Below are 72,089 nucleotides of genomic sequence, written 5' to 3'. Positions count from 1 at the left end.
AAATTAATGTTGTTCAATTGACTTTAGAAGGTCAATTACAGTGACCAAGGTTTCATGGGTGTGATACAGCTTAATCCATATATACAGTTACAAAGCATTTTCTTTTCTGTCAATGGGTATAGTGCTAAAGAGGATACAGACTGGCCATGTGGCCATGAAGGAGGAAGACAAATTTCATAGTTAATAACGAATATATATAAACAAAGTGTCATTACTTTCAAAATGGAAGAAGATAAAGATGAGCGAAATTATCTCTCTTATGGTAAGATAAGGCTCCTTGGCTAACTGCAGATAGAGGAATGTCACTCTCCAATTAGACATCATGTAAATTACAGAGAAAATTCAAAAGAAAGAAATTAAGCAAATAGAAAAAAAAAAATCATTACATAAATCACAACTGTTTTACTCCATTCACAGTTTAGTAAATGTAGAAAAACTATATAGTATAGCACGATTCACGATAAAGATTCTACCTAAATATCTTTAAAAGAAACTATAGGTTATTGCAATTGCATACAGAATGCATTCATACCCAACACTTTTTTCGGTGGAAGTGAAGGAAGGTTCGATGTACCGAGAGAGCTGTGTTCTCCATGTGTCGAGAAAATACTGTATTTTTCTCACGGCTACTCGCTTGGACACATATTCGTATTTCTCCATAACCTAACAGAAAGGTGGATAGGGAGATAGATTAAGAATAGGGGATTGGAGAATACCTCCACTGATCGATTTTCCTTCTTTCTATACAATAGAATGTTATTGAAAGAATAAACAATAAATACATAGGCATATCGGCAGTACCTTCAAGTTCTATACTGTGCATTGTTTACATGGTTTAGAGAAGAAACAGATGATAAGGATTGTATATAGAAGACAGGATTATAAGAATTATAGTGGGGAAACATGATTATAGTAACTTGGAGGTTTCAGTGTAACAAATGAACACGTATACAAGTAAGCTGAAGAACAATATACATTTTTCATGCATTGTAACTGAGGAAAGACGGCAGCAAAAGCCGTGATCACTTTGTATGTCTTGTGAAAAATCTCCAGTTTTTACACGTACAAGTGTAAGTGATGGTCAGTCCAAGACTGCTGGTTTATCTTGGGTTCTCAGGTTTCCTCCACCTTAAGTCGCTTCATGCCCACATCTGGGCCACTGAGAGTGTGCTATATGAGTTATCTGAAGTTACTCTTCAACGCATGTAACAATAAGTGAACATGAAAAAGAAACAGCATTACCGTGGTCATCTTCACCTTCGCATTCTGCTCTAATTCTAGGGCTTTCACAAAACGGTTGGCGGCTTCCTTGGCCTTGACCGTAAGGGCCTGTTTTAAGACCTCCTTGGATCCCGTTTGGGACTCTAGGCGGGTTAACGCGTTCTTATACATCTGTAAAAAATAAATAAATAAAGAAATTAAATTGTTTTAAAAGCATAACGAATCTCCATAATGTCCGTTAATCTAATCAGTTAATGCAACTGATGACCAATAGATTACAAATATAAGAAAACATTTTTCTGCCGACTTGTAGAATTATGATATTACATCTCATCATCGTTGTTGTAGTCATTGTCATTATTATTATTATTATTATTATTATTATTATTCTCGACATTATTGATGGTGTTTGTCATAAAAGAAAATTACGATCATTCAAATTAGGTACTAATGAATATACGTGATGAAAAATACTTCTACAAAAGAAATATTGCATTGCATGCATAGATGTATATGGTTACATGATACTAAAATTACAAAATTTTGCCTTGACCGCCTGAAGAATTCCTGTGCAGTAAAACCGTTTTGTTGGAATGAACAAAGAAACAATATTGTTAAAGACTTCTGTTCAATGCTCTAAGAAATGGCGCTGTCTGTTTATCCAGATGAATATAGATACATAATATTCTCGTATTCTCACCCGCCGCCTCTCCTCGGTCTGTCCGTATGCCTGTATGTATGTTTTTCTGGTCTTCTTAAGGGCTTTTCTCAGAATGTTCAAAATCATCTTCTCCTCGGAACATAAAGAGAATCTGAAATGGAACATTGTAAAGTATTTACCAAAATAAGGATGTTTTGAGAACATTTAAATAACTTGTAAGCCACAAGACAAATATACATCTAAGCTGTATGAAAAGAAACTAAAAGGAAATTCCAAATGTCACTAAACTTTGGGAAACATTTTAGGTTTTGCTTACAGAGGAAATCTTCGGTCTCGTGTAGATCACTTACGATTACATCGCTTTTATTATCAATTAAGTTCCAAATTTAATTGATATAAAACTCAGCTTGAATCTTTACAGTAAAAGAGAAACGTTGTAAATTTAAATTCTATTAAAAAGGAAACGAATTTATCCAAGCAGCAGATAAGCTTTAACATAATTTGGACACACGAATTCCATCCCATTTCAAACACCAGTCATCAAATATCTAGTTTTCTATTAATCAAACAGACCATCGATCAATATGTGCATGAAACGGAAGACGAAACCCTTGACTTCAAAAATAAAATTATAAAGAGTAGATTTCAAGACATATGGTGCACTAGAACAAATTATACTGCCTATACTAACTTCCTTAAGACTCTGGATGCGTCCAGGCATATAGAGACGTCCTTTTCGACATCCAAATGTTGCATAGCAACACCATAAAAGAAGGAAGAGAAAGCTCTCGAGATGACAGGATAATCTGAAGTAACGAAAAGCAAGCGTTACAAATTGTAACCTTTGAAGATTGAAAATAATAAATTAAATAAGTACAATTTAACTGTCAATTACCAAAGGTGATGTAGGAGGAGATATGTCAGATATATGTCAATTACTTGTAATATGTTACTCGAGAGAGAGAGAGAGAGAGAGAGAGAGAGATGCGGGGCGATGGGTACCTCTGGCCATGTCCAGACGTGTTTGAAGTTTCTCGTTCCAGGCCAGAGCCTTCGTCTCACACCAATCTTGGCTGAGAGCTCTCTCCTCTAGAACATCCACCCAGAAGTCAAAGTCACTTAAACAGAAATAGGAAATATAATGAGTTACATATAAATATAATCAATCGGATTAAAATTATTCATAAGTCTGCTTAATTACATTATCTTCACGTGAAAACTATCGGAACATTTTCTTCCAGTCAAGTGAGTGGTGTGTTTTTTAATTTGCTGATGGGGCCTTCAAAACGAAAAGAGCTGTGCTTCGACTCTACAGTTCCGGTTAGTTTGATTGACCGAGTGCAATGATGTTTGTCTACCGATTGAAATCCGTCATGTGCTTTTAAATAGTGTTAGTTTTCCGGTTTCCATTATCTAAACTTTCACATTAATCTGTCATTATATATATTTATTTAGATCTAGATAAATAAGGAATTAAACGGAACCTTTAAACTTGAGCGATGGAAAAAGAAATATGGTCCTACAGTAGGAAAAGGAAAAGAGCACTTATTTTGCCAGTATTTCTTTGATTTCATTTGAAGCTACTTATGGTTGTCGGGTCATACTGAAATAATCAAGCACCATTCGTGTAATATAATGAAACCAATGCGTTCCTTTACAGAGCTCTATTTTGATGACTATGTAATGGAAAGAATGGCAACAATTTCTCTTTGATCTTGCGATTCATAATCAATTTAAATAATGTTAATGCAAATGCACATGCCGAATCTCTTTTCCGACCTACTTACCATAAACAAAAGGTTAACTATTGATAGTAGCGTTTGGTTGGCTCAAATACCATGTAAATGGCGGGGGTAGGGGTCAATTTGTGAGGAAAGAGTCATCCAACCATTCATTTGCTTTCAAAATTATATAGTATTATTTATAAATTACTCACGTTAATGCTGAATATGACTCCGGGAGATCACTCATTACTTGAAAATCCACCATTTCATCAAATTTCAAAAGAATAGACTTGGAAAATCAAAGATTTCTTTCTGTCAACGTGAATACGTACAGCAAGCTTTGTGCACAACGTAAGGGTAAGAAACATCCTCTTGGAAACGCTGCGTCATAGATTACGTCACTAATGAGTGACGAAGTTTTTCGTCATTCTCAATTAAACGTTTCGACGCAGGCCTCTCGCTGATGATGATTTTGATTATAATTGGTAGCTTGAACGAAGAACAGAAAGCTAATTAAATATAAACTGTTTGTTTTCATTTCTCTTTTTCAGTCCGATGAAAGCAATGTCTAAAACTATAATTTGCAAGCTGCATTTTCATTGCTTGTTGCAGTTTTCCATAAACATAGACATACCCACACCTTCCCCACTCATTTCCTATAACTTCGTCTCACAGCACACACATTTTTAAGCCACGCGATAACTTGCTTGAAGAGCTTCTCAACAGCTCCAGCATACCTTCAAATATTAGCTCCGCACCTATTTTCATTTTCTTCTTCTTTTATCGCGGGGATGGTAGTGGGTGGGTGATGAGAGCATATTTTTAACTACTTTTTATCTTTTGTTTGTTTAAGTTTATTTAATTTTCTTTGGATCTATGAGCAATACATAAGCTGGATGCTTATCGTAGGTAAAATTCAGACGTAGGTAATATATTTGCACTTTATTTCTAGCCATATTTGCTACTATTGCGATCAATTTAATTTGTAATTGTTAGTTTTTAAACCATGATTGTAAGTTTTAATTGTATTTTATATTTGACCCTGTCCAAAATCAAGTTCATACAGTACCAGACCAATAATGTTTATTTTGAAGGCAAATAATACGTAGCTAACATATTATTATATGCTAGTGTCGGTTAAATATTAGTGCAATCCCTTTCATTAATAAGCCAATGCATGATAAGATCTCTTCAATATGAAACACACCAAAAGTTTATTTTGTATGATGGCGTGGTTTAATTTTAGTGAGCTCAGGTCAGTGTCCCTGGTGTCAAATAGTCCCTTTTAAAATCTAATTGTGTGGATCGATTGTGTGACGCCATGTGCAGAGAGAGAGAGAGAGAAAGAGACAGAGAGACAGAGAGAGAGAGAGAGAGAGAATATAAAAAGGTACTGACTAAACGACATATTTGATAATTTACCTCTGAGTCAAACAAAATGTATCTGATTGTTTTCTTTCACATTATGTACACTTCAGCCAGCATGGACATTTATTATACATCAAGAAACACTAAATTTGAGTATCAAAGCTTGTATTTTCAGCGTCGTGACTGCTGCCATGAACAGGAACTTACAAAATTATTTTTATTTCCTATTGGCTCAATCTTAACTTGTTGGATTTAACTCTAATGCAATTAATTGTATGAAATAAATGGTATTATGTTTTGGTCACCATGTAGACTGTTCGTTATTATGCTTCTAACTACATTTGAATAAACTTTTGAATCAATGATGATATTTTCCAACATATTTCTTATCCAAATGTGCATGGCTCAGAGTTAAATAGGAGATAAAATATACAAGCTCAGATGAATTGCTAGAATCTCTTGTCCATCGTAAAAACCGTGCATAATATCTGCATGAAACCTTTTATTCAGTTTTCTTGGTTCCCGATCTACTTTGGCGAAGTGTGTTATGAACGTTGAACTACCCATTAATAAACATATTTATCAATATTACCCTCTGTGTTTAACTAGAAAATATATCATATATATTTTGTCTATGTTTGTATAAATGATTTAGATCCTGTTAGCTCTTCTTCATGCTATCTTCGGTCAGTAATTCGGAAGTGATATGTGCAAGCCGCCAGCACAACAGTGTGAATTTTTACCGTGTAAACGGGGACGCAGTTTTCCGACTGATACACACTAGGCTTTGAATCGAGTGGGACGTGTGTATTATTGTGCATAGCATGATGTGAAATAATACCCATAAAATGGAGACATGCTCAGATACGCTTATTTTAAGGTTTGTATCATTATATAAGGCCTTGGCATTCCATTGAAGGCGAAATAACAAAATGGGGACGTCCCTGTTTCGAGGTGTGTCCCCGGTCTGTTGGTGTGTATTCACAATGATGACTCCGTTTCGCGCCTTTTACACACACACACACACACACACACACACACACGCTGTAATATCTTAAATGAAGAATCAGTCTTCTTTACTGTGTTCAGTACTTGATTTCGGCTATAATTATTTATTCCAATTATTTATCTCTGGTATTACAAAGTGCTCAATAATATTCTTGGTCAGTGATATTAACCTGGGAATTAGTTAATTCAAACAAGGATATATCGGGTTATATTTCTGTGATTCATCGAAAGACTTGGCACATCATAACATTTCAGGCACTTGTTACGTTGCATTTCGAGACTACACGCACATTTATGATGTTTCTATAATAATGAATTTGTATTATTTCGATCAAAGCGGTTGTATCTCTTGACTCATCGGTATTTTTGTACAAGCTTGAATGAGCATGCAACACACAAGTTTAATAAAGAAATATAAAACAGCGATGTACGTCTTGCCACTCGCGCGCGTGCGTGTGTGTGTGTGTGTGTATGTGTGTGTGTGTGTGTCTATGTGATTCGCTTTATAAGGTAGCTTTAAATATTTCAAGTCATATCGCTACAATGCCTGCAATGTGGCAGTTTATAGTGATGTCTAGCACTGGGGCATCATACCGAAGACATGTAGCATCATGTCCCACTAAGTCACATGATCCTGAAACCAGGCCAACCAGTCCAAACACTAACATCATAATGCTGAGCGACAGGCGATGCCATTTTTTAAGTCTTTGGCATGACTCGGCGGGGATTCGAACCCGCAACCTCCCGCATCCGACGTAGACGCTCTAATCACTTAGGCCACGGGATATGCCCATAAAGTAGCAACGTTACATTATATGTTAATGATATACGACGAGATGTAAAAAGATTTCATTAAAAAGCCTCGTCTCCTTTTAAATGAAAAATGTATACAATGAGTGATAAATCATTCATACAGCGTAGATACTATACATACATACCTCACATCCCTGCCGATTGTGTTCGCAACAAATTCTAGTTATATGCCTTCTGTGGCTATTTTTATTGTATATTAATGGATACATGTATTAATAATCCCCATTTTCTACATGAATTTAATATGGTACTCAATTTTATCGCAATCATTTCTTTTTTTCCGTTCCCAAAACCCATCTCATGTTATAAGGACAAAATACGCAGAAATCTGGAGTGAGAGAGAAAAAGAATTTGTACTGGATGAAAACCTTGAAAAAGAACTTGTATCAAGTAACCTCCAACAATATGGTTCGTTGCAAGGGTATCGGTGCACTTTCCTTGGGATTTATTTACAATGTTTATGTATTAAATGATACAAAGTTGCAAGCAATGTCGTCTTTCTCCGTTATGTGGTAAACATACTGTGATGTATTTAATCTTTTTTTTTTTGTTCTTGTTTCTTAAACCTATTTTAATGTTCTGAAAATCGATTATTATTAATTAAATTTGATAATGTCCAAGTCCCACCCACCACTGTCTCTCTCTCTCTCTCTCTCTCTCTCTCTCCCAAGAGCTTCCTAGCAAGATCGGGCGAAAATTCATGAAAAGCGAAACTCGTTTCCGTTTAATTAAAGCTGTATACATCGTGTGTGTTCGATCATTAATACACCGTTAATGCTTTATATATATATATGAGTGTGTGTGTGTGTGTGTGTATGTGTGTGTGCACGCACGCACGCACGCACACCGGTTCATGTATTTAAATTTTTTAGTAAACTCAGCAGAATATTGCGTATGTGCAATATTTATTCCTTTTTTTTTCAAGTCCTCTCGCATCGTCTTAATCGACGATCTTTAGGTAATGCATTACTCACTCTATGATAAGGATGAATGGATATGTGTCTGTGTCTGTCTGTGTGGTGAATCCCTTAGGTTAGCTTGATGATTTAATGATAACACACAAAATATGTTAGACGATTTTCTGTATTCTCTGAATCAGGATAATTCACATCGGAAAAACATAATAAATTTATTGAGACAGAATTACTCTCTCTCTCTCTCTCTCTCACTCTCTCTCTCTCTCTCATATACATGGATAAATGAAATTATCATGATCAATATTCAGTGGCACGGCCTTTGCTGGCCAAATCAATGTTGTAGACGTCATTAGCATTATTCATTATGATTTCACTAGAACAAAAATTAATGAATTTCTATGTATAAACAATATTTATATTTTTGTTAGAAATACCCGATAATTGTTATTCGGCTACTACCGTCTGCAGCTTTTCTTTAAAACAAGTCGGGCTTCAGAGCTCACACACTTTACGGGGAAAAATCCGATTTCGTTCTTACTAAAAGGAAAGGTTCTCTTATAAAAGCCGAGTGCCAGTCCAAGTTCATTGGCATCCGTCAGTTGATTGACCACCATCCCTGTGGATAAAATGTTGATACATTAGAACATTTTGTTTCAGTGAGTTAAGTTATTGTTAAAAGTATGCAGCAGCAACACGTTTTTACCTGTATTTTTCCTTCTATATTTACAGTCAGTAGAAAGGAGCTTTATGTCTATTTCGTGTTACGAGGAGGATTTAAATCCTGGTTTGAATTTATTAATAGTACTTGTTGAAAAGAAGAAAGAAGAAAAAAACTTTTCATTTTACCTGCCTTTATCCCGCTGGGTCATTTACAGATACAACTAAGTCACATATATCTACCTAGATTTGCAGAATTGTATCTCTTTGGTCAAAATGACGCTACCGATTGACGATAAAATTAGTGAAGATACAGAGAGAAAATCTAATACTTTTCAGACTGTACTAAGTAATGTTATCCCTTTGATAAACAAAGAAATAAATCACCACCACCAATAACAGTAACATCCTGAGGACGGGCAATATATTACAAAGATTGTCACAAAGGCTGCATCAGAACAATGTTTACTGTATTTCTCAATTGCCAAACACGATAGTCATTTCAAATGCAATAAAAACTGACCATATTAGAACAATATGCTTTCAGAATGTATTAAAATGGGATTTGCTTCTCTGCAAATCAAATATTATGAAAACTTACCTTTCTTGCATTTGAGCTCGTGTTTTCCATTGGCCTTATGGTCATGTACAACTGTCACTTGTTGTTTGAGAGGTGTAGACAAGTCTGAAAGATTTAATGAGATATGCACATGTTTCTGTATTAAAAATAACTTCAGCTGATTAACTGCGATGTTTCAATCATTTGCCGATTGGTCGAAATGTTAGAACAATTGTACCGTATGTTGGAAAGTCAGACAACCGGTATAGCACACAATGACACTCTCGCTTTGCGCCTCTCCTGCTTCATATTAATATCTTCAAACATATTTATTTATTTATTTATTTATTTATCTATTTTAATTTATTTATCGATTTTAATATCTAACCTGATGATGTCACTTGGGACTGCTTTGTATCTTGGTCGACTTCATGCCATTTAAAGCCTGGAGGGAGAAACACGGAGTCAGCAAGACCAGAATACTCTGTAGAACAAGATAACGACAATTATTGATAGCGATAATGGTGTCCTTCAAAATAGACGAAAGCGACGAAAAACCAATATGCATTAACTGTTGATGCATGTTAAGTTCGTAGACGTTTACGTTACGCGTTGACATTGGTTGAGTTCTGCACCTGTAGAAGTACACGCTGGTAATACTAGATGTCACAATTATTAACATTTTTCGTTGTGGACATTTCTTGTCAAATATTTGTTGCATTATGAACGTATTATTAGGAACTTCATATTACAGTGTACATGCTGAAATATCTACTTACCCATATATGACTCAATGTCATTCGTCTTCTCTGTCATGGATCTTACTTTCGGTTCAAATCCAAGAACTTGTTTTACGTCTACACCAATGTCAGTGTTCCTCTATTTTGAAAAAGAAATAAATACATAACCGTTTTACCTAATTAGTTTGTAACCTATGGGACTGTATCCGCAGCAAATGAGTGGTTCTCATTAAACTACTTAGAATTTAAAGGTTGGCTTCAAGTTGTGAAACATATAAAGGAGTTGAATATAAAGATACGAATGCTGCAATATTAAAATTTAGTTCCTATATCAAAGCAAACTAGGAAGAAGAGGGAAATAAAAGTGGGTAAAAGATTATACATTATAATGCCCCATCATGAGTAAGAATCAGAAAGAACATTGCATTATAGTCTATTCGTTTTAGGGTCAATCATTCAAAAGTCTATACAAGAGACGAAATTTTCACGAAATCTTCATCCAAACTCTCTAAAAGCGTTGAAGAAATTAAATGATGTAAATTTCCTTGAAAGAATGACGAAAACAAGTATGATAAAACACTGTACAGTATAAATTGAATCATTTTTGATAAAATATCATCATTTATTGCTTACATTTGTTTGTATTGTTGTGAATATTCGTCTGTTGCACTCAAAAAATGTTTCAACTGCATCATGTGCATTGATACCAAGGACACGCTTTAAGGTACCTCGATATCGATTTCTGTAATAATAATAATAATAATTAGGATGACACTGATTATACTTTTTCAAGCCTTTTAGGAAAGAAAGCAAAAATATGGTTAAGAAAAGATTCTCGCTTCAGTGGTTCGTTAAAAATTAATGTTGTTCAATTGACTTTAGAAGGTCAATTACAGTGACCAAGGTTTCATGGGTGTGATACAGCTTAATCCATATATACAGTTACAAAGCATTTTCTTTTCTGTCAATGGGTATAGTGCTAAAGAGGATACAGACTGGCCATGTGGCCATGAAGGAGGAAGACAAATTTCATAGTTAATAACGAATATATATAAACAAAGTGTCATTACTTTCAAAATGGAAGAAGATAAAGATGAGCGAAATTATCTCTCTTATGGTAAGATAAGGCTCCTTGGCTAACTGCAGATAGAGGAATGTCACTCTCCAATTAGACATCATGTAAATTACAGAGAAAATTCAAAAGAAAGAAATTAAGCAAATAGAAAAAAAAAAATCATTACATAAATCACAACTGTTTTACTCCATTCACAGTTTAGTAAATGTAGAAAAACTATATAGTATAGCACGATTCACGATAAAGATTCTACCTAAATATCTTTAAAAGAAACTATAGGTTATTGCAATTGCATACAGAATGCATTCATACCCAACACTTTTTTCGGTGGAAGTGAAGGAAGGTTCGATGTACCGAGAGAGCTGTGTTCTCCATGTGTCGAGAAAATACTGTATTTTTCTCACGGCTACTCGCTTGGACACATATTCGTATTTCTCCATAACCTAACAGAAAGGTGGATAGGGAGATAGATTAAGAATAGGGGATTGGAGAATACCTCCACTGATCGATTTTCCTTCTTTCTATACAATAGAATGTTATTGAAAGAATAAACAATAAATACATAGGCATATCGGCAGTACCTTCAAGTTCTATACTGTGCATTGTTTACATGGTTTAGAGAAGAAACAGATGATAAGGATTGTATATAGAAGACAGGATTATAAGAATTATAGTGGGGAAACATGATTATAGTAACTTGGAGGTTTCAGTGTAACAAATGAACACGTATACAAGTAAGCTGAAGAACAATATAAATTGTTCATGCATTGTAACTGAGGAAAGACGGCAGCAAAAGCCGTGATCACTTTGTATGTCTTGTGAAAAATCTCCAGTTTTTACACGTACAAGTGTAAGTGATGGTCAGTCCAAGACTGCTGGTTTATCTTGGGTTCTCAGGTTTCCTCCACCTTAAGTCGCTTCATGCCCACATCTGGGCCACTGAGAGTGTGCTATATGAGTTATCTGAAGTTACTCTTCAACGCATGTAACAATAAGTGAACATGAAAAAGAAACAGCATTACCGTGGTCATCTTCACCTTCGCATTCTGCTCTAATTCTAGGGCTTTCACAAAACGGTTGGCGGCTTCCTTGGCCTTGACCGTAAGGGCCTGTTTTAAGACCTCCTTGGATCCCGTTTGGGACTCTAGGCGGGTTAACGCGTTCTTATACATCTGTAAAAAATAAATAAATAAAGAAATTAAATTGTTTTAAAAGCATAACGAATCTCCATAATGTCCGTTAATCTAATCAGTTAATGCAACTGATGACCAATAGATTACAAATATAAGAAAACATTTTTCTGCCGACTTGTAGAATTATGATATTACATCTCATCATCGTTGTTGTAGTCATTGTCATTATTATTATTATTATTATTATTATTATTATTATTCTCGACATTATTGATGGTGTTTGTCATAAAAGAAAATTACGATCATTCAAATTAGGTACTAATGAATATACGTGATGAAAAATACTTCTACAAAAGAAATATTGCATTGCATGCATAGATGTACATGGTTACATGATACTAAAATTACAAAATTTTGCCTTGACCGCCTGAAGAATTCCTGTGCAGTAAAACCGTTTTGTTGGAATGAACAAAGAAACAATATTGTTAAAGACTTCTGTTCAATGCTCTAAGAAATGGCGCTGTCTGTTTATCCAGATGAATATAGATACATAATATTCTCGTATTCTCACCCGCCGCCTCTCCTCGGTCTGTCCGTATGCCTGTATGTATGTTTTTCTGGTCTTCTTAAGGGCTTTTCTCAGAATGTTCAAAATCATCTTCTCCTCGGAACATAAAGAGAATCTGAAATGGAACATTGTAAAGTATTTACCAAATTAAGGATGTTTTGAGAACATTTAAATAACTTGTAAGCCACAAGACAAATATACATCTAAGCTGTATGAAAAGAAACTAAAAGGAAATTCCAAATGTCACTAAACTTTGGGAAACATTTTAGGTTTTGCTTACAGAGGAAATCTTCGGTCTCGTGTAGATCACTTACGATTACATCGCTTTTATTATCAATTAAGTTCCAAATTTAATTGATATAAAACTCAGCTTGAATCTTTACAGTAAAAGAGAAACGTTGTAAATTTAAATTCTATTAAAAAGGAAACGAATTTATCCAAGCAGCAGATAAGCTTTAACATAATTTGGACACACGAATTCCATCCCATTTCAAACACCAGTCATCAAATATCTAGTTTTCTATTAATCAAACAGACCATCGATCAATATGTGCATGAAACGGAAGACGAAACCCTTGACTTCAAAAATAAAATTATAAAGAGTAGATTTCAAGACATATGGTGCACTAGAACAAATTATACTGCCTATACTAACTTCCTTAAGACTCTGGATGCGTCCAGGCATATAGAGACGTCCTTTTCGACATCCAAATGTTGCATAGCAACACCATAAAAGAAGGAAGAGAAAGCTCTCGAGATGACAGGATAATCTGAAGTAACGAAAAGCAAGCGTTACAAATTGTAACCTTTGAAGATTGAAAATAATAAATTAAATAAGTACAATTTAACTGTCAATTACCAAAGGTGATGTAGGAGGAGATATGTCAGATATATGTCAATTACTTGTAATATGTTACTCGAGAGAGAGAGAGAGAGAGAGAGAGAGAGAGAGATGCGGGGCGATGGGTACCTCTGGCCATGTCCAGACGTGTTTGAAGTTTCTCGTTCCAGGCCAGAGCCTTCGTCTCACACCAATCTTGGCTGAGAGCTCTCTCCTCTAGAACATCCACCCAGAAGTCAAAGTCACTTAAACAGAAATAGGAAATATAATGAGTTACATATAAATATAATCAATCGGATTAAAATTATTCATAAGTCTGCTTAATTACATTATCTTCACGTGAAAACTATCGGAACATTTTCTTCCAGTCAAGTGAGTGGTGTGTTTTTTAATTTGCTGATGGGGCCTTCAAAACGAAAAGAGCTGTGCTTCGACTCTACAGTTCCGGTTAGTTTGATTGACCGAGTGCAATGATGTTTGTCTACCGATTGAAATCCGTCATGTGCTTTTAAATAGTGTTAGTTTTCCGGTTTCCATTATCTAAACTTTCACATTAATCTGTCATTATATATATTTATTTAGATCTAGATAAATAAGGAATTAAACGGAACCTTTAAACTTGAGCGATGGAAAAAGAAATATGGTCCTACAGTAGGAAAAGGAAAAGAGCACTTATTTTGCCAGTATTTCTTTGATTTCATTTGAAGCTACTTATGGTTGTCGGGTCATACTGAAATAATCAAGCACCATTCGTGTAATATAATGAAACCAATGCGTTCCTTTACAGAGCTCTATTTTGATGACTATGTAATGGAAAGAATGGCAACAATTTCTCTTTGATCTTGCGATTCATAATCAATTTAAATAATGTTAATGCAAATGCACATGCCGAATCTCTTTTCCGACCTACTTACCATAAACAAAAGGTTAACTATTGATAGTAGCGTTTGGTTGGCTCAAATACCATGTAAATGGCGGGGGTAGGGGTCAATTTGTGAGGAAAGAGTCATCCAACCATTCATTTGCTTTCAAAATTATATAGTATTATTTATAAATTACTCACGTTAATGCTGAATATGACTCCGGGAGATCACTCATTACTTGAAAATCCACCATTTCATCAAATTTCAAAAGAATAGACTTGGAAAATCAAAGATTTCTTTCTGTCAACGTGAATACGTACAGCAAGCTTTGTGCACAACGTAAGGGTAAGAAACATCCTCTTGGAAACGCTGCGTCATAGATTACGTCACTAATGAGTGACGAAGTTTTTCGTCATTCTCAATTAAACGTTTCGACGCAGGCCTCTCGCTGATGATGATTTTGATTATAATTGGTAGCTTGAACGAAGAACAGAAAGCTAATTAAATATAAACTGTTTGTTTTCATTTCTCTTTTTCAGTCCGATGAAAGCAATGTCTAAAACTATAATTTGCAAGCTGCATTTTCATTGCTTGTTGCAGTTTTCCATAAACATAGACATACCCACACCTTCCCCACTCATTTCCTATAACTTCGTCTCACAGCACACACATTTTTAAGCCACGCGATAACTTGCTTGAAGAGCTTCTCAACAGCTCCAGCATACCTTCAAATATTAGCTCCGCACCTATTTTCATTTTCTTCTTCTTTTATCGCGGGGATGGTAGTGGGTGGGTGATGAGAGCATATTTTTAACTACTTTTTATCTTTTGTTTGTTTAAGTTTATTTAATTTTCTTTGGATCTATGAGCAATACATAAGCTGGATGCTTATCGTAGGTAAAATTCAGACGTAGGTAATATATTTGCACTTTATTTCTAGCCATATTTGCTACTATTGCGATCAATTTAATTTGTAATTGTTAGTTTTTAAACCATGATTGTAAGTTTTAATTGTATTTTATATTTGACCCTGTCCAAAATCAAGTTCATACAGTACCAGACCAATAATGTTTATTTTGAAGGCAAATAATACGTAGCTAACATATTATTATATGCTAGTGTCGGTTAAATATTAGTGCAATCCCTTTCATTAATAAGCCAATGCATGATAAGATCTCTTCAATATGAAACACACCAAAAGTTTATTTTGTATGATGGCGTGGTTTAATTTTAGTGAGCTCAGGTCAGTGTCCCTGGTGTCAAATAGTCCCTTTTAAAATCTAATTGTGTGGATCGATTGTGTGACGCCATGTGCAGAGAGAGAGAGAGAGAAAGAGACAGAGAGACAGAGAGAGAGAGAGAGAGAGAATATAAAAAGGTACTGACTAAACGACATATTTGATAATTTACCTCTGAGTCAAACAAAATGTATCTGATTGTTTTCTTTCACATTATGTACACTTCAGCCAGCATGGACATTTATTATACATCAAGAAACACTAAATTTGAGTATCAAAGCTTGTATTTTCAGCGTCGTGACTGCTGCCATGAACAGGAACTTACAAAATTATTTTTATTTCCTATTGGCTCAATCTTAACTTGTTGGATTTAACTCTAATGCAATTAATTGTATGAAATAAATGGTATTATGTTTTGGTCACCATGTAGACTGTTCGTTATTATGCTTCTAACTACATTTGAATAAACTTTTGAATCAATGATGATATTTTCCAACATATTTCTTATCCAAATGTGCATGGCTCAGAGTTAAATAGGAGATAAAATATACAAGCTCAGATGAATTGCTAGAATCTCTTGTCCATCGTAAAAACCGTGCATAATATCTGCATGAAACCTTTTATTCAGTTTTCTTGGTTCCCGATCTACTTTGGCGAAATGTGTTATGAACGTTGAACTACCCATTAATAAACATATTTATCAATATTACCCTCTGTGTTTAACTAGAAAATATATCATATATATTTTGTCTATGTTTGTATAAATGATTTAGATCCTGTTAGCTCTTCTTCATGCTATCTTCGGTCAGTAATTCGGAAGTGATATGTGCAAGCCGCCAGCACAACAGTGTGAATTTTTACCGTGTAAACGGGGACGCAGTTTTCCGACTGATACACACTAGGCTTTGAATCGAGTGGGACGTGTGTATTATTGTGCATAGCATGATGTGAAATAATACCCATAAAATGGAGACATGCTCAGATACGCTTATTTTAAGGTTTGTATCATTATATAAGGCCTTGGCATTCCATTGAAGGCGAAATAACAAAATGGGGACGTACCTGTTTCGAGGTGTGTCCCCGGTCTGTTGGTGTGTATTCACAATGATGACTCCGTTTCGCGCCTTTTACACACACACACACGCTGTAATATCTTAAATGAAGAATCAGTCTTCTTTACTGTGTTCAGTACTTGATTTCGGCTATAATTATTTATTCCAATTATTTATCTCTGGTATTACAAAGTGCTCAATAATATTCTTGGTCAGTGATATTAACCTGGGAATTAGTTAATTCAAACAAGGATATATCGGGTTATATTTCTGTGATTCATCGAAAGACTTGGCACATCATAACATTTCAGGCACTTGTTACGTTGCATTTCGAGACTACACGCACATTTATGATGTTTCTATAATAATGAATTTGTATTATTTCGATCAAAGCGGTTGTATCTCTTGACTCATCGGTATTTTTGTACAAGCTTGAATGAGCATGCAACACACAAGTTTAATAAAGAAATATAAAACAGCGATGTACGTCTTGCCACTCGCGCGCGTGCGTGTGTGTGTGTGTGTGTATGTGTGTGTGTGTGTGTCTATGTGATTCGCTTTATAAGGTAGCTTTAAATATTTCAAGTCATATCGCTACAATGCCTGCAATGTGGCAGTTTATAGTGATGTCTAGCACTGGGGCATCATACCGAAGACATGTAGCATCATGTCCCACTAAGTCACATGATCCTGAAACCAGGCCAACCAGTCCAAACACTAACATCATAATGCTGAGCGACAGGCGATGCCATTTTTTAAGTCTTTGGCATGACTCGGCGGGGATTCGAACCCGCAACCTCCCGCATCCGACGTAGACGCTCTAATCACTTAGGCCACGGGATATGCCCATAAAGTAGCAACGTTACATTATATGTTAATGATATACGACGAGATGTAAAAAGATTTCATTAAAAAGCCTCGTCTCCTTTTAAATGAAAAATGTATACAATGAGTGATAAATCATTCATACAGCGTAGATACTATACATACATACCTCACATCCCTGCCGATTGTGTTCGCAACAAATTCTAGTTATATGCCTTCTGTGGCTATTTTTATTGTATATTAATGGATACATGTATTAATAATCCCCATTTTCTACATGAATTTAATATGGTACTCAATTTTATCGCAATCATTTCTTTTTTTCCGTTCCCAAAACCCATCTCATGTTATAAGGACAAAATACGCAGAAATCTGGAGTGAGAGAGAAAAAGAATTTGTACTGGATGAAAACCTTGAAAAAGAACTTGTATCAAGTAACCTCCAACAATATGGTTCGTTGCAAGGGTATCGGTGCACTTTCCTTGGGATTTATTTACAATGTTTATGTATTAAATGATACAAAGTTGCAAGCAATGTCGTCTTTCTCCGTTATGTGGTAAACATACTGTGATGTATTTAATCTTTTTTTTTTTGTTCTTGTTTCTTAAACCTATTTTAATGTTCTGAAAATCGATTATTATTAATTAAATTTGATAATGTCCAAGTCCCACCCACCACTGTCTCTCTCTCTCTCTCTCTCTCTCTCTCCCAAGAGCTTCCTAGCAAGATCGGGCGAAAATTCATGAAAAGCGAAACTCGTTTCCGTTTAATTAAAGCTGTATACATCGTGTGTGTTCGATCATTAATACACCGTTAATGCTTTATATATATATATGAGTGTGTGTGTGTGTGTGTGTATGTGTGTGTGCACGCACGCACGCACGCACACCGGTTCATGTATTTAAATTTTTTAGTAAACTCAGCAGAATATTGCGTATGTGCAATATTTATTCCTTTTTTTTTCAAGTCCTCTCGCATCGTCTTAATCGACGATCTTTAGGTAATGCATTACTCACTCTATGATAAGGATGAATGGATATGTGTCTGTGTCTGTCTGTGTGGTGAATCCCTTAGGTTAGCTTGATGATTTAATGATAACACACAAAATATGTTAGACGATTTTCTGTATTCTCTGAATCAGGATAATTCACATCGGAAAAACATAATAAATTTATTGAGACAGAATTACTCTCTCTCTCTCTCTCTCTCTCACTCTCTCTCTCTCTCTCATATACATGGATAAATGAAATTATCATGATCAATATTCAGTGGCACGGCCTTTGCTGGCCAAATCAATGTTGTAGACGTCATTAGCATTATTCATTATGATTTCACTAGAACAAAAATTAATGAATTTCTATGTATAAACAATATTTATATTTTTGTTAGAAATACCCGATAATTGTTATTCGGCTACTACCGTCTGCAGCTTTTCTTTAAAACAAGTCGGGCTTCAGAGCTCACACACTTTACGGGGAAAAATCCGATTTCGTTCTTACTAAAAGGAAAGGTTCTCTTATAAAAGCCGAGTGCCAGTCCAAGTTCATTGGCATCCGTCAGTTGATTGACCACCATCCCTGTGGATAAAATGTTGATACATTAGAACATTTTGTTTCAGTGAGTTAAGTTATTGTTAAAAGTATGCAGCAGCAACACGTTTTTACCTGTATTTTTCCTTCTATATTTACAGTCAGTAGAAAGGAGCTTTATGTCTATTTCGTGTTACGAGGAGGATTTAAATCCTGGTTTGAATTTATTAATAGTACTTGTTGAAAAGAAGAAAGAAGAAAAAAACTTTTCATTTTACCTGCCTTTATCCCGCTGGGTCATTTACAGATACAACTAAGTCACATATATCTACCTAGATTTGCAGAATTGTATCTCTTTGGTCAAAATGACGCTACCGATTGACGATAAAATTAGTGAAGATACAGAGAGAAAATCTAATACTTTTCAGACTGTACTAAGTAATGTTATCCCTTTGATAAACAAAGAAATAAATCACCACCACCAATAACAGTAACATCCTGAGGACGGGCAATATATTACAAAGATTGTCACAAAGGCTGCATCAGAACAATGTTTACTGTATTTCTCAATTGCCAAACACGATAGTCATTTCAAATGCAATAAAAACTGACCATATTAGAACAATATGCTTTCAGAATGTATTAAAATGGGATTTGCTTCTCTGCAAATCAAATATTATGAAAACTTACCTTTCTTGCATTTGAGCTCGTGTTTTCCATTGGCCTTATGGTCATGTACAACTGTCACTTGTTGTTTGAGAGGTGTAGACAAGTCTGAAAGATTTAATGAGATATGCACATGTTTCTGTATTAAAAATAACTTCAGCTGATTAACTGCGATGTTTCAATCATTTGCCGATTGGTCGAAATGTTAGAACAATTGTACCGTATGTTGGAAAGTCAGACAACCGGTATAGCACACAATGACACTCTCGCTTTGCGCCTCTCCTGCTTCATATTAATATCTTCAAACATATTTATTTATTTATTTATTTATTTATCTATTTTAATTTATTTATCGATTTTAATATCTAACCTGATGATGTCACTTGGGACTGCTTTGTATCTTGGTCGACTTCATGCCATTTAAAGCCTGGAGGGAGAAACACGGAGTCAGCAAGACCAGAATACTCTGTAGAACAAGATAACGACAATTATTGATAGCGATAATGGTGTCCTTCAAAATAGACGAAAGCGACGAAAAACCAATATGCATTAACTGTTGATGCATGTTAAGTTCGTAGACGTTTACGTTACGCGTTGACATTGGTTGAGTTCTGCACCTGTAGAAGTACACGCTGGTAATACTAGATGTCACAATTATTAACATTTTTCGTTGTGGACATTTCTTGTCAAATATTTGTTGCATTATGAACGTATTATTAGGAACTTCATATTACAGTGTACATGCTGAAATATCTACTTACCCATATATGACTCAATGTCATTCGTCTTCTCTGTCATGGATCTTACTTTCGGTTCAAATCCAAGAACTTGTTTTACGTCTACACCAATGTCAGTGTTCCTCTATTTTGAAAAAGAAATAAATACATAACCGTTTTACCTAATTAGTTTGTAACCTATGGGACTGTATCCGCAGCAAATGAGTGGTTCTCATTAAACTACTTAGAATTTAAAGGTTGGCTTCAAGTTGTGAAACATATAAAGGAGTTGAATATAAAGATACGAATGCTGCAATATTAAAATTTAGTTCCTATATCAAAGCAAACTAGGAAGAAGAGGGAAATAAAAGTGGGTAAAAGATTATACATTATAATGCCCCATCATGAGTAAGAATCAGAAAGAACATTGCATTATAGTCTATTCGTTTTAGGGTCAATCATTCAAAAGTCTATACAAGAGACGAAATTTTCACGAAATCTTCATCCAAACTCTCTAAAAGCGTTGAAGAAATTAAATGATGTAAATTTCCTTGAAAGAATGACGAAAACAAGTATGATAAAACACTGTACAGTATAAATTGAATCATTTTTGATAAAATATCATCATTTATTGCTTACATTTGTTTGTATTGTTGTGAATATTCGTCTGTTGCACTCAAAAAATGTTTCAACTGCATCATGTGCATTGATACCAAGGACACGCTTTAAGGTACCTCGATATCGATTTCTGTAATAATAATAATAATAATTAGGATGACACTGATTATACTTTTTCAAGCCTTTTAGGAAAGAAAGCAAAAATATGGTTAAGAAAAGATTCTCGCTTCAGTGGTTCGTTAAAAATTAATGTTGTTCAATTGACTTTAGAAGGTCAATTACAGTGACCAAGGTTTCATGGGTGTGATACAGCTTAATCCATATATACAGTTACAAAGCATTTTCTTTTCTGTCAATGGGTATAGTGCTAAAGAGGATACAGACTGGCCATGTGGCCATGAAGGAGGAAGACAAATTTCATAGTTAATAACGAATATATATAAACAAAGTGTCATTACTTTCAAAATGGAAGAAGATAAAGATGAGCGAAATTATCTCTCTTATGGTAAGATAAGGCTCCTTGGCTAACTGCAGATAGAGGAATGTCACTCTCCAATTAGACATCATGTAAATTACAGAGAAAATTCAAAAGAAAGAAATTAAGCAAATAGAAAAAAAAAAATCATTACATAAATCACAACTGTTTTACTCCATTCACAGTTTAGTAAATGTAGAAAAACTATATAGTATAGCACGATTCACGATAAAGATTCTACCTAAATATCTTTAAAAGAAACTATAGGTTATTGCAATTGCATACAGAATGCATTCATACCCAACACTTTTTTCGGTGGAAGTGAAGGAAGGTTCGATGTACCGAGAGAGCTGTGTTCTCCATGTGTCGAGAAAATACTGTATTTTTCTCACGGCTACTCGCTTGGACACATATTCGTATTTCTCCATAACCTAACAGAAAGGTGGATAGGGAGATAGATTAAGAATAGGGGATTGGAGAATACCTCCACTGATCGATTTTCCTTCTTTCTATACAATAGAATGTTATTGAAAGAATAAACAATAAATACATAGGCATATCGGCAGTACCTTCAAGTTCTATACTGTGCATTGTTTACATGGTTTAGAGAAGAAACAGATGATAAGGATTGTATATAGAAGACAGGATTATAAGAATTATAGTGGGGAAACATGATTATAGTAACTTGGAGGTTTCAGTGTAACAAATGAACACGTATACAAGTAAGCTGAAGAACAATATAAATTGTTCATGCATTGTAACTGAGGAAAGACGGCAGCAAAAGCCGTGATCACTTTGTATGTCTTGTGAAAAATCTCCAGTTTTTACACGTACAAGTGTAAGTGATGGTCAGTCCAAGACTGCTGGTTTATCTTGGGTTCTCAGGTTTCCTCCACCTTAAGTCGCTTCATGCCCACATCTGGGCCACTGAGAGTGTGCTATATGAGTTATCTGAAGTTACTCTTCAACGCATGTAACAATAAGTGAACATGAAAAAGAAACAGCATTACCGTGGTCATCTTCACCTTCGCATTCTGCTCTAATTCTAGGGCTTTCACAAAACGGTTGGCGGCTTCCTTGGCCTTGACCGTAAGGGCCTGTTTTAAGACCTCCTTGGATCCCGTTTGGGACTCTAGGCGGGTTAACGCGTTCTTATACATCTGTAAAAAATAAATAAATAAAGAAATTAAATTGTTTTAAAAGCATAACGAATCTCCATAATGTCCGTTAATCTAATCAGTTAATGCAACTGATGACCAATAGATTACAAATATAAGAAAACATTTTTCTGCCGACTTGTAGAATTATGATATTACATCTCATCATCGTTGTTGTAGTCATTGTCATTATTATTATTATTATTATTATTATTATTATTATTCTCGACATTATTGATGGTGTTTGTCATAAAAGAAAATTACGATCATTCAAATTAGGTACTAATGAATATACGTGATGAAAAATACTTCTACAAAAGAAATATTGCATTGCATGCATAGATGTACATGGTTACATGATACTAAAATTACAAAATTTTGCCTTGACCGCCTGAAGAATTCCTGTGCAGTAAAACCGTTTTGTTGGAATGAACAAAGAAACAATATTGTTAAAGACTTCTGTTCAATGCTCTAAGAAATGGCGCTGTCTGTTTATCCAGATGAATATAGATACATAATATTCTCGTATTCTCACCCGCCGCCTCTCCTCGGTCTGTCCGTATGCCTGTATGTATGTTTTTCTGGTCTTCTTAAGGGCTTTTCTCAGAATGTTCAAAATCATCTTCTCCTCGGAACATAAAGAGAATCTGAAATGGAACATTGTAAAGTATTTACCAAATTAAGGATGTTTTGAGAACATTTAAATAACTTGTAAGCCACAAGACAAATATACATCTAAGCTGTATGAAAAGAAACTAAAAGGAAATTCCAAATGTCACTAAACTTTGGGAAACATTTTAGGTTTTGCTTACAGAGGAAATCTTCGGTCTCGTGTAGATCACTTACGATTACATCGCTTTTATTATCAATTAAGTTCCAAATTTAATTGATATAAAACTCAGCTTGAATCTTTACAGTAAAAGAGAAACGTTGTAAATTTAAATTCTATTAAAAAGGAAACGAATTTATCCAAGCAGCAGATAAGCTTTAACATAATTTGGACACACGAATTCCATCCCATTTCAAACACCAGTCATCAAATATCTAGTTTTCTATTAATCAAACAGACCATCGATCAATATGTGCATGAAACGGAAGACGAAACCCTTGACTTCAAAAATAAAATTATAAAGAGTAGATTTCAAGACATATGGTGCACTAGAACAAATTATACTGCCTATACTAACTTCCTTAAGACTCTGGATGCGTCCAGGCATATAGAGACGTCCTTTTCGACATCCAAATGTTGCATAGCAACACCATAAAAGAAGGAAGAGAAAGCTCTCGAGATGACAGGATAATCTGAAGTAACGAAAAGCAAGCGTTACAAATTGTAACCTTTGAAGATTGAAAATAATAAATTAAATAAGTACAATTTAACTGTCAATTACCAAAGGTGATGTAGGAGGAGATATGTCAGATATATGTCAATTACTTGTAATATGTTACTCGAGAGAGAGAGAGAGAGAGAGAGAGAGAGAGAGAGATGCGGGGCGATGGGTACCTCTGGCCATGTCCAGACGTGTTTGAAGTTTCTCGTTCCAGGCCAGAGCCTTCGTCTCACACCAATCTTGGCTGAGAGCTCTCTCCTCTAGAACATCCACCCAGAAGTCAAAGTCACTTAAACAGAAATAGGAAATATAATGAGTTACATATAAATATAATCAATCGGATTAAAATTATTCATAAGTCTGCTTAATTACATTATCTTCACGTGAAAACTATCGGAACATTTTCTTCCAGTCAAGTGAGTGGTGTGTTTTTTAATTTGCTGATGGGGCCTTCAAAACGAAAAGAGCTGTGCTTCGACTCTACAGTTCCGGTTAGTTTGATTGACCGAGTGCAATGATGTTTGTCTACCGATTGAAATCCGTCATGTGCTTTTAAATAGTGTTAGTTTTCCGGTTTCCATTATCTAAACTTTCACATTAATCTGTCATTATATATATTTATTTAGATCTAGATAAATAAGGAATTAAACGGAACCTTTAAACTTGAGCGATGGAAAAAGAAATATGGTCCTACAGTAGGAAAAGGAAAAGAGCACTTATTTTGCCAGTATTTCTTTGATTTCATTTGAAGCTACTTATGGTTGTCGGGTCATACTGAAATAATCAAGCACCATTCGTGTAATATAATGAAACCAATGCGTTCCTTTACAGAGCTCTATTTTGATGACTATGTAATGGAAAGAATGGCAACAATTTCTCTTTGATCTTGCGATTCATAATCAATTTAAATAATGTTAATGCAAATGCACATGCCGAATCTCTTTTCCGACCTACTTACCATAAACAAAAGGTTAACTATTGATAGTAGCGTTTGGTTGGCTCAAATACCATGTAAATGGCGGGGGTAGGGGTCAATTTGTGAGGAAAGAGTCATCCAACCATTCATTTGCTTTCAAAATTATATAGTATTATTTATAAATTACTCACGTTAATGCTGAATATGACTCCGGGAGATCACTCATTACTTGAAAATCCACCATTTCATCAAATTTCAAAAGAATAGACTTGGAAAATCAAAGATTTCTTTCTGTCAACGTGAATACGTACAGCAAGCTTTGTGCACAACGTAAGGGTAAGAAACATCCTCTTGGAAACGCTGCGTCATAGATTACGTCACTAATGAGTGACGAAGTTTTTCGTCATTCTCAATTAAACGTTTCGACGCAGGCCTCTCGCTGATGATGATTTTGATTATAATTGGTAGCTTGAACGAAGAACAGAAAGCTAATTAAATATAAACTGTTTGTTTTCATTTCTCTTTTTCAGTCCGATGAAAGCAATGTCTAAAACTATAATTTGCAAGCTGCATTTTCATTGCTTGTTGCAGTTTTCCATAAACATAGACATACCCACACCTTCCCCACTCATTTCCTATAACTTCGTCTCACAGCACACACATTTTTAAGCCACGCGATAACTTGCTTGAAGAGCTTCTCAACAGCTCCAGCATACCTTCAAATATTAGCTCCGCACCTATTTTCATTTTCTTCTTCTTTTATCGCGGAGATGGTAGTGGGTGGGTGATGAGAGCATATTTTTAACTACTTTTTATCTTTTGTTTGTTTAAGTTTATTTAATTTTCTTTGGATCTATGAGCAATACATAAGCTGGATGCTTATCGTAGGTAAAATTCAGACGTAGGTAATATATTTGCACTTTATTTCTAGCCATATTTGCTACTATTGCGATCAATTTAATTTGTAATTGTTAGTTTTTAAACCATGATTGTAAGTTTTAATTGTATTTTATATTTGACCCTGTCCAAAATCAAGTTCATACAGTACCAGACCAATAATGTTTATTTTGAAGGCAAATAATACGTAGCTAACATATTATTATATGCTAGTGTCGGTTAAATATTAGTGCAATCCCTTTCATTAATAAGCCAATGCATGATAAGATCTCTTCAATATGAAACACACCAAAAGTTTATTTTGTATGATGGCGTGGTTTAATTTTAGTGAGCTCAGGTCAGTGTCCCTGGTGTCAAATAGTCCCTTTTAAAATCTAATTGTGTGGATCGATTGTGTGACGCCATGTGCAGAGAGAGAGAGAGAGAAAGAGACAGAGAGACAGAGAGAGAGAGAGAGAGAGAATATAAAAAGGTACTGACTAAACGACATATTTGATAATTTACCTCTGAGTCAAACAAAATGTATCTGATTGTTTTCTTTCACATTATGTACACTTCAGCCAGCATGGACATTTATTATACATCAAGAAACACTAAATTTGAGTATCAAAGCTTGTATTTTCAGCGTCGTGACTGCTGCCATGAACAGGAACTTACAAAATTATTTTTATTTCCTATTGGCTCAATCTTAACTTGTTGGATTTAACTCTAATGCAATTAATTGTATGAAATAAATGGTATTATGTTTTGGTCACCATGTAGACTGTTCGTTATTATGCTTCTAACTACATTTGAATAAACTTTTGAATCAATGATGATATTTTCCAACATATTTCTTATCCAAATGTGCATGGCTCAGAGTTAAATAGGAGATAAAATATACAAGCTCAGATGAATTGCTAGAATCTCTTGTCCATCGTAAAAACCGTGCATAATATCTGCATGAAACCTTTTATTCAGTTTTCTTGGTTCCCGATCTACTTTGGCGAAATGTGTTATGAACGTTGAACTACCCATTAATAAACATATTTATCAATATTACCCTCTGTGTTTAACTAGAAAATATATCATATATATTTTGTCTATGTTTGTATAAATGATTTAGATCCTGTTAGCTCTTCTTCATGCTATCTTCGGTCAGTAATTCGGAAGTGATATGTGCAAGCCGCCAGCACAACAGTGTGAATTTTTACCGTGTAAACGGGGACGCAGTTTTCCGACTGATACACACTAGGCTTTGAATCGAGTGGGACGTGTGTATTATTGTGCATAGCATGATGTGAAATAATACCCATAAAATGGAGACATGCTCAGATACGCTTATTTTAAGGTTTGTATCATTATATAAGGCCTTGGCATTCCATTGAAGGCGAAATAACAAAATGGGGACGTACCTGTTTCGAGGTGTGTCCCCGGTCTGTTGGTGTGTATTCACAATGATGACTCCGTTTCGCGCCTTTTACACACACACACACGCTGTAATATCTTAAATGAAGAATCAGTCTTCTTTACTGTGTTCAGTACTTGATTTCGGCTATAATTATTTATTCCAAATATTTATCTCTGGTATTACAAAGTGCTCAATAATATTCTTGGTCAGTGATATTAACCTGGGAATTAGTTAATTCAAACAAGGATATATCGGGTTATATTTCTGTGATTCATCGAAAGACTTGGCACATCATAACATTTCAGGCACTTGTTACGTTGCATTTCGAGACTACACGCACATTTATGATGTTTCTATAATAATGAATTTGTATTATTTCGATCAAAGCGGTTGTATCTCTTGACTCATCGGTATTTTTGTACAAGCTTGAATGAGCATGCAACACACAAGTTTAATAAAGAAATATAAAACAGCGATGTACGTCTTGCCACTCGCGCGCGTGCGTGTGTGTGTGTGTGTGTATGTGTGTGTGTGTGTGTCTATGTGATTCGCTTTATAAGGTAGCTTTAAATATTTCAAGTCATATCGCTACAATGCCTGCAATGTGGCAGTTTATAGTGATGTCTAGCACTGGGGCATCATACCGAAGACATGTAGCATCATGTCCCACTAAGTCACATGATCCTGAAACCAGGCCAACCAGTCCAAACACTAACATCATAATGCTGAGCGACAGGCGATGCCATTTTTTAAGTCTTTGGCATGACTCGGCGGGGATTCGAACCCGCAACCTCCCGCATCCGACGTAGACGCTCTAATCACTTAGGCCACGGGATATGCCCATAAAGTAGCAACGTTACATTATATGTTAATGATATACGACGAGATGTAAAAAGATTTCATTAAAAAGCCTCGTCTCCTTTTAAATGAAAAATGTATACAATGAGTGATAAATCATTCATACAGCGTAGATACTATACATACATACCTCACATCCCTGCCGATTGTGTTCGCAACAAATTCTAGTTATATGCCTTCTGTGGCTATTTTTATTGTATATTAATGGATACATGTATTAATAATCCCCATTTTCTACATGAATTTAATATGGTACTCAATTTTATCGCAATCATTTCTTTTTTTCCGTTCCCAAAACCCATCTCATGTTATAAGGACAAAATACGCAGAAATCTGGAGTGAGAGAGAAAAAGAATTTGTACTGGATGAAAACCTTGAAAAAGAACTTGTATCAAGTAACCTCCAACAATATGGTTCGTTGCAAGGGTATCGGTGCACTTTCCTTGGGATTTATTTACAATGTTTATGTATTAAATGATACAAAGTTGCAAGCAATGTCGTCTTTCTCCGTTATGTGGTAAACATACTGTGATGTATTTAATCTTTTTTTTTTTGTTCTTGTTTCTTAAACCTATTTTAATGTTCTGAAAATCGATTATTATTAATTAAATTTGATAATGTCCAAGTCCCACCCACCACTGTCTCTCTCTCTCTCTCTCTCTCTCTCTCCCAAGAGCTTCCTAGCAAGATCGGGCGAAAATTCATGAAAAGCGAAACTCGTTTCCGTTTAATTAAAGCTGTATACATCGTGTGTGTTCGATCATTAATACACCGTTAATGCTTTATATATATATATGAGTGTGTGTGTGTGTGTGTGTATGTGTGTGTGCACGCACGCACGCACGCACACCGGTTCATGTATTTAAATTTTTTAGTAAACTCAGCAGAATATTGCGTATGTGCAATATTTATTCCTTTTTTTTTCAAGTCCTCTCGCATCGTCTTAATCGACGATCTTTAGGTAATGCATTACTCACTCTATGATAAGGATGAATGGATATGTGTCTGTGTCTGTCTGTGTGGTGAATCCCTTAGGTTAGCTTGATGATTTAATGATAACACACAAAATATGTTAGACGATTTTCTGTATTCTCTGAATCAGGATAATTCACATCGGAAAAACATAATAAATTTATTGAGACAGAATTACTCTCTCTCTCTCTCTCTCTCACTCTCTCTCTCTCTCTCATATACATGGATAAATGAAATTATCATGATCAATATTCAGTGGCACGGCCTTTGCTGGCCAAATCAATGTTGTAGACGTCATTAGCATTATTCATTATGATTTCACTAGAACAAAAATTAATGAATTTCTATGTATAAACAATATTTATATTTTTGTTAGAAATACCCGATAATTGTTATTCGGCTACTACCGTCTGCAGCTTTTCTTTAAAACAAGTCGGGCTTCAGAGCTCACACACTTTACGGGGAAAAATCCGATTTCGTTCTTACTAAAAGGAAAGGTTCTCTTATAAAAGCCGAGTGCCAGTCCAAGTTCATTGGCATCCGTCAGTTGATTGACCACCATCCCTGTGGATAAAATGTTGATACATTAGAACATTTTGTTTCAGTGAGTTAAGTTATTGTTAAAAGTATGCAGCAGCAACACGTTTTTACCTGTATTTTTCCTTCTATATTTACAGTCAGTAGAAAGGAGCTTTATGTCTATTTCGTGTTACGAGGAGGATTTAAATCCTGGTTTGAATTTATTAATAGTACTTGTTGAAAAGAAGAAAGAAGAAAAAAACTTTTCATTTTACCTGCCTTTATCCCGCTGGGTCATTTACAGATACAACTAAGTCACATATATCTACCTAGATTTGCAGAATTGTATCTCTTTGGTCAAAATGACGCTACCGATTGACGATAAAATTAGTGAAGATACAGAGAGAAAATCTAATACTTTTCAGACTGTACTAAGTAATGTTATCCCTTTGATAAACAAAGAAATAAATCACCACCACCAATAACAGTAACATCCTGAGGACGGGCAATATATTACAAAGATTGTCACAAAGGCTGCATCAGAACAATGTTTACTGTATTTCTCAATTGCCAAACACGATAGTCATTTCAAATGCAATAAAAACTGACCATATTAGAACAATATGCTTTCAGAATGTATTAAAATGGGATTTGCTTCTCTGCAAATCAAATATTATGAAAACTTACCTTTCTTGCATTTGAGCTCGTGTTTTCCATTGGCCTTATGGTCATGTACAACTGTCACTTGTTGTTTGAGAGGTGTAGACAAGTCTGAAAGATTTAATGAGATATGCACATGTTTCTGTATTAAAAATAACTTCAGCTGATTAACTGCGATGTTTCAATCATTTGCCGATTGGTCGAAATGTTAGAACAATTGTACCGTATGTTGGAAAGTCAGACAACCGGTATAGCACACAATGACACTCTCGCTTTGCGCCTCTCCTGCTTCATATTAATATCTTCAAACATATTTATTTATTTATTTATTTATTTATTTATTTATCTATTTTAATTTATTTATCGATTTTAATATCTAACCTGATGATGTCACTTGGGACTGCTTTGTATCTTGGTCGACTTCATGCCATTTAAAGCCTGGAGGGAGAAACACGGAGTCAGCAAGACCAGAATACTCTGTAGAACAAGATAACGACAATTATTGATAGCGATAATGGTGTCCTTCAAAATAGACGAAAGCGACGAAAAACCAATATGCATTAACTGTTGATGCATGTTAAGTTCGTAGACGTTTACGTTACGCGTTGACATTGGTTGAGTTCTGCACCTGTAGAAGTACACGCTGGTAATACTAGATGTCACAATTATTAACATTTTTCGTTGTGGACATTTCTTGTCAAATATTTGTTGCATTATGAACGTATTATTAGGAACTTCATATTACAGTGTACATGCTGAAATATCTACTTACCCATATATGACTCAATGTCATTCGTCTTCTCTGTCATGGATCTTACTTTCGGTTCAAATCCAAGAACTTGTTTTACGTCTACACCAATGTCAGTGTTCCTCTATTTTGAAAAAGAAATAAATACATAACCGTTTTACCTAATTAGTTTGTAACCTATGGGACTGTATCCGCAGCAAATGAGTGGTTCTCATTAAACTACTTAGAATTTAAAGGTTGGCTTCAAGTTGTGAAACATATAAAGGAGTTGAATATAAAGATACGAATGCTGCAATATTAAAATTTAGTTCCTATATCAAAGCAAACTAGGAAGAAGAGGGAAATAAAAGTGGGTAAAAGATTATACATTATAATGCCCCATCATGAGTAAGAATCAGAAAGAACATTGCATTATAGTCTATTCGTTTTAGGGTCAATCATTAAAAAGTCTATACAAGAGACGAAATTTTCACGAAATCTTCATCCAAACTCTCTAAAAGCGTTGAAGAAATTAAATGATGTAAATTTCCTTGAAAGAATGACGAAAACAAGTATGATAAAACACTGTACAGTATAAATTGAATCATTTTTGATAAAATATCATCATTTATTGCTTACATTTGTTTGTATTGTTGTGAATATTCGTCTGTTGCACTCAAAAAATGTTTCAACTGCATCATGTGCATTGATACCAAGGACACGCTTTAAGGTACCTCGATATCGATTTCTGTAATAATAATAATAATAATTAGGATGACACTGATTATACTTTTTCAAGCCTTTTAGGAAAGAAAGCAAAAATATGGTTAAGAAAAGATTCTCGCTTCAGTGGTTCGTTAAAAATTAATGTTGTTCAATTGACTTTAGAAGGTCAATTACAGTGACCAAGGTTTCATGGGTGTGATACAGCTTAATCCATATATACAGTTACAAAGCATTTTCTTTTCTGTCAATGGGTATAGTGCTAAAGAGGATACAGACTGGCCATGTGGCCATGAAGGAGGAAGACAAATTTCATAGTTAATAACGAATATATATAAACAAAGTGTCATTACTTTCAAAATGGAAGAAGATAAAGATGAGCGAAATTATCTCTCTTATGGTAAGATAAGGCTCCTTGGCTAACTGCAGATAGAGGAATGTCACTCTCCAATTAGACATCATGTAAATTACAGAGAAAATTCAAAAGAAAGAAATTAAGCAAATAGAAAAAAAAAAATCATTACATAAATCACAACTGTTTTACTCCATTCACAGTTTAGTAAATGTAGAAAAACTATATAGTATAGCACGATTCACGATAAAGATTCTACCTAAATATCTTTAAAAGAAACTATAGGTTATTGCAATTGCATACAGAATGCATTCATACCCAACACTTTTTTCGGTGGAAGTGAAGGAAGGTTCGATGTACCGAGAGAGCTGTGTTCTCCATGTGTCGAGAAAATACTGTATTTTTCTCACGGCTACTCGCTTGGACACATATTCGTATTTCTCCATAACCTAACAGAAAGGTGGATAGGGAGATAGATTAAGAATAGGGGATTGGAGAATACCTCCACTGATCGATTTTCCTTCTTTCTATACAATAGAATGTTATTGAAAGAATAAACAATAAATACATAGGCATATCGGCAGTACCTTCAAGTTCTATACTGTGCATTGTTTACATGGTTTAGAGAAGAAACAGATGATAAGGATTGTATATAGAAGACAGGATTATAAGAATTATAGTGGGGAAACATGATTATAGTAACTTGGAGGTTTCAGTGTAACAAATGAACACGTATACAAGTAAGCTGAAGAACAATATAAATTTTTCATGCATTGTAACTGAGGAAAGACGGCAGCAAAAGCCGTGATCACTTTGTATGTCTTGTGAAAAATCTCCAGTTTTTACACGTACAAGTGTAAGTGATGGTCAGTCCAAGACTGCTGGTTTATCTTGGGTTCTCAGGTTTCCTCCACCTTAAGTCGCTTCATGCCCACATCTGGGCCACTGAGAGTGTGCTATATGAGTTATCTGAAGTTACTCTTCAACGCATGTAACAATAAGTGAACATGAAAAAGAAACAGCATTACCGTGGTCATCTTCACCTTCGCATTCTGCTCTAATTCTAGGGCTTTCACAAAACGGTTGGCGGCTTCCTTGGCCTTGACCGTAAGGGCCTGTTTTAAGACCTCCTTGGATCCCGTTTGGGACTCTAGGCGGGTTAACGCGTTCTTATACATCTGTAAAAAATAAATAAATAAAGAAATTAAATTGTTTTAAAAGCATAACGAATCTCCATAATGTCCGTTAATCTAATCAGTTAATGCAACTGATGACCAATAGATTACAAATATAAGAAAACATTTTTCTGCCGACTTGTAGAATTATGATATTACATCTCATCATCGTTGTTGTAGTCATTGTCATTATTATTATTATTATTATTATTATTATTATTATTATTATTATTCTCGACATTATTGATGGTGTTTGTCATAAAAGAAAATTACGATCATTCAAATTAGGTACTAATGAATATACGTGATGAAAAATACTTCTACAAAAGAAATATTGCATTGCATGCATAGATGTATATGGTTACATGATACTAAAATTACAAAATTTTGCCTTGACCGCCTGAAGAATTCCTGTGCAGTAAAACCGTTTTGTTGGAATGAACAAAGAAACAATATTGTTAAAGACTTCTGTTCAATGCTCTAAGAAATGGCGCTGTCTGTTTATCCAGATGAATATAGATACATAATATTCTCGTATTCTCACCCGCCGCCTCTCCTCGGTCTGTCCGTATGCCTGTATGTATGTTTTTCTGGTCTTCTTAAGGGCTTTTCTCAGAATGTTCAAAATCATCTTCTCCTCGGAACATAAAGAGAATCTGAAATGGAACATTGTAAAGTATTTACCAAAATAAGGATGTTTTGAGAACATTTAAATAACTTGTAAGCCACAAGACAAATATACATCTAAGCTGTATGAAAAGAAACTAAAAGGAAATTCCAAATGTCACTAAACTTTGGGAAACATTTTAGGTTTTGCTTACAGAGGAAATCTTCGGTCTCGTGTAGATCACTTACGATTACATCGCTTTTATTATCAATTAAGTTCCAAATTTAATTGATATAAAACTCAGCTTGAATCTTTACAGTAAAAGAGAAACGTTGTAAATTTAAATTCTATTAAAAAGGAAACGAATTTATCCAAGCAGCAGATAAGCTTTAACATAATTTGGACACACGAATTCCATCCCATTTCAAACACCAGTCATCAAATATCTAGTTTTCTATTAATCAAACAGACCATCGATCAATATGTGCATGAAACGGAAGACGAAACCCTTGACTTCAAAAATAAAATTATAAAGAGTAGATTTCAAGACATATGGTGCACTAGAACAAATTATACTGCCTATACTAACTTCCTTAAGACTCTGGATGCGTCCAGGCATATAGAGACGTCCTTTTCGACATCCAAATGTTGCATAGCAACACCATAAAAGAAGGAAGAGAAAGCTCTCGAGATGACAGGATAATCTGAAGTAACGAAAAGCAAGCGTTACAAATTGTAACCTTTGAAGATTGAAAATAATAAATTAAATAAGTACAATTTAACTGTCAATTACCAAAGGTGATGTAGGAGGAGATATGTCAGATATATGTCAATTACTTGTAATATGTTACTCGAGAGAGAGAGAGAGAGAGAGAGAGAGATGCGGGGCGATGGGTACCTCTGGCCATGTCCAGACGTGTTTGAAGTTTCTCGTTCCAGGCCAGAGCCTTCGTCTCACACCAATCTTGGCTGAGAGCTCTCTCCTCTAGAACATCCACCCAGAAGTCAAAGTCACTTAAACAGAAATAGGAAATATAATGAGTTACATATAAATATAATCAATCGGATTAAAATTATTCATAAGTCTGCTTAATTACATTATCTTCACGTGAAAACTATCGGAACATTTTCTTCCAGTCAAGTGAGTGGTGTGTTTTTTAATTTGCTGATGGGGCCTTCAAAACGAAAAGAGCTGTGCTTCGACTCTACAGTTCCGGTTAGTTTGATTGACCGAGTGCAATGATGTTTGTCTACCGATTGAAATCCGTCATGTGCTTTTAAATAGTGTTAGTTTTCCGGTTTCCATTATCTAAACTTTCACATTAATCTGTCATTATATATATTTATTTAGATCTAGATAAATAAGGAATTAAACGGAACCTTTAAACTTGAGCGATGGAAAAAGAAATATGGTCCTACAGTAGGAAAAGGAAAAGAGCACTTATTTTGCCAGTATTTCTTTGATTTCATTTGAAGCTACTTATGGTTGTCGGGTCATACTGAAATAATCAAGCACCATTCGTGTAATATAATGAAACCAATGCGTTCCTTTACAGAGCTCTATTTTGATGACTATGTAATGGAAAGAATGGCAACAATTTCTCTTTGATCTTGCGATTCATAATCAATTTAAATAATGTTAATGCAAATGCACATGCCGAATCTCTTTTCCGACCTACTTACCATAAACAAAAGGTTAACTATTGATAGTAGCGTTTGGTTGGCTCAAATACCATGTAAATGGCGGGGGTAGGGGTCAATTTGTGAGGAAAGAGTCATCCAACCATTCATTTGCTTTCAAAATTATATAGTATTATTTATAAATTACTCACGTTAATGCTGAATATGACTCCGGGAGATCACTCATTACTTGAAAATCCACCATTTCATCAAATTTCAAAAGAATAGACTTGGAAAATCAAAGATTTCTTTCTGTCAACGTGAATACGTACAGCAAGCTTTGTGCACAACGTAAGGGTAAGAAACATCCTCTTGGAAACGCTGCGTCATAGATTACGTCACTAATGAGTGACGAAGTTTTTCGTCATTCTCAATTAAACGTTTCGACGCAGGCCTCTCGCTGATGATGATTTTGATTATAATTGGTAGCTTGAACGAAGAACAGAAAGCTAATTAAATATAAACTGTTTGTTTTCATTTCTCTTTTTCAGTCCGATGAAAGCAATGTCTAAAACTATAATTTGCAAGCTGCATTTTCATTGCTTGTTGCAGTTTTCCATAAACATAGACATACCCACACCTTCCCCACTCATTTCCTATAACTTCGTCTCACAGCACACACATTTTTAAGCCACGCGATAACTTGCTTGAAGAGCTTCTCAACAGCTCCAGCATACCTTCAAATATTAGCTCCGCACCTATTTTCATTTTCTTCTTCTTTTATCGCGGGGATGGTAGTGGGTGGGTGATGAGAGCATATTTTTAACTACTTTTTATCTTTTGTTTGTTTAAGTTTATTTAATTTTCTTTGGATCTATGAGCAATACATAAGCTGGATGCTTATCGTAGGTAAAATTCAGACGTAGGTAATATATTTGCACTTTATTTCTAGCCATATTTGCTACTATTGCGATCAATTTAATTTGTAATTGTTAGTTTTTAAACCATGATTGTAAGTTTTAATTGTATTTTATATTTGACCCTGTCCAAAATCAAGTTCATACAGTACCAGACCAATAATGTTTATTTTGAAGGCAAATAATACGTAGCTAACATATTATTATATGCTAGTGTCGGTTAAATATTAGTGCAATCCCTTTCATTAATAAGCCAATGCATGATAAGATCTCTTCAATATGAAACACACCAAAAGTTTATTTTGTATGATGGCGTGGTTTAATTTTAGTGAGCTCAGGTCAGTGTCCCTGGTGTCAAATAGTCCCTTTTAAAATCTAATTGTGTGGATCGATTGTGTGACGCCATGTGCAGAGAGAGAGAGAGAGAAAGAGACAGAGAGACAGAGAGAGAGAGAGAGAGAGAATATAAAAAGGTACTGACTAAACGACATATTTGATAATTTACCTCTGAGTCAAACAAAATGTATCTGATTGTTTTCTTTCACATTATGTACACTTCAGCCAGCATGGACATTTATTATACATCAAGAAACACTAAATTTGAGTATCAAAGCTTGTATTTTCAGCGTCGTGACTGCTGCCATGAACAGGAACTTACAAAATTATTTTTATTTCCTATTGGCTCAATCTTAACTTGTTGGATTTAACTCTAATGCAATTAATTGTATGAAATAAATGGTATTATGTTTTGGTCACCATGTAGACTGTTCGTTATTATGCTTCTAACTACATTTGAATAAACTTTTGAATCAATGATGATATTTTCCAACATATTTCTTATCCAAATGTGCATGGCTCAGAGTTAAATAGGAGATAAAATATACAAGCTCAGATGAATTGCTAGAATCTCTTGTCCATCGTAAAAACCGTGCATAATATCTGCATGAAACCTTTTATTCAGTTTTCTTGGTTCCCGATCTACTTTGGCGAAATGTGTTATGAACGTTGAACTACCCATTAATAAACATATTTATCAATATTACCCTCTGTGTTTAACTAGAAAATATATCATATATATTTTGTCTATGTTTGTATAAATGATTTAGATCCTGTTAGCTCTTCTTCATGCTATCTTCGGTCAGTAATTCGGAAGTGATATGTGCAAGCCGCCAGCACAACAGTGTGAATTTTTACCGTGTAAACGGGGACGCAGTTTTCCGACTGATACACACTAGGCTTTGAATCGAGTGGGACGTGTGTATTATTGTGCATAGCATGATGTGAAATAATACCCATAAAATGGAGACATGCTCAGATACGCTTATTTTAAGGTTTGTATCATTATATAAGGCCTTGGCATTCCATTGAAGGCGAAATAACAAAATGGGGACGTCCCTGTTTCGAGGTGTGTCCCCGGTCTGTTGGTGTGTATTCACAATGATGACTCCGTTTCGCGCCTTTTACACACACACACACACACACACACACACACGCTGTAATATCTTAAATGAAGAATCAGTCTTCTTTACTGTGTTCAGTACTTGATTTCGGCTATAATTATTTATTCCAATTATTTATCTCTGGTATTACAAAGTGCTCAATAATATTCTTGGTCAGTGATATTAACCTGGGAATTAGTTAATTCAAACAAGGATATATCGGGTTATATTTCTGTGATTCATCGAAAGACTTGGCACATCATAACATTTCAGGCACTTGTTACGTTGCATTTCGAGACTACACGCACATTTATGATGTTTCTATAATAATGAATTTGTATTATTTCGATCAAAGCGGTTGTATCTCTTGACTCATCGGTATTTTTGTACAAGCTTGAATGAGCATGCAACACACAAGTTTAATAAAGAAATATAAAACAGCGATGTACGTCTTGCCACTCGCGCGCGTGCGTGTGTGTGTGTGTGTGTATGTGTGTGTGTGTGTGTCTATGTGATTCGCTTTATAAGGTAGCTTTAAATATTTCAAGTCATATCGCTACAATGCCTGCAATGTGGCAGTTTATAGTGATGTCTAGCACTGGGGCATCATACCGAAGACATGTAGCATCATGTCCCACTAAGTCACATGATCCTGAAACCAGGCCAACCAGTCCAAACACTAACATCATAATGCTGAGCGACAGGCGATGCCATTTTTTAAGTCTTTGGCATGACTCGGCGGGGATTCGAACCCGCAACCTCCCGCATCCGACGTAGACGCTCTAATCACTTAGGCCACGGGATATGCCCATAAAGTAGCAACGTTACATTATATGTTAATGATATACGACGAGATGTAAAAAGATTTCATTAAAAAGCCTCGTCTCCTTTTAAATGAAAAATGTATACAATGAGTGATAAATCATTCATACAGCGTAGATACTATACATACATACCTCACATCCCTGCCGATTGTGTTCGCAACAAATTCTAGTTATATGCCTTCTGTGGCTATTTTTATTGTATATTAATGGATACATGTATTAATAATCCCCATTTTCTACATGAATTTAATATGGTACTCAATTTTATCGCAATCATTTCTTTTTTTCCGTTCCCAAAACCCATCTCATGTTATAAGGACAAAATACGCAGAAATCTGGAGTGAGAGAGAAAAAGAATTTGTACTGGATGAAAACCTTGAAAAAGAACTTGTATCAAGTAACCTCCAACAATATGGTTCGTTGCAAGGGTATCGGTGCACTTTCCTTGGGATTTATTTACAATGTTTATGTATTAAATGATACAAAGTTGCAAGCAATGTCGTCTTTCTCCGTTATGTGGTAAACATACTGTGATGTATTTAATCTTTTTTTTTTTGTTCTTGTTTCTTAAACCTATTTTAATGTTCTGAAAATCGATTATTATTAATTAAATTTGATAATGTCCAAGTCCCACCCACCACTGTCTCTCTCTCTCTCTCTCTCTCTCTCTCCCAAGAGCTTCCTAGCAAGATCGGGCGAAAATTCATGAAAAGCGAAACTCGTTTCCGTTTAATTAAAGCTGTATACATCGTGTGTGTTCGATCATTAATACACCGTTAATGCTTTATATATATATATGAGTGTGTGTGTGTGTGTGTGTATGTGTGTGTGCACGCACGCACGCACGCACACCGGTTCATGTATTTAAATTTTTTAGTAAACTCAGCAGAATATTGCGTATGTGCAATATTTATTCCTTTTTTTTTCAAGTCCTCTCGCATCGTCTTAATCGACGATCTTTAGGTAATGCATTACTCACTCTATGATAAGGATGAATGGATATGTGTCTGTGTCTGTCTGTGTGGTGAATCCCTTAGGTTAGCTTGATGATTTAATGATAACACACAAAATATGTTAGACGATTTTCTGTATTCTCTGAATCAGGATAATTCACATCGGAAAAACATAATAAATTTATTGAGACAGAATTACTCTCTCTCTCTCTCTCTCTCACTCTCTCTCTCTCTCTCATATACATGGATAAATGAAATTATCATGATCAATATTCAGTGGCACGGCCTTTGCTGGCCAAATCAATGTTGTAGACGTCATTAGCATTATTCATTATGATTTCACTAGAACAAAAATTAATGAATTTCTATGTATAAACAATATTTATATTTTTGTTAGAAATACCCGATAATTGTTATTCGGCTACTACCGTCTGCAGCTTTTCTTTAAAACAAGTCGGGCTTCAGAGCTCACACACTTTACGGGGAAAAATCCGATTTCGTTCTTACTAAAAGGAAAGGTTCTCTTATAAAAGCCGAGTGCCAGTCCAAGTTCATTGGCATCCGTCAGTTGATTGACCACCATCCCTGTGGATAAAATGTTGATACATTAGAACATTTTGTTTCAGTGAGTTAAGTTATTGTTAAAAGTATGCAGCAGCAACACGTTTTTACCTGTATTTTTCCTTCTATATTTACAGTCAGTAGAAAGGAGCTTTATGTCTATTTCGTGTTACGAGGAGGATTTAAATCCTGGTTTGAATTTATTAATAGTACTTGTTGAAAAGAAGAAAGAAGAAAAAAACTTTTCATTTTACCTGCCTTTATCCCGCTGGGTCATTTACAGATACAACTAAGTCACATATATCTACCTAGATTTGCAGAATTGTATCTCTTTGGTCAAAATGACGCTACCGATTGACGATAAAATTAGTGAAGATACAGAGAGAAAATCTAATACTTTTCAGACTGTACTAAGTAATGTTATCCCTTTGATAAACAAAGAAATAAATCACCACCACCAATAACAGTAACATCCTGAGGACGGGCAATATATTACAAAGATTGTCACAAAGGCTGCATCAGAACAATGTTTACTGTATTTCTCAATTGCCAAACACGATAGTCATTTCAAATGCAATAAAAACTGACCATATTAGAACAATATGCTTTCAGAATGTATTAAAATGGGATTTGCTTCTCTGCAAATCAAATATTATGAAAACTTACCTTTCTTGCATTTGAGCTCGTGTTTTCCATTGGCCTTATGGTCATGTACAACTGTCACTTGTTGTTTGAGAGGTGTAGACAAGTCTGAAAGATTTAATGAGATATGCACATGTTTCTGTATTAAAAATAACTTCAGCTGATTAACTGCGATGTTTCAATCATTTGCCGATTGGTCGAAATGTTAGAACAATTGTACCGTATGTTGGAAAGTCAGACAACCGGTATAGCACACAATGACACTCTCGCTTTGCGCCTCTCCTGCTTCATATTAATATCTTCAAACATATTTATTTATTTATTTATTTATTTATTTATTTATCTATTTTAATTTATTTATCGATTTTAATATCTAACCTGATGATGTCACTTGGGACTGCTTTGTATCTTGGTCGACTTCATGCCATTTAAAGCCTGGAGGGAGAAACACGGAGTCAGCAAGACCAGAATACTCTGTAGAACAAGATAACGACAATTATTGATAGCGATAATGGTGTCCTTCAAAATAGACGAAAGCGACGAAAAACCAATATGCATTAACTGTTGATGCATGTTAAGTTCGTAGACGTTTACGTTACGCGTTGACATTGGTTGAGTTCTGCACCTGTAGAAGTACACGCTGGTAATACTAGATGTCACAATTATTAACATTTTTCGTTGTGGACATTTCTTGTCAAATATTTGTTGCATTATGAACGTATTATTAGGAACTTCATATTACAGTGTACATGCTGAAATATCTACTTACCCATATATGACTCAATGTCATTCGTCTTCTCTGTCATGGATCTTACTTTCGGTTCAAATCCAAGAACTTGTTTTACGTCTACACCAATGTCAGTGTTCCTCTATTTTGAAAAAGAAATAAATACATAACCGTTTTACCTAATTAGTTTGTAACCTATGGGACTGTATCCGCAGCAAATGAGTGGTTCTCATTAAACTACTTAGAATTTAAAGGTTGGCTTCAAGTTGTGAAACATATAAAGGAGTTGAATATAAAGATACGAATGCTGCAATATTAAAATTTAGTTCCTATATCAAAGCAAACTAGGAAGAAGAGGGAAATAAAAGTGGGTAAAAGATTATACATTATAATGCCCCATCATGAGTAAGAATCAGAAAGAACATTGCATTATAGTCTATTCGTTTTAGGGTCAATCATTCAAAAGTCTATACAAGAGACGAAATTTTCACGAAATCTTCATCCAAACTCTCTAAAAGCGTTGAAGAAATTAAATGATGTAAATTTCCTTGAAAGAATGACGAAAACAAGTATGATAAAACACTGTACAGTATAAATTGAATCATTTTTGATAAAATATCATCATTTATTGCTTACATTTGTTTGTATTGTTGTGAATATTCGTCTGTTGCACTCAAAAAATGTTTCAACTGCATCATGTGCATTGATACCAAGGACACGCTTTAAGGTACCTCGATATCGATTTCTGTAATAATAATAATAATAATTAGGATGACACTGATTATACTTTTTCAAGCCTTTTAGGAAAGAAAGCAAAAATATGGTTAAGAAAAGATTCTCGCTTCAGTGGTTCGTTAAAAATTAATGTTGTTCAATTGACTTTAGAAGGTCAATTACAGTGACCAAGGTTTCATGGGTGTGATACAGCTTAATCCATATATACAGTTACAAAGCATTTTCTTTTCTGTCAATGGGTATAGTGCTAAAGAGGATACAGACTGGCCATGTGGCCATGAAGGAGGAAGACAAATTTCATAGTTAATAACGAATATATATAAACAAAGTGTCATTACTTTCAAAATGGAAGAAGATAAAGATGAGCGAAATTATCTCTCTTATGGTAAGATAAGGCTCCTTGGCTAACTGCAGATAGAGGAATGTCACTCTCCAATTAGACATCATGTAAATTACAGAGAAAATTCAAAAGAAAGAAATTAAGCAAATAGAAAAAAAAATCATTACACAAATCACAACTGTTTTACTCCATTCACAGTTTAGTAAATGTAGAAAAACTATATAGTATAGCACGATTCACGATAAAGATTCTACCTAAATATCTTTAAAAGAAACTATAGGTTATTGCAATTGCATACAGAATGCATTCATACCCAACACTTTTTTCGGTGGAAGTGAAGGAAGGTTCGATGTACCGAGAGAGCTGTGTTCTCCATGTGTCGAGAAAATACTGTATTTTTCTCACGGCTACTCGCTTGGACACATATTCGTATTTCTCTATAACCTAACAGAAAGGTGGATAGGGAGATAGATTAAGAATAGGGGATTGGAGAATACCTCCACTGATCGATTTTCCTTCTTTCTATACAATAGAATGTTATTGAAAGAATAAACAATAAATACATAGGCATATCGGCAGTACCTTCAAGTTCTATACTGTGCATTGTTTACATGGTTTAGAGAAGAAACAGATGATAAGGATTGTATATAGAAGACAGGATTATAAGAATTATAGTGGGGAAACATGATTATAGTAACTTGGAGGTTTCAGTGTAACAAATGAACACGTATACAAGTAAGCTGAAAAACAATATACATTTTTCATGCATTGTAACTGAGGAAAGACGGCAGCAAAAGCCGTGATCACTTTGTATGTCTTGTGAAAAATCTCCAGTTTTTACACGTACAAGTGTAAGTGATGGTCAGTCCAAGACTGCTGGTTTATCTTGGGTTCTCAGGTTTCCTCCACCTTAAGTCGCTTCATGCCCACATCTGGGCCACTGAGAGTGTGCTATATGAGTTATCTGAAGTTACTCTTCAACGCATGTAACAATAAGTGAACATGAAAAAGAAACAGCATTACCGTGGTCATCTTCACCTTCGCATTCTGCTCTAATTCTAGGGCTTTCACAAAGCGGTTGGCGGCTTCCTTGGCCTTGACCGTAAGGGCCTGTTTTAAGACCTCCTTGGATCCCGTTTGGGACTCTAGGCGGGTTAACGCGTTCTTATACATCTGTAAAAAATAAATAAATAAAGAAATTAAATTGTTTTAAAAGCATAACGAATCTCCATAATGTCCGTTAATCTAATCAGTTAATGCAACTGATGACCAATAGATTACAAATATAAGAAAACATTTTTCTGCCGACTTGTAGAATTATGATATTACATCTCATCATCGTTGTTGTAGTCATTGTCATTATTATTATTATTATTATTATTATTATTCTCGACATTATTGATGGTGTTTGTCATAAAAGAAAATTACGATCATTCAAATTAGGTACTAATGAATATACGTGATGAAAAATACTTCTACAAAAGAAATATTGCATTGCATGCATAGATGTACATGGTTACATGATACTAAAATTACAAAATTTTGCCTTGACCGCCTGAAGAATTCCTGTGCAGTAAAACCGTTTTGTTGGAATGAACAAAGAAACAATATTGTTAAAGACTTCTGTTCAATGCTCTAAGAAATGGCGCTGTCTGTTTATCCAGATGAATATAGATACATAATATTCTCGTATTCTCACCCGCCGCCTCTCCTCGGTCTGTCCGTATGCCTGTATGTATGTTTTTCTGGTCTTCTTAAGGGCTTTTCTCAGAATGTTCAAAATCATCTTCTCCTCGGAACATAAAGAGAATCTGAAATGGAACATTGTAAAGTATTTACCAAAATAAGGATGTTTTGAGAACATTTAAATAACTTGTAAGCCACAAGACAAATATACATCTAAGCTGTATGAAAAGAAACTAAAAGGAAATTCCAAATGTCACTAAACTTTGGGAAACATTTTAGGTTTTGCTTACAGAGGAAATCTTCGGTCTCGTGTAGATCACTTACGATTACATCGCTTTTATTATCAATTAAGTTCCAAATTTAATTGATATAAAACTCAGCTTGAATCTTTACAGTAAAAGAGAAACGTTGTAAATTTAAATTCTATTAAAAAGGAAACGAATTTATCCAAGCAGCAGATAAGCTTTAACATAATTTGGACACACGAATTCCATCCCATTTCAAACACCAGTCATCAAATATCTAGTTTTCTATTAATCAAACAGACCATCGATCAATATGTGCATGAAACGGAAGACGAAACCCTTGACTTCAAAAATAAAATTATAAAGAGTAGATTTCAAGACATATGGTGCACTAGAACAAATTATACTGCCTATACTAACTTCCTTAAGACTCTGGATGCGTCCAGGCATATAGAGACGTCCTTTTCGACATCCAAATGTTGCATAGCAACACCATAAAAGAAGGAAGAGAAAGCTCTCGAGATGACAGGATAATCTGAAGTAACGAAAAGCAAGCGTTACAAATTGTAACCTTTGAAGATTGAAAATAATAAATTAAATAAGTACAATTTAACTGTCAATTACCAAAGGTGATGTAGGAGGAGATATGTCAGATATATGTCAATTACTTGTAATATGTTACTCGAGAGAGAGAGAGAGAGAGAGAGAGAGATGCGGGGCGATGGGTACCTCTGGCCATGTCCAGACGTGTTTGAAGTTTCTCGTTCCAGGCCAGAGCCTTCGTCTCACACCAATCTTGGCTGAGAGCTCTCTCCTCTAGAACATCCACCCAGAAGTCAAAGTCACTTAAACAGAAATAGGAAATATAATGAGTTACATATAAATATAATCAATCGGATTAAAATTATTCATAAGTCTGCTTAATTACATTATCTTCACGTGAAAACTATCGGAACATTTTCTTCCAGTCAAGTGAGTGGTGTGTTTTTTAATTTGCTGATGGGGCCTTCAAAACGAAAAGAGCTGTGCTTCGACTCTACAGTTCCGGTTAGTTTGATTGACCGAGTGCAATGATGTTTGTCTACCGATTGAAATCCGTCATGTGCTTTTAAATAGTGTTAGTTTTCCGGTTTCCATTATCTAAACTTTCACATTAATCTGTCATTATATATATTTATTTAGATCTAGATAAATAAGGAATTAAACGGAACCTTTAAACTTGAGCGATGGAAAAAGAAATATGGTCCTACAGTAGGAAAAGGAAAAGAGCACTTATTTTGCCAGTATTTCTTTGATTTCATTTGAAGCTACTTATGGTTGTCGGGTCATACTGAAATAATCAAGCACCATTCGTGTAATATAATGAAACCAATGCGTTCCTTTACAGAGCTCTATTTTGATGACTATGTAATGGAAAGAATGGCAACAATTTCTCTTTGATCTTGCGATTCATAATCAATTTAAATAATGTTAATGCAAATGCACATGCCGAATCTCTTTTCCGACCTACTTACCATAAACAAAAGGTTAACTATTGATAGTAGCGTTTGGTTGGCTCAAATACCATGTAAATGGCGGGGGTAGGGGTCAATTTGTGAGGAAAGAGTCATCCAACCATTCATTTGCTTTCAAAATTATATAGTATTATTTATAAATTACTCACGTTAATGCTGAATATGACTCCGGGAGATCACTCATTACTTGAAAATCCACCATTTCATCAAATTTCAAAAGAATAGACTTGGAAAATCAAAGATTTCTTTCTGTCAACGTGAATACGTACAGCAAGCTTTGTGCACAACGTAAGGGTAAGAAACATCCTCTTGGAAACGCTGCGTCATAGATTACGTCACTAATGAGTGACGAAGTTTTTCGTCATTCTCAATTAAACGTTTCGACGCAGGCCTCTCGCTGATGATGATTTTGATTATAATTGGTAGCTTGAACGAAGAACAGAAAGCTAATTAAATATAAACTGTTTGTTTTCATTTCTCTTTTTCAGTCCGATGAAAGCAATGTCTAAAACTATAATTTGCAAGCTGCATTTTCATTGCTTGTTGCAGTTTTCCATAAACATAGACATACCCACACCTTCCCCACTCATTTCCTATAACTTCGTCTCACAGCACACACATTTTTAAGCCACGCGATAACTTGCTTGAAGAGCTTCTCAACAGCTCCAGCATACCTTCAAATATTAGCTCCGCACCTATTTTCATTTTCTTCTTCTTTTATCGCGGGGATGGTAGTGGGTGGGTGATGAGAGCATATTTTTAACTACTTTTTATCTTTTGTTTGTTTAAGTTTATTTAATTTTCTTTGGATCTATGAGCAATACATAAGCTGGATGCTTATCGTAGGTAAAATTCAGACGTAGGTAATATATTTGCACTTTATTTCTAGCCATATTTGCTACTATTGCGATCAATTTAATTTGTAATTGTTAGTTTTTAAACCATGATTGTAAGTTTTAATTGTATTTTATATTTGACCCTGTCCAAAATCAAGTTCATACAGTACCAGACCAATAATGTTTATTTTGAAGGCAAATAATACGTAGCTAACATATTATTATATGCTAGTGTCGGTTAAATATTAGTGCAATCCCTTTCATTAATAAGCCAATGCATGATAAGATCTCTTCAATATGAAACACACCAAAAGTTTATTTTGTATGATGGCGTGGTTTAATTTTAGTGAGCTCAGGTCAGTGTCCCTGGTGTCAAATAGTCCCTTTTAAAATCTAATTGTGTGGATCGATTGTGTGACGCCATGTGCAGAGAGAGAGAGAGAGAAAGAGACAGAGAGACAGAGAGAGAGAGAGAGAGAGAGAATATAAAAAGGTACTGACTAAACGACATATTTGATAATTTACCTCTGAGTCAAACAAAATGTATCTGATTGTTTTCTTTCACATTATGTACACTTCAGCCAGCATGGACATTTATTATACATCAAGAAACACTAAATTTGAGTATCAAAGCTTGTATTTTCAGCGTCGTGACTGCTGCCATGAACAGGAACTTACAAAATTATTTTTATTTCCTATTGGCTCAATCTTAACTTGTTGGATTTAACTCTAATGCAATTAATTGTATGAAATAAATGGTATTATGTTTTGGTCACCATGTAGACTGTTCGTTATTATGCTTCTAACTACATTTGAATAAACTTTTGAATCAATGATGATATTTTCCAACATATTTCTTATCCAAATGTGCATGGCTCAGAGTTAAATAGGAGATAAAATATACAAGCTCAGATGAATTGCTAGAATCTCTTGTCCATCGTAAAAACCGTGCATAATATCTGCATGAAACCTTTTATTCAGTTTTCTTGGTTCCCGATCTACTTTGGCGAAATGTGTTATGAACGTTGAACTACCCATTAATAAACATATTTATCAATATTACCCTCTGTGTTTAACTAGAAAATATATCATATATATTTTGTCTATGTTTGTATAAATGATTTAGATCCTGTTAGCTCTTCTTCATGCTATCTTCGGTCAGTAATTCGGAAGTGATATGTGCAAGCCGCCAGCACAACAGTGTGAATTTTTACCGTGTAAACGGGGACGCAGTTTTCCGACTGATACACACTAGGCTTTGAATCGAGTGGGACGTGTGTATTATTGTGCATAGCATGATGTGAAATAATACCCATAAAATGGAGACATGCTCAGATACGCTTATTTTAAGGTTTGTATCATTATATAAGGCCTTGGCATTCCATTGAAGGCGAAATAACAAAATGGGGACGTCCCTGTTTCGAGGTGTGTCCCCGGTCTGTTGGTGTGTATTCACAATGATGACTCCGTTTCGCGCCTTTTACACACACACACACACACACACACACACACACGCTGTAATATCTTAAATGAAGAATCAGTCTTCTTTACTGTGTTCAGTACTTGATTTCGGCTATAATTATTTATTCCAATTATTTATCTCTGGTATTACAAAGTGCTCAATAATATTCTTGGTCAGTGATATTAACCTGGGAATTAGTTAATTCAAACAAGGATATATCGGGTTATATTTCTGTGATTCATCGAAAGACTTGGCACATCATAACATTTCAGGCACTTGTTACGTTGCATTTCGAGACTACACGCACATTTATGATGTTTCTATAATAATGAATTTGTATTATTTCGATCAAAGCGGTTGTATCTCTTGACTCATCGGTATTTTTGTACAAGCTTGAATGAGCATGCAACACACAAGTTTAATAAAGAAATATAAAACAGCGATGTACGTCTTGCCACTCGCGCGCGTGCGTGTGTGTGTGTGTGTGTATGTGTGTGTGTGTGTGTCTATGTGATTCGCTTTATAAGGTAGCTTTAAATATTTCAAGTCATATCGCTACAATGCCTGCAATGTGGCAGTTTATAGTGATGTCTAGCACTGGGGCATCATACCGAAGACATGTAGCATCATGTCCCACTAAGTCACATGATCCTGAAACCAGGCCAACCAGTCCAAACACTAACATCATAATGCTGAGCGACAGGCGATGCCATTTTTTAAGTCTTTGGCATGACTCGGCGGGGATTCGAACCCGCAACCTCCCGCATCCGACGTAGACGCTCTAATCACTTAGGCCACGGGATATGCCCATAAAGTAGCAACGTTACATTATATGTTAATGATATACGACGAGATGTAAAAAGATTTCATTAAAAAGCCTCGTCTCCTTTTAAATGAAAAATGTATACAATGAGTGATAAATCATTCATACAGCGTAGATACTATACATACATACCTCACATCCCTGCCGATTGTGTTCGCAACAAATTCTAGTTATATGCCTTCTGTGGCTATTTTTATTGTATATTAATGGATACATGTATTAATAATCCCCATTTTCTACATGAATTTAATATGGTACTCAATTTTATCGCAATCATTTCTTTTTTTCCGTTCCCAAAACCCATCTCATGTTATAAGGACAAAATACGCAGAAATCTGGAGTGAGAGAGAAAAAGAATTTGTACTGGATGAAAACCTTGAAAAAGAACTTGTATCAAGTAACCTCCAACAATATGGTTCGTTGCAAGGGTATCGGTGCACTTTCCTTGGGATTTATTTACAATGTTTATGTATTAAATGATACAAAGTTGCAAGCAATGTCGTCTTTCTCCGTTATGTGGTAAACATACTGTGATGTATTTAATCTTTTTTTTTTTGTTCTTGTTTCTTAAACCTATTTTAATGTTCTGAAAATCGATTATTATTAATTAAATTTGATAATGTCCAAGTCCCACCCACCACTGTCTCTCTCTCTCTCTCTCTCTCTCTCTCTCTCTCTCCCAAGAGCTTCCTAGCAAGATCGGGCGAAAATTCATGAAAAGCGAAACTCGTTTCCGTTTAATTAAAGCTGTATACATCGTGTGTGTTCGATCATTAATACACCGTTAATGCTTTATATATATATATGAGTGTGTGTGTGTGTGTGTGTGTATGTGTGTGTGCACGCACGCACGCACGCACACCGGTTCATGTATTTAAATTTTTTAGTAAACTCAGCAGAATATTGCGTATGTGCAATATTTATTCCTTTTTTTTTCAAGTCCTCTCGCATCGTCTTAATCGACGATCTTTAGGTAATGCATTACTCACTCTATGATAAGGATGAATGGAGATGTGTCTGTGTCTGTCTGTGTGGTGAATCCCTTAGGTTAGCTTGATGATTTAATGATAACACACAAAATATGTTAGACGATTTTCTGTATTCTCTGAATCAGGATAATTCACATCGGAAAAACATAATAAATTTATTGAGACAGAATTACTCTCTCTCTCTCTCTCTCTCTCACTCTCTCTCTCTCTCTCATATACATGGATAAATGAAATCATCATGATCAATATTCAGTGGCACGGCCTTTGCTGGCCAAATCAATGTTGTAGACGTCATTAGCATTATTCATTATGATTTCACTAGAACAAAAATTAATGAATTTCTATGTATAAACAATATTTATATTTTTGTTAGAAATACCCGATAATTGTTATTCGGCTACTACCGTCTGCAGCTTTTCTTTAAAACAAGTCGGGCTTCAGAGCTCACACACTTTACGGGGAAAAATCCGATTTCGTTCTTACTAAAAGGAAAGGTTCTCTTATAAAAGCCGAGTGCCAGTCCAAGTTCATTGGCATCCGTCAGTTGATTGACCACCATCCCTGTGGATAAAATGTTGATACATTAGAACATTTTGTTTCAGTGAGTTAAGTTATTGTTAAAAGTATGCAGCAGCAACACGTTTTTACCTGTATTTTTCCTTCTATATTTACAGTCAGTAGAAAGGAGCTTTATGTCTATTTCGTGTTACGAGGAGGATTTAAATCCTGGTTTGAATTTATTAATAGTACTTGTTGAAAAGAAGAAAGAAGAAAAAAACTTTTCATTTTACCTGCCTTTATCCCGCTGGGTCATTTACAGATACAACTAAGTCACATATATCTACCTAGATTTGCAGAATTGTATCTCTTTGGTCAAAATGACGCTACCGATTGACGATAAAATTAGTGAAGATACAGAGAGAAAATCTAATACTTTTCAGACTGTACTAAGTAATGTTATCCCTTTGATAAACAAAGAAATAAATCACCACCACCAATAACAGTAACATCCTGAGGACGGGCAATATATTACAAAGATTGTCACAAAGGCTGCATCAGAACAATGTTTACTGTATTTCTCAATTGCCAAACACGATAGTCATTTCAAATGCAATAAAAACTGACCATATTAGAACAATATGCTTTCAGAATGTATTAAAATGGGATTTGCTTCTCTGCAAATCAAATATTATGAAAACTTACCTTTCTTGCATTTGAGCTCGTGTTTTCCATTGGCCTTATGGTCATGTACAACTGTCACTTGTTGTTTGAGAGGTGTAGACAAGTCTGAAAGATTTAATGAGATATGCACATGTTTCTGTATTAAAAATAACTTCAGCTGATTAACTGCGATGTTTCAATCATTTGCCGATTGGTCGAAATGTTAGAACAATTGTACCGTATGTTGGAAAGTCAGACAACCGGTATAGCACACAATGACACTCTCGCTTTGCGCCTCTCCTGCTTCATATTAATATCTTCAAACATATTTATTTATTTATTTATTTATTTATTTATCTATTTTAATTTATTTATCGATTTTAATATCTAACCTGATGATGTCACTTGGGACTGCTTTGTATCTTGGTCGACTTCATGCCATTTAAAGCCTGGAGGGAGAAACACGGAGTCAGCAAGACCAGAATACTCTGTAGAACAAGATAACGACAATTATTGATAGCGATAATGGTGTCCTTCAAAATAGACGAAAGCGACGAAAAACCAATATGCATTAACTGTTGATGCATGTTAAGTTCGTAGACGTTTACGTTACGCGTTGACATTGGTTGAGTTCTGCACCTGTAGAAGTACACGCTGGTAATACTAGATGTCACAATTATTAACATTTTTCGTTGTGGACATTTCTTGTCAAATATTTGTTGCATTATGAACGTATTATTAGGAACTTCATATTACAGTGTACATGCTGAAATATCTACTTACCCATATATGACTCAATGTCATTCGTCTTCTCTGTCATGGATCTTACTTTCGGTTCAAATCCAAGAACTTGTTTTACGTCTACACCAATGTCAGTGTTCCTCTATTTTGAAAAAGAAATAAATACATAACCGTTTTACCTAATTAGTTTGTAACCTATGGGACTGTATCCGCAGCAAATGAGTGGTTCTCATTAAACTACTTAGAATTTAAAGGTTGGCTTCAAGTTGTGAAACATATAAAGGAGTTGAATATAAAGATACGAATGCTGCAATATTAAAATTTAGTTCCTATATCAAAGCAAACTAGGAAGAAGAGGGAAATAAAAGTGGGTAAAAGATTATACATTATAATGCCCCATCATGAGTAAGAATCAGAAAGAACATTGCATTATAGTCTATTCGTTTTAGGGTCAATCATTAAAAAGTCTATACAAGAGACGAAATTTTCACGAAATCTTCATCCAAACTCTCTAAAAGCGTTGAAGAAATTAAATGATGTAAATTTCCTTGAAAGAATGACGAAAACAAGTATGATAAAACACTGTACAGTATAAATTGAATCATTTTTGATAAAATATCATCATTTATTGCTTACATTTGTTTGTATTGTTGTGAATATTCGTCTGTTGCACTCAAAAAATGTTTCAACTGCATCATGTGCATTGATACCAAGGACACGCTTTAAGGTACCTCGATATCGATTTCTGTAATAATAATAATAATAATTAGGATGACACTGATTATACTTTTTCAAGCCTTTTAGGAAAGAAAGCAAAAATATGGTTAAGAAAAGATTCTCGCTTCAGTGGTTCGTTAAAAATTAATGTTGTTCAATTGACTTTAGAAGGTCAATTACAGTGACCAAGGTTTCATGGGTGTGATACAGCTTAATCCATATATACAGTTACAAAGCATTTTCTTTTCTGTCAATGGGTATAGTGCTAAAGAGGATACAGACTGGCCATGTGGCCATGAAGGAGGAAGACAAATTTCATAGTTAATAACGAATATATATAAACAAAGTGTCATTACTTTCAAAATGGAAGAAGATAAAGATGAGCGAAATTATCTCTCTTATGGTAAGATAAGGCTCCTTGGCTAACTGCAAATAGAGGAATGTCACTCTCCAATTAGACATCATGTAAATTACAGAGAAAATTCAAAAGAAAGAAATTAAGCAAATAGAAAAAAAAATCATTACACAAATCACAACTGTTTTACTCCATTCACAGTTTAGTAAATGTAGAAAAACTATATAGTATAGCACGATTCACGATAAAGATTCTACCTAAATATCTTTAAAAGAAACTATAGGTTATTGCAATTGCATACAGAATGCATTCATACCCAACACTTTTTTCGGTGGAAGTGAAGGAAGGTTCGATGTACCGAGAGAGCTGTGTTCTCCATGTGTCGAGAAAATACTGTATTTTTCTCACGGCTACTCGCTTGGACACATATTCGTATTTCTCTATAACCTAACAGAAAGGTGGATAGGGAGATAGATTAAGAATAGGGGATTGGAGAATACCTCCACTGATCGATTTTCCTTCTTTCTATACAATAGAATGTTATTGAAAGAATAAACAATAAATACATAGGCATATCGGCAGTACCTTCAAGTTCTATACTGTGCATTGTTTACATGGTTTAGAGAAGAAACAGATGATAAGGATTGTATATAGAAGACAGGATTATAAGAATTATAGTGGGGAAACATGATTATAGTAACTTGGAGGTTTCAGTGTAACAAATGAACACGTATACAAGTAAGCTGAAAAACAATATACATTTTTCATGCATTGTAACTGAGGAAAGACGGCAGCAAAAGCCGTGATCACTTTGTATGTCTTGTGAAAAATCTCCAGTTTTTACACGTACAAGTGTAAGTGATGGTCAGTCCAAGACTGCTGGTTTATCTTGGGTTCTCAGGTTTCCTCCACCTTAAGTCGCTTCATGCCCACATCTGGGCCACTGAGAGTGTGCTATATGAGTTATCTGAAGTTACTCTTCAACGCATGTAACAATAAGTGAACATGAAAAAGAAACAGCATTACCGTGGTCATCTTCACCTTCGCATTCTGCTCTAATTCTAGGGCTTTCACAAAGCGGTTGGCGGCTTCCTTGGCCTTGACCGTAAGGGCCTGTTTTAAGACCTCCTTGGATCCCGTTTGGGACTCTAGGCGGGTTAACGCGTTCTTATACATCTGTAAAAAATAAATAAATAAAGAAATTAAATTGTTTTAAAAGCATAACGAATCTCCATAATGTCCGTTAATCTAATCAGTTAATGCAACTGATGACCAATAGATTACAAATATAAGAAAACATTTTTCTGCCGACTTGTAGAATTATGATATTACATCTCATCATCGTTGTTGTAGTCATTGTCATTATTATTATTATTATTATTATTATTATTATTCTCGACATTATTGATGGTGTTTGTCATAAAAGAAAATTACGATCATTCAAATTAGGTACTAATGAATATACGTGATGAAAAATACTTCTACAAAAGAAATATTGCATTGCATGCATAGATGTACATGGTTACATGATACTAAAATTACAAAATTTTGCCTTGACCGCCTGAAGAATTCCTGTGCAGTAAAACCGTTTTGTTGGAATGAACAAAGAAACAATATTGTTAAAGACTTCTGTTCAATGCTCTAAGAAATGGCGCTGTCTGTTTATCCAGATGAATATAGATACATAATATTCTCGTATTCTCACCCGCCGCCTCTCCTCGGTCTGTCCGTATGCCTGTATGTATGTTTTTCTGGTCTTCTTAAGGGCTTTTCTCAGAATGTTCAAAATCATCTTCTCCTCGGAACATAAAGAGAATCTGAAATGGAACATTGTAAAGTATTTACCAAAATAAGGATGTTTTGAGAACATTTAAATAACTTGTAAGCCACAAGACAAATATACATCTAAGCTGTATGAAAAGAAACTAAAAGGAAATTCCAAATGTCACTAAACTTTGGGAAACATTTTAGGTTTTGCTTACAGAGGAAATCTTCGGTCTCGTGTAGATCACTTACGATTACATCGCTTTTATTATCAATTAAGTTCCAAATTTAATTGATATAAAACTCAGCTTGAATCTTTACAGTAAAAGAGAAACGTTGTAAATTTAAATTCTATTAAAAAGGAAACGAATTTATCCAAGCAGCAGATAAGCTTTAACATAATTTGGACACACGAATTCCATCCCATTTCAAACACCAGTCATCAAATATCTAGTTTTCTATTAATCAAACAGACCATCGATCAATATGTGCATGAAACGGAAGACGAAACCCTTGACTTCAAAAATAAAATTATAAAGAGTAGATTTCAAGACATTTGGTGCACTAGAACAAATTATACTGCCTATACTAACTTCCTTAAGACTCTGGATGCGTCCAGGCATATAGAGACGTCCTTTTCGACATCCAAATGTTGCATAGCAACACCATAAAAGAAGGAAGAGAAAGCTCTCGAGATGACAGGATAATCTGAAGTAACGAAAAGCAAGCGTTACAAATTGTAACCTTTGAAGATTGAAAATAATAAATTAAATAAGTACAATTTAACTGTCAATTACCAAAGGTGATGTAGGAGGAGATATGTCAGATATATGTCAATTACTTGTAATATGTTACGAGAGAGAGAGAGAGAGAGAGAGAGAGATGCGGGGCGATGGGTACCTCTGGCCATGTCCAGACGTGTTTGAAGTTTCTCGTTCCAGGCCAGAGCCTTCGTCTCACACCAATCTTGGCTGAGAGCTCTCTCCTCTAGAACATCCACCCAGAAGTCAAAGTCACTTAAACAGAAATAGGAAATATAATGAGTTACATATAAATATAATCAATCGGATTAAAATTATTCATAAGTCTGCTTAATTACATTATCTTCACGTGAAAACTATCGGAACATTTTCTTCCAGTCAAGTGAGTGGTGTGTTTTTTAATTTGCTGATGGGGCCTTCAAAACGAAAAGAGCTGTGCTTCGACTCTACAGTTCCGGTTAGTTTGATTGACCGAGTGCAATGATGTTTGTCTACCGATTGAAATCCGTCATGTGCTTTTAAATAGTGTTAGTTTTCAGGTTTCCATTATCTAAACTTTCACATTAATCTGTCATTATATATATTTATTTAGATCTAGATAAATAAGGAATTAAACGGAACCTTTAAACTTGAGCGATGGAAAAAGAAATATGGTCCTACAGTAGGAAAAGGAAAAGAGCACTTATTTTGCCAGTATTTCTTTGATTTCATTTGAAGCTACTTATGGTTGTCGGGTCATACTGAAATAATCAAGCACCATTCGTGTAATATAATGAAACCAATGCGTTCCTTTACAGAGCTCTATTTTGATGACTATGTAATGGAAAGAATGGCAACAATTTCTCTTTGATCTTGCGATTCATAATCAATTTAAATAATGTTAATGCAAATGCACATGCCGAATCTCTTTTCCGACCTACTTACCATAAACAAAAGGTTAACTATTGATAGTAGCGTTTGGTTGGCTCAAATACCATGTAAATGGCGGGGGTAGGGGTCAATTTGTGAGGAAAGAGTCATCCAACCATTCATTTGCTTTCAAAATTATATAGTATTATTTATAAATTACTCACGTTAATGCTGAATATGACTCCGGGAGATCACTCATTACTTGAAAATCCACCATTTCATCAAATTTCAAAAGAATAGACTTGGAAAATCAAAGATTTCTTTCTGTCAACGTGAATACGTACAGCAAGCTTTGTGCACAACGTAAGGGTAAGAAACATCCTCTTGGAAACGCTGCGTCATAGATTACGTCACTAATGAGTGACGAAGTTTTTCGTCATTCTCAATTAAACGTTTCGACGCAGGCCTCTCGCTGATGATGATTTTGATTATAATTGGTAGCTTGAACGAAGAACAGAAAGCTAATTAAATATAAACTGTTTGTTTTCATTTCTCTTTTTCAGTCCGATGAAAGCAATGTCTAAAACTATAATTTGCAAGCTGCATTTTCATTGCTTGTTGCAGTTTTCCATAAACATAGACATACCCACACCTTCCCCACTCATTTCCTATAACTTCGTCTCACAGCACACACATTTTTAAGCCACGCGATAACTTGCTTGAAGAGCTTCTCAACAGCTCCAGCATACCTTCAAATATTAGCTCCGCACCTATTTTCATTTTCTTCTTCTTTTATCGCGGGGATGGTAGTGGGTGGGTGATGAGAGCATATTTTTAACTACTTTTTATCTTTTGTTTGTTTAAGTTTATTTAATTTTCTTTGGATCTATGAGCAATACATAAGCTGGATGCTTATCGTAGGTAAAATTCAGACGTAGGTAATATATTTGCACTTTATTTCTAGCCATATTTGCTACTATTGCGATCAATTTAATTTGTAATTGTTAGTTTTTAAACCATGATTGTAAGTTTTAATTGTATTTTATATTTGACCCTGTCCAAAATCAAGTTCATACAGTACCAGACCAATAATGTTTATTTTGAAGGCAAATAATACGTAGCTAACATATTATTATATGCTAGTGTCGGTTAAATATTAGTGCAATCCCTTTCATTAATAAGCCAATGCATGATAAGATCTCTTCAATATGAAACACACCAAAAGTTTATTTTGTATGATGGCGTGGTTTAATTTTAGTGAGCTCAGGTCAGTGTCCCTGGTGTCAAATAGTCCCTTTTAAAATCTAATTGTGTGGATCGATTGTGTGACGCCATGTGCAGAGAGAGAGAGAGAGAAAGAGACAGAGAGACAGAGAGAGAGAGAGAGAGAATATAAAAAGGTACTGACTAAACGACATATTTGATAATTTACCTCTGAGTCAAACAAAATGTATCTGATTGTTTTCTTTCACATTATGTACACTTCAGCCAGCATGGACATTTATTATACATCGAGAAACACTAAATTTGAGTATCAAAGCTTGTATTTTCAGCGTCGTGACTGCTGCCATGAACAGGAACTTACAAAATTATTTTTATTTCCTATTGGCTCAATCTTAACTTGTTGGATTTAACTCTAATGCAATTAATTGTATGAAATAAATGGTATTATGTTTTGGTCACCATGTAGACTGTTCGTTATTATGCTTCTAACTACATTTGAATAAACTTTTGAATCAATGATGATATTTTCCAACATATTTCTTATCCAAATGTGCATGGCTCAGAGTTAAATAGGAGATAAAATATACAAGCTCAGATGAATTGCTAGAATCTCTTGTCCATCGTAAAAACCGTGCATAATATCTGCATGAAACCTTTTATTCAGTTTTCTTGGTTCCCGATCTACTTTGGCGAAATGTGTTATGAACGTTGAACTACCCATTAATAAACATATTTATCAATATTACCCTCTGTGTTTAACTAGAAAATATATCATATATATTTTGTCTATGTTTGTATAAATGATTTAGATCCTGTTAGCTCTTCTTCATGCTATCTTCGGTCAGTAATTCGGAAGTGATATGTGCAAGCCGCCAGCACAACAGTGTGAATTTTTACCGTGTAAACGGGGACGCAGTTTTCCGACTGATACACACTAGGCTTTGAATCGAGTGGGACGTGTGTATTATTGTGCATAGCATGATGTGAAATAATACCCATAAAATGGAGACATGCTCAGATACGCTTATTTTAAGGTTTGTATCATTATATAAGGCCTTGGCATTCCATTGAAGGCGAAATAACAAAATGGGGACGTCCCTGTTTCGAGGTGTGTCCCCGGTCTGTTGGTGTGTATTCACAATGATGACTCCGTTTCGCGCCTTTTACACACACACACACACACACACACACACACACACACACACACGCTGTAATATCTTAAATGAAGAATCAGTCTTCTTTACTGTGTTCAGTACTTGATTTCGGCTATAATTATTTATTCCAATTATTTATCTCTGGTATTACAAAGTGCTCAATAATATTCTTGGTCAGTGATATTAACCTGGGAATTAGTTAATTCAAACAAGGATATATCGGGTTATATTTCTGTGATTCATCGAAAGACTTGGCACATCATAACATTTCAGGCACTTGTTACGTTGCATTTCGAGACTACACGCACATTTATGATGTTTCTATAATAATGAATTTGTATTATTTCGATCAAAGCGGTTGTATCTCTTGACTCATCGGTATTTTTGTACAAGCTTGAATGAGCATGCAACACACAAGTTTAATAAAGAAATATAAAACAGCGATGTACGTCTTGCCACTCGCGCGCGTGTGTGTGTGTGTGTGTGTCTATGGATGTGTGTGTGTGTCTATGTGATTCGCTTTATAAGGTAGCTTTAAATATTTCAAGTCATATCGCTACAATGCCTGCAATGTGGCAGTTTATAGTGATGTCTAGCACTGGGGCATCATACCGAAGACATGTAGCATCATGTCCCACTAAGTCACATGATCCTGAAACCAGGCCAACCAGTCCAAACACTAACATCATAATGCTGAGCGACAGGCGATGCCATTTTTTAAGTCTTTGGCATGACTCGGCGGGGATTCGAACCCGCAACCTCCCGCATCCGACGTAGACGCTCTAATCACTTAGGCCACGGGATATGCCCATAAAATAGCAACGTTACATTATATGTTAATGATATACGACGAGATGTAAAAAGATTTCATTAAAAAGCCTCGTCTCCTTTTTAATGAAAAATGTATACAATGAGTGATAAATCATTCATACAGCGTAGATACTATACATACATACCTCACATCCCTGCCGATTGTGTTCGCAACAAATTCTAGTTATATGCCTTCTGTGGCTATTTTTATTGTATATTAATGGATACATGTATTAATAATCCCCATTTTCTACATGAATTTAATATGGTACTCAATTTTATCGCAATCATTTCTTTTTTTCCGTTCCCAAAACCCATCTCATGTTATAAGGACAAAATACGCAGAAATCTGGAGTGAGAGAGAAAAAGAATTTGTACTGGATGAAAACCTTGAAAAAGAACTTGTATCAAGTAACCTCCAACAATATGGTTCGTTGCAAGGGTATCGGTGCACTTTCCTTGGGATTTATTTACAATGTTTATGTATTAAATGATACAAAGTTGCAAGCAATGTCGTCTTTCTCCGTTATGTGGTAAACATACTGTGATGTATTTAATCTTTTTTTTTTTGTTCTTGTTTCTTAAACCTATTTTAATGTTCTGAAAATCGATTATTATTAATTAAATTTGATAATGTCCAAGTCCCACCCACCACTGTCTCTCTCTCTCTCTCTCTCTCTCTCTCTCTCTCTCTCTCTCTCTCTCCCAAGAGCTTCCTAGCAAGATCGGGCGAAAATTCATGAAAAGCGAAACTCGTTTCCGTTTAATTAAAGCTGTATACATCGTGTGTGTTCGATCATTAATACACCGTTAATGCTTTATATATATATATATGAGTGTGTGTGTGTGTGTGTGTATGTGTGTGTGCACGCACGCACGCACGCACACCGGTTCATGTATTTAAATTTTTTAGTAAGCTCAGCAGAATATTGCGTATGTGCAATATTTATTCCTTTTTTTTCAAGTCCTCTCGCATCGTCTTAATCGACGATCTTTAGGTAATGCATTACTCACTCTATGATAAGGATGAATGGATATGTGTCTGTGTCTGTCTGTGTGGTGAATCCCTTAGGTTAGCTTGATGATTTAATGATAACACACAAAATATGTTAGACCATTTTCTTTATTCTCTGAATCAGGATAATTCACATCGGAAAAACATAATAAATTTATTGAGACAGAATTACTCTCTCTCTCTCTCTCTCTCTCTCTCTCTCATATACATGGATAAATGAAATTATCATGATCAATATTCAGTGGCACGGCCTTTGCTGGCCAAATCAATGTTGTAGACGTCATTCGCATTATTCATTATGATTTCACTAGAACAAAAATTAATGAATTTCTATGTATAAACAATATTTATATTTTTGTTAGAAATACCCGATAATTGTTATTCGGCTACTACCGTCTGCAGCTTTTCTTTAAAACAAGTCGGGCTTCAGAGCTCACACACTTTACGGGGAAAAATCCGATTTCGTTCTTACTAAAAGGAAAGGTTCTCTTATAAAAGCCGAGTGCCAGTCCAAGTTCATTGGCATCCGTCAGTTGATTGACCACCATCCCTGTGGATAAAATGTTGATACATTAGAACATTTTGTTTCAGTGAGTTAAGTTATTGTTAAAAGTATGCAGCAGCAACACGTTTTTACCTGTATTTTTCCTTCTATATTTACAGTCAGTAGAAAGGAGCTTTATGTCTATTTCGTGTTACGAGGAGGATTTAAATCCTGGTTTGAATTTATTAATAGTACTTGTTGAAAAGAAGAAAGAAGAAAAAAACTTTTCATTTTACCTGCCTTTATCCCGCTGGGTCATTTACAGATACAACTAAGTCACATATATCTACCTAGATTTGCAGAATTGTATCTCTTTGGTCAAAATGACGCTACCGATTGACGATAAAATTAGTGAAGATACAGAGAGAAAATCTAATACTTTTCAGACTGTACTAAGTAATGTTATCCCTTTGATAAACAAAGAAATAAATCACCACCACCAATAACAGTAACATCCTGAGGACGGGCAATATATTACAAAGATTGTCACAAAGGCTGCATCAGAACAATGTTTACTGTATTTCTCAATTGCCAAACACGATAGTCATTTCAAATGCAATAAAAACTGACCATATTAGAACAATATGCTTTCAGAATGTATTAAAATGGGATTTGCTTCTCTGCAAATCAAATATTATGAAATCTTACCTTTCTTGCATTTGAGCTCGTGTTTTCCATTGGCCTTATGGTCATGTACAACTGTCACTTGTTGTTTGAGAGGTGTAGACAAGTCTGAAAGATTTAATGAGATATGCACATGTTTCTGTATTAAAAATAACTTCAGCTGATTAACTGCGATGTTTCAATCATTTGCCGATTGGTCGAAATGTTAGAACAATTGTACCGTATGTTGGAAAGTCAGACAACCGGTATAGCACACAATGACACTCTCGCTTTGCGCCTCTCCTGCTTCATATTAATATCTTCAAACATATTTATTTATTTATTTATTTATTTATCTATTTTAATTTATTTATCGATTTTAATATCTAACCTGATGATGTCACTTGGGACTGCTTTGTATCTTGGTCGACTTCATGCCATTTAAAGCCTGGAGGCAGAAACACGGAGTCAGCAAGACCAGAATACTCTGTAGAACAAGATAACGACAATTATTGATAGCGATAATGGTGTCCTTCAAAATAGACGAAAGCGACGAAAAACCAATATGCATTAACTGTTGATGCATGTTAAGTTCGTAGACGTTTACGTTACGCGTTGACATTGGTTGAGTTCTGCACCTGTAGAAGTACACGCTGGTAATACTAGATGTCACAATTATTAACATTTTTCGTTGTGGACATTTCTTGTCAAATATTTGTTGCATTATGAACGTATTATTAGGAACTTCATATTACAGTGTACATGCTGAAATATCTACTTACCCATATATGACTCAATGTCATTCGTCTTCTCTGTCATGGATCTTACTTTCGGTTCAAATCCAAGAACTTGTTTTACGTCTACACCAATGTCAGTGTTCCTCTATTTTGAAAAAGAAATAAATACATAACCGTTTTACCTAATTAGTTTGTAACCTATGGGACTGTATCCGCAGCAAATGAGTGGTTCTCATTAAACTACTTAGAATTTAAAGGTTGGCTTCAAGTTGTGAAACATATAAAGGAGTTGAATATAAAGATACGAATGCTGCAATATTAAAATTTAGTTCCTATATCAAAGCAAACTAGGAAGAAGAGGGAAACAAAAGTGGGTAAAAGATTATACATTATAATGCCCCATCATGAGTAAGAATCAGAAAGAACATTGCATTATAGTCTATTCGTTTTAGGGTCAATCATTAAAAAGTCTATACAAGAGACGAAATTTTCACGAAATCTTCATCCAAACTCTCTAAAAGCGTTGAAGAAATTAAATGATGTAAATTTCCTTGAAAGAATGACGAAAACAAGTATGATAAAACACTGTACAGTATAAATTGAATCATTTTTGATAAAATATCATCATTTATTGCTTACATTTGTTTGTATTGTTGTGAATATTCGTCTGTTGCACTCAAAAAATGTTTCAACTGCATCATGTGCATTGATACCAAGGACACGCTTTAAGGTACCTCGATATCGATTTCTGTAATAATAATAATAATAATAATTAGGATGACACTGATTATACTTTTTCAAGCCTTTTAGGAAAGAAAGCAAAAATATGGTTAAGAAAAGATTCTCGCTTCAGTGGTTCGTTAAAAATTAATGTTGTTCAATTGACTTTAGAAGGTCAATTACAGTGACCAAGGTTTCATGGGTGTGATACAGCTTAATCCATATATACAGTTACAAAGCATTTTCTTTTCTGTCAATGGGTATAGTGCTAAAGAGGATACAGACTGGCCATGTGGCCATGAAGGAGGAAGACAAATTTCATAGTTAATAACGAATATATATAAACAAAGTGTCATTACTTTCAAAATGGAAGAAGATAAAGATGAGCGAAATTATCTCTCTTATGGTAAGATAAGGCTCCTTGGCTAACTGCAGATAGAGGAATGTCACTCTCCAATTAGACATCATGTAAATTACAGAGAAAATTCAAAAGAAAGAAATTAAGCAAATAGAAAAAAAAATCATTACACAAATCACAACTGTTTTACTCCATTCACAGTTTAGTAAATGTAGAAAAACTATATAGTATAGCACGATTCACGATAAAGATTCTACCTAAATATCTTTAAAAGAAACTATAGGTTATTGCAATTGCATACAGAATGCATTCATACCCAACACTTTTTTCGGTGGAAGTGAAGGAAGGTTCGATGTACCGAGAGAGCTGTGTTCTCCATGTGTCGAGAAAATACTGTATTTTTCTCACGGCTACTCGCTTGGACACATATTCGTATTTCTCCATAACCTAACAGAAAGGTGGATAGGGAGATAGATTAAGAATAGGGGATTGGAGAATACCTCCACTGATCGATTTTCCTTCTTTCTATACAATAGAATGTTATTGAAAGAATAAACAATAAATACATAGGCATATCGGCAGTACCTTCAAGTTCTATACTGTGCATTGTTTACATGGTTTAGAGAAGAAACAGATGATAAGGATTGTATATAGAAGACAGGATTATAAGAATTATAGTGGGGAAACATGATTATAGTAACTTGGAGGTTTCAGTGTAACAAATGAACACGTATACAAGTAAGCTGAAGAACAATATACATTTTTCATGCATTGTAACTGAGGAAAGACGGCAGCAAAAGCCGTGATCACTTTGTATGTCTTGTGAAAAATCTCCAGTTTTTACACGTACAAGTGTAAGTGATGGTCAGTCCAAGACTGCTGGTTTATCTTGGGTTCTCAGGTTTCCTCCACCTTAAGTCGCTTCATGCCCACATCTGGGCCACTGAGAGTGTGCTATATGAGTTATCTGAAGTTACTCTTCAACGCATGTAACAATAAGTGAACATGAAAAAGAAACAGCATTACCGTGGTCATCTTCACCTTCGCATTCTGCTCTAATTCTAGGGCTTTCACAAAGCAGTTGGCGGCTTCCTTGGCCTTGACCGTAAGGGCCTGTTTTAAGACCTCCTTGGATCCCGTTTGGGACTCTAGGCGGGTTAACGCGTTCTTATACATCTGTAAAAAATAAATAAATAAAGAAATTAAATTGTTTTAAAAGCATAACGAATCTCCATAATGTCCGTTAATCTAATCAGTTAATGCAACTGATGACCAATAGATTACAAATATAAGAAAACATTTTTCTGCCGACTTGTAGAATTATGATATTACATCTCATCATCGTTGTTGTAGTCATTGTCATTATTATTATTATTATTATTATTATTATTATTATTATTATTATTCTCGACATTATTGATGGTGTTTGTCATAAAAGAAAATTACGATCATTCAAATTAGGTACTAATGAATATACGTGATGAAAAATACTTCCACAAAAGAAATATTGCATTGCATGCATAGATGTACATGGTTACATGATACTAAAATTACAAAATTTTGCCTTGACCGCCTGAAGAATTCCTGTGCAGTAAAACCGTTTTGTTGGAATGAACAAAGAAACAATATTGTTAAAGACTTCTGTTCAATGCTCTAAGAAATGGCGCTGTCTGTTTATCCAGATGAATATAGATACATAATATTCTCGTATTCTCACCCGCCGCCTCTCCTCGGTCTGTCCGTATGCCTGTATGTATGTTTTTCTGGTCTTCTTAAGGGCTTTTCTCAGAATGTTCAAAATCATCTTCTCCTCGGAACATAAAGAGAATCTGAAATGGAACATTGTAAAGTATTTACCAAAATAAGGATGTTTTGAGAACATTTAAATAACTTGTAAGCCACAAGACAAATATACATCTAAGCTGTATGAAAAGAAACTAAAAGGAAATTCCAAATGTCACTAAACTTTGGGAAACATTTTAGGTTTTGCTTACAGAGGAAATCTTCGGTCTCGTGTAGATCACTTACGATTACATCGCTTTTATTATCAATTAAGTTCCAAATTTAATTGATATAAAACTCAGCTTGAATCTTTACAGTAAAAGAGAAACGTTGTAAATTTAAATTCTATTAAAAAGGAAACGAATTTATCCAAGCAGCAGATAAGCTTTAACATAATTTGGACACACGAATTCCATCCCATTTCAAACACCAGTCATCAAATATCTAGTTTTCTATTAATCAAACAGACCATCGATCAATATGTGCATGAAACGGAAGACGAAACCCTTGACTTCAAAAATAAAATTATAAAGAGTAGATTTCAAGACATATGGTGCACTAGAACAAATTATACTGCCTATACTAACTTCCTTAAGACTCTGGATGTGTCCAGGCATATAGAGACGTCCTTTTCGACATCCAAATGTTGCATAGCAACACCATAAAAGAAGGAAGAGAAAGCTCTCGAGATGACAGGATAATCTGAAGTAACGAAAAGCAAGCGTTACAAATTGTAACCTTTGAAGATTGAAAATAATAAATTAAATAAGTACAATTTAACTGTCAATTACCAAAGGTGATGTAGGAGGAGATATGTCAGATATATGTCAATTACTTGTAATATGTTACGAGAGAGAGAGAGAGAGAGAGAGAGAGAGATGCGGGGCGATGGGTACCTCTGGCCATGTCCAGACGTGTTTGAAGTTTCTCGTTCCAGGCCAGAGCCTTCGTCTCACACCAATCTTGGCTGAGAGCTCTCTCCTCTAGAACATCCACCCAGAAGTCAAAGTCACTTAAACAGAAATAGGAAATATAATGAGTTACATATAAATATAATCAATCGGATTAAAATTATTCATAAGTCTGCTTAATTACATTATCTTCACGTGAAAACTATCGGAACATTTTCTTCCAGTCAAGTGAGTGGTGTGTTTTTTAATTTGCTGATGGGGCCTTCAAAACGAAAAGAGCTGTGCTTCGACTCTACAGTTCCGGTTAGTTTGATTGACCGAGTGCAATGATGTTTGTCTACCGATTGAAATCCGTCATGTGCTTTTAAATAGTGTTAGTTTTCCGGTTTCCATTATCTAAACTTTCACATTAATCTGTCATTATATATATTTATTTAGATCTAGATAAATAAGGAATTAAACGGAACCTTTAAACTTGAGCGATGGAAAAAGAAATATGGTCCTACAGTAGGAAAAGGAAAAGAGCACTTATTTTGCCAGTATTTCTTTGATTTCATTTGAAGCTACTTATGGTTGTCGGGTCATACTGAAATAATCAAGCACCATTCGTGTAATATAATGAAACCAATGCGTTCCTTTACAGAGCTCTATTTTGATGACTATGTAATGGAAAGAATGGCAACAATTTCTCTTTGATCTTGCGATTCATAATCAATTTAAATAATGTTAATGCAAATGCACATGCCGAATCTCTTTTCCGACCTACTTACCATAAACAAAAGGTTAACTATTGATAGTAGCGTTTGGTTGGCTCAAATACCATGTAAATGGCGGGGGTAGGGGTCAATTTGTGAGGAAAGAGTCATCCAACCATTCATTTGCTTTCAAAATTATATAGTATTATTTATAAATTACTCACGTTAATGCTGAATATGACTCCGGGAGATCACTCATTACTTGAAAATCCACCATTTCATCAAATTTCAAAAGAATAGACTTGGAAAATCAAAGATTTCTTTCTGTCAACGTGAATACGTACAGCAAGCTTTGTGCACAACGTAAGGGTAAGAAACATCCTCTTGGAAACGCTGCGTCATAGATTACGTCACTAATGAGTGACGAAGTTTTTCGTCATTCTCAATTAAACGTTTCGACGCAGGCCTCTCGCTGATGATGATTTTGATTATAATTGGTAGCTTGAACGAAGAACAGAAAGCTAATTAAATATAAACTGTTTGTTTTCATTTCTCTTTTTCAGTCCGATGAAAGCAATGTCTAAAACTATAATTTGCAAGCTGCATTTTCATTGCTTGTTGCAGTTTTCCATAAACATAGACATACCCACACCTTTCCCACTCATTTCCTATAACTTCGTCTCACAGCACACACATTTTTAAGCCACGCGATAACTTGCTTGAAGAGCTTCTCAACAGCTCCAGCATACCTTCAAATATTAGCTCCGCACCTATTTTCATTTTCTTCTTCTTTTATCGCGGGGATGGTAGTGGGTGGGTGATGAGAGCATATTTTTAACTACTTTTTATCTTTTGTTTGTTTAAGTTTATTTAATTTTCTTTGGATCTATGAGCAATACATAAGCTGGATGCTTATCGTAGGTAAAATTCAGACGTAGGTAATATATTTGCACTTTATTTCTAGCCATATTTGCTACTATTGCGATCAATTTAATTTGTAATTGTTAGTTTTTAAACCATGATTGTAAGTTTTAATTGTATTTTATATTTGACCCTGTCCAAAATCAAGTTCATACAGTACCAGACCAATAATGTTTATTTTGAAGGCAAATAATACGTAGCTAACATATTATTATATGCTAGTGTCGGTTAAATATTAGTGCAATCCCTTTCATTAATAAGCCAATGCATGATAAGATCTCTTCAATATGAAACACACCAAAAGTTTATTTTGTATGATGGCGTGGTTTAATTTTAGTGAGCTCAGGTCAGTGTCCCTGGTGTCAAATAGTCCCTTTTAAAATCTAATTGTGTGGATCGATTGTGTGACGCCATGTGCAGAGAGAGAGAGAGAGAAAGAGACAGAGAGACAGAGAGAGAGAGAGAGAGAGAGAGAATATAAAAAGGTACTGACTAAACGACATATTTGATAATTTACCTCTGAGTCAAACAAAATGTATCTGATTGTTTTCTTTCACATTATGTACACTTCAGCCAGCATGGACATTTATTATACATCGAGAAACACTAAATTTGAGTATCAAAGCTTGTATTTTCAGCGTCGTGACTGCTGCCATGAACAGGAACTTACAAAATTATTTTTATTTCCTATTGGCTCAATCTTAACTTGTTGGATTTAACTCTAATGCAATTAATTGTATGAAATAAATGGTATTATGTTTTGGTCACCATGTAGACTGTTCGTTATTATGCTTCTAACTACATTTGAATAAACTTTTGAATCAATGATGATATTTTCCAACATATTTCTTATCCAAATGTGCATGGCTCAGAGTTAAATAGGAGATAAAATATACAAGCTCAGATGAATTGCTAGAATCTCTTGTCCATCGTAAAAACCGTGCATAATATCTGCATGAAACCTTTTATTCAGTTTTCTTGGTTCCCGATCTACTTTGGCGAAATGTGTTATGAACGTTGAACTACCCATTAATAAACATATTTATCAATATTACCCTCTGTGTTTAACTAGAAAATATATCATATATATTTTGTCTATGTTTGTATAAATGATTTAGATCCTGTTAGCTCTTCTTCATGCTATCTTCGGTCAGTAATTCGGAAGTGATATGTGCAAGCCGCCAGCACAACAGTGTGAATTTTTACCGTGTAAACGGGGACGCAGTTTTCCGACTGATACACACTAGGCTTTGAATCGAGTGGGACGTGTGTATTATTGTGCATAGCATGATGTGAAATAATACCCATAAAATGGAGACATGCTCAGATACGCTTATTTTAAGGTTTGTATCATTATATAAGGCCTTGGCATTCCATTGAAGGCGAAATAACAAAATGGGGACGTCCCTGTTTCGAGGTGTGTCCCCGGTCTGTTGGTGTGTATTCACAATGATGACTCCGTTTCGCGCCTTTTACACACACACACACACACACACACACACACACACACACACACGCTGTAATATCTTAAATGAAGAATCAGTCTTCTTTACTGTGTTCAGTACTTGATTTCGGCTATAATTATTTATTCCAATTATTTATCTCTGGTATTACAAAGTGCTCAATAATATTCTTGGTCAGTGATATTAACCTGGGAATTAGTTAATTCAAACAAGGATATATCGGGTTATATTTCTGTGATTCATCGAAAGACTTGGCACATCATAACATTTCAGGCACTTGTTACGTTGCATTTCGAGACTACACGCACATTTATGATGTTTCTATAATAATGAATTTGTATTATTTCGATCAAAGCGGTTGTATCTCTTGACTCATCGGTATTTTTGTACAAGCTTGAATGAGCATGCAACACACAAGTTTAATAAAGAAATATAAAACAGCGATGTACGTCTTGCCACTCGCGCGCGTGTGTGTGTGTGTGTGTCTATGGATGTGTGTGTGTGTCTATGTGATTCGCTTTATAAGGTAGCTTTAAATATTTCAAGTCATATCGCTACAATGCCTGCAATGTGGCAGTTTATAGTGATGTCTAGCACTGGGGCATCATACCGAAGACATGTAGCATCATGTCCCACTAAGTCACATGATCCTGAAACCAGGCCAACCAGTCCAAACACTAACATCATAATGCTGAGCGACAGGCGATGCCATTTTTTAAGTCTTTGGCATGACTCGGCGGGGATTCGAACCCGCAACCTCCCGCATCCGACGTAGACGCTCTAATCACTTAGGCCACGGGATATGCCCATAAAATAGCAACGTTACATTATATGTTAATGATATACGACGAGATGTAAAAAGATTTCATTAAAAAGCCTCGTCTCCTTTTTAATGAAAAATGTATACAATGAGTGATAAATCATTCATACAGCGTAGATACTATACATACATACCTCACATCCCTGCCGATTGTGTTCGCAACAAATTCTAGTTATATGCCTTCTGTGGCTATTTTTATTGTATATTAATGGATACATGTATTAATAATCCCCATTTTCTACATGAATTTAATATGGTACTCAATTTTATCGCAATCATTTCTTTTTTTCCGTTCCCAAAACCCATCTCATGTTATAAGGACAAAATACGCAGAAATCTGGAGTGAGAGAGAAAAAGAATTTGTACTGGATGAAAACCTTGAAAAAGAACTTGTATCAAGTAACCTCCAACAATATGGTTCGTTGCAAGGGTATCGGTGCACTTTCCTTGGGATTTATTTACAATGTTTATGTATTAAATGATACAAAGTTGCAAGCAATGTCGTCTTTCTCCGTTATGTGGTAAACATACTGTGATGTATTTAATCTTTTTTTTTTTGTTCTTGTTTCTTAAACCTATTTTAATGTTCTGAAAATCGATTATTATTAATTAAATTTGATAATGTCCAAGTCCCACCCACCACTGTCTCTCTCTCTCTCTCTCTCTCTCTCTCCCAAGAGCTTCCTAGCAAGATCGGGCGAAAATTCATGAAAAGCGAAACTCGTTTCCGTTTAATTAAAGCTGTATACATCGTGTGTGTTCGATCATTAATACACCGTTAATGCTTTATATATATATATGAGTGTGTGTGTGTGTGTGTGTATGTGTGTGTGCACGCACGCACGCACGCACACCGGTTCATGTATTTAAATTTTTTAGTAAACTCAGCAGAATATTGCGTATGTGCAATATTTATTCCTTTTTTTTCAAGTCCTCTCGCATCGTCTTAATCGACGATCTTTAGGTAATGCATTACTCACTCTATGATAAGGATGAATGGATATGTGTCTGTGTCTGTCTGTGTGGTGAATCCCTTAGGTTAGCTTGATGATTTAATGATAACACACAAAATATGTTAGACCATTTTCTTTATTCTCTGAATCAGGATAATTCACATCGGAAAAACATAATAAATTTATTGAGACAGAATTACTCTCTCTCTCTCTCTCTCTCTCTCTCTCTCTCATATACATGGATAAATGAAATTATCATGATCAATATTCAGTGGCACGGCCTTTGCTGGCCAAATCAATGTTGTAGACGTCATTCGCATTATTCATTATGATTTCACTAGAACAAAAATTAATGAATTTCTATGTATAAACAATATTTATATTTTTGTTAGAAATACCCGATAATTGTTATTCGGCTACTACCGTCTGCAGCTTTTCTTTAAAACAAGTCGGGCTTCAGAGCTCACACACTTTACGGGGAAAAATCCGATTTCGTTCTTACTAAAAGGAAAGGTTCTCTTATAAAAGCCGAGTGCCAGTCCAAGTTCATTGGCATCCGTCAGTTGATTGACCACCATCCCTGTGGATAAAATGTTGATACATTAGAACATTTTGTTTCAGTGAGTTAAGTTATTGTTAAAAGTATGCAGCAGCAACACGTTTTTACCTGTATTTTTCCTTCTATATTTACAGTCAGTAGAAAGGAGCTTTATGTCTATTTCGTGTTACGAGGAGGATTTAAATCCTGGTTTGAATTTATTAATAGTACTTGTTGAAAAGAAGAAAGAAGAAAAAAACTTTTCATTTTACCTGCCTTTATCCCGCTGGGTCATTTACAGATACAACTAAGTCACATATATCTACCTAGATTTGCAGAATTGTATCTCTTTGGTCAAAATGACGCTACCGATTGACGATAAAATTAGTGAAGATACAGAGAGAAAATCTAATACTTTTCAGACTGTACTAAGTAATGTTATCCCTTTGATAAACAAAGAAATAAATCACCACCACCAATAACAGTAACATCCTGAGGACGGGCAATATATTACAAAGATTGTCACAAAGGCTGCATCAGAACAATGTTTACTGTATTTCTCAATTGCCAAACACGATAGTCATTTCAAATGCAATAAAAACTGACCATATTAGAACAATATGCTTTCA

Source organism: Sinohyriopsis cumingii, chromosome 15 (assembly GCF_028554795.1).
Source record: "Sinohyriopsis cumingii isolate HCF-2022 chromosome 15, ASM2855479v2, whole genome shotgun sequence".
NCBI lineage: Eukaryota > Metazoa > Mollusca > Bivalvia > Unionida > Unionidae > Sinohyriopsis > Sinohyriopsis cumingii.
This window is presented reverse-complemented; position numbering follows the sequence as displayed.